The 72,089-nt window shown below is 35.2% G+C and overlaps 1 protein-coding gene, 1 long non-coding RNA gene and 1 pseudogene across 3 annotated transcripts; 1 reads left to right on the forward strand and 2 right to left on the reverse strand.

Annotated features, from left to right (window-relative positions):
• LOC113727399 (probable inactive leucine-rich repeat receptor-like protein kinase At3g03770) overlaps positions 1-315 on the reverse strand; it is a 6,800-nt pseudogene extending 6,485 nt beyond the window's left edge.
• Positions 316-9,115: 8,800 nt separating this feature from the next.
• Positions 9,116-39,425, reverse strand: LOC113727400 (chlorophyll(ide) b reductase NOL, chloroplastic-like). Of its 2 annotated transcripts, XM_027251545.2 has the most exons (13): positions 39,127-39,425; positions 37,859-37,927; positions 35,957-36,018; positions 35,518-35,604; positions 33,451-33,518; positions 33,318-33,366; positions 33,163-33,248; positions 16,976-17,033; positions 10,523-10,573; positions 10,093-10,143; positions 9,976-10,017; positions 9,506-9,616; positions 9,116-9,390 (listed from the first exon to the last, which is right to left on the reverse strand). In XM_027251545.2, the coding sequence occupies exons 1-13, from the start codon at positions 39,377-39,379 to the stop codon at positions 9,343-9,345; spliced, it is 1,035 nt and encodes a 344-aa protein (XP_027107346.1). In that variant the 5' UTR covers positions 39,380-39,425; the 3' UTR covers positions 9,116-9,342. The 2 variants fall into 2 exon arrangements, with proteins under 2 accessions (XP_027107346.1, XP_027107348.1); XM_027251547.2 differs by lacking the exon at positions 39,127-39,425 and having other exon boundaries at positions 35,957-36,029; positions 37,859-37,900.
• Positions 39,426-42,828: 3,403 nt separating this feature from the next.
• On the forward strand, positions 42,829-58,237 carry LOC140035365 (uncharacterized). The gene is made up of 2 exons (XR_011839503.1): positions 42,829-43,017; positions 57,490-58,237. It is a non-coding gene; the product is annotated as an uncharacterized lncRNA (long non-coding RNA).
• The last annotated feature ends 13,852 nt before the right edge of the window (positions 58,238-72,089 follow it).

A 72,089-nucleotide genomic window follows, 5' to 3' on the forward strand; every position in this document is an offset into this window, starting at 1 on the left:
ATATGTGCTGATTCTGCCATTATCGCTCTCAAAGACTGAACTTGAGTTGCAAACTTGCAATTGTAAAGTATCAAAATGAGCTACCTAACTTCACATTCATATCTTGCAGAATTTACCAAGTAACAGTCATAGTGCTTGGGACAGGTGCAGAAATAGATTAAGGGTAATCACTGTCACAGATGTGCATGCCAGAAATTGATGTATTTCACTGCTACAATTGGATTGCACAGAAGATGGAACTGTTCAACAGAAGTGACTGGCGTTGCAAGAAATGCTTGTAAAAGCGTAAAATACATGCTTGTCCCTCTTATGAAATCATCATACCCATATATTCTTGAGGAAAAAAAACATTTTGTTAAGTGTTAATGGAAAAAGTCATCAAGCAACAATGGGCTGAACAAAGTAACAAATTATCTAGTTTGAATATTTGCCCGTATAATCCAGTAGAAATTGGCGGTAATTTAAGGGTACAATTGTCCAATTATTACTCATAATTTGATTTTATATTATTAAAAGTTACTTGGAAAGTACTATCAAATTTCACGTGTCAAATAGTAATCATTGTACCTCCCCAAATTTTTTCTAGCATTTATCTTATATTTTTCTGAGTGTTTGTCAAATTTAAGTCTTGTCTGAATGGTCAATTTTTTTGAATATTTATATAAAATTTTATTAACACCTTAACCGGTATCGTTACCAGCAACCTTTTTTTTTTTTTTTTTCTGTTCTTTTATTTCTCACCTCCCTCCCTCTTTCCCCTCCTCCTCCCTCTCTTCTCTCCTCCTCCATCCTCCCCTGCCACTCCCCTCTCCCTCACCTAGTGCAACCCCCGCCACCCTTGCCAATACCAGCAATGATGGTGGTGAGCCGTTAATGGTGGTGGGTTGAGATTGGTTGAGGTGGGAGACAGAAAAAGAAAAAAAAAGAAAGAATGAAAGATTTTTTTTTAATGATTTTAGGTATTTTGATATGTATATTTTAAAATTTTTTAAAAATCTTTGATGTTCCTATAATTAAACTTGTTAAAAAACTAACAGTTCCAGTAGCATTTAGTGTAAAATACTGTAGTTATTTTTTAAAAAAAAAAATGTTGACGTTCTTTCAAAACACTCAAAACATTTCCTATTTAACAAAAAATCACCTTTTCCCATCCCCACCCGCAACCTAAAACCCACAACTTTCTTCTTTTTTGGTGGTTTTTTTTAATGAAATTTGTAAATATTTTAGAATGTTATTGTAGATGGTGTTTTAAACAAAATTTAATTTTCTAAAACAGCCTATTCATCACTTAAAAATTTATCTTTATTAAATATCCCCATTGTAACCTGTTCTAATAGCGTGCAAGTGGATATAGAGCAAATTGATAAGCAGCTAAAAAAATGAGATTATATGATTGCAGGGTAAAGGAATTTAATCTCCTCCAGTGATTTGAATGGAAAATTTCAATATCAACACACATTCAAACAAAATTCTGTCCACCACAAAATCAGGAAAAAACAAAAAAAACTCGTAAGTATGCTCTTTATTTTATTTTTTATTGTATCCAAGAATCAATTGCAAACGCCAAGACTTGAGAGACTGCAACACGTAAAACGAGGAATGTGTTAAATTACCGATAAACTGAGGACAAGGAAGTGTGCACTTGCCGACTGAAAGAGTCTGGTTTTTGTGCACATCAGTCCATAAAACTGGAAAAAGTAGCATCACCATGTCATATCTCTCTTTTTCATTTGGGACAATATATTGTGTCATATCCCCAAATTGTTCACTTAGTAGTTGGGCTATGTAATCAGATTGATAATAATACGATAGTGATTGACACTAGGAAACTTCATTTAATTCTTCAACCGACAATTTCAACTCATCACCCAGCCATGAAAAAAGTTGTGCAGCATACCTCTCCTCTCCTTTTATTAGTTGGATAAGTACTAATTATTAAAATGTGATATGAAATGAGGGTAGTTTCTGGTTCGCCTAATTAGGAGTGTAAATGCACTTAATCAGACTGAACACCCAAGTTTATTTATCAAGTCAAACTAAAATGAGTTCTTATCAAGTCAAGTTGAAGTCATGCTCAATTAACTTGAGTTTTTTTACTTATAAATTTCAATTTTATACTAATCGAGCCAAAATTGAGTCAAGCTTACAAAAATATCAAATACAAAATGCTATTCAAAATTTGTTTAATTAGTTGAGGATTCAAGTTCGAACAAACTTTTATGAAGCCAAACATAATTAGAGCATTGAGTAGCTCATTTTGTTTTTATGGTGCTGCACCCAATTATATCTTTCAAATTCATACTTTCACTTCTGTCAAATAGTGAAAAGAAAGAAAATAATTTGAGGCATAATTTCTTCCTTTCCTACATAGAAGTTAATGATACCTCATTTGGCATTAGGATTTGAGTATAACATCTAAAAATAATTGAAGACGAAAATTTAGCATGTGTATAATAGGATTCTTGAAATCAACGATTCTTAGAGTAGTTAGCCACCAAGTGACATTTAAAGATCTATTTGAGTATAGTTTAAGAGATCAAATCTCTTGCCTTGCACTCTAAAAATCCAGACTTTTTCTGAAAAAATTTTGCTGAACCCGCGGTGGTTCAATTTTCTTGACCTCTTTAACTCCCTCATTCCCCTAGTATAGGGTAAGAGCTGATATAAAATAGAATCAATCACATCCAAAAAAAATTAAAAAATATAATAGGATTCTTGACATTACCGGAGTATAAGTATGTCCTCAAATTATGGCACAAAAACTTTTTTCATACTTTGAAGACTAATTAATGGAGAAATTTAAAAATTAAAGCGGATATCTGCACAAAGAAGTTTGGTAGTTCGAACATATTTAGATAATATGCTACAAAACTTGGTGGACACTTGTTTACAAAAACATATAAAGGAACAAAAAAAAAAAACTCATTCTATTAATATTGAAGTATGAGTTAAATTTAGAATATGAACATCGTTTTTTTTTTCTTTTTGATAGAATAACCTTTTGACTCCTGTGTCCAGTAACGCGATTCACTTATTGATCTATGTGCCATTTGATATGAACATGCAAAATGGAACTGACAGAGACAATTGAGATTTCAATAAAATTTGTTAGCCACATAGTTATTAAAACCAACCCAATCATCAACCCGATAGAGGACCAGGTTGGTGGTTCAATGGTGATTCATTAGTTGAATAGTTGGATCGTACTATATAATAAAAAATGTAATTAAATAAACATATAGATTATAATATAGGTACAAAAATTCTTAGATGTTAACAAGTTATAATCTATTTATATTTCATAGTTCATAAACACAAGCCATACTCATACGCGGTCATTAGTTTATGAATTTATATTGATATTATACACAAGCATAAATAATAAACTAAATGTCAAAAAAAGAAAAACCCTAATTTCCATATCCCTTTTCAATTTTTTTCATCTAATTGTCAAAAAGACGACAATGCCTATGCTGGTGTGGCTGGTTAAATTAAAAAATTGAGTAAAAAGATAATTTCAAAAAAATTTTCAAAACTGGATGGATTCATCAATAACTGCCGGATTTGATAGGTCATAGGTTCATTCGTTCGGATCAAATGGTTCGAAATGAATCATCTACAATTCTAATCCAATTGCTAAATCGGTCCGATTTAATGACTGATCCACCGATTTGACCGATTTAATTGTGGACTAGCCAGATAGAGTTTAATAACTATGACTAGCCCAACAAATTTTCATTTTTCCTACAAGCATAAACAAGGACCCCAAAGAAAATATAAAGAAAAGAACACTAAAGCCTATTATGTTTTAGATAGCTGGCAAACTTGTGATAGCTACTATTGAATGCCAAAGTTCAGTCCCTTTCACGGGAGCTTGGAAATTTTTCGCATCAGCCAATTGACGATGGTAGCTTTTGTCCTGCTAGCTAGTCACGGGCGTACTGACGAGCATGACAGCAGTGAAAGATGTTTTCGTTGTAGCGTCCACTAATACAACGGCAAAAATTTTTCTTTTCTAGGCTGAAAAGGGGGAGATATAACTAAAAGAAATGGGCCTCTACAGTTCCGGTTCTCTCTTGTTGTACGACATTTGGCATAAATTGATACAATTTTGGTGTAAACATAAATTATGGGGTTGTTACTCTGGGTTTAAGGTTCTCAGCCGCATCTCCTGTCACCAATTGAGACCCACAAACCAATACCATCCAACCAATTGGTGACAGGAGATGCGGCTCCTGTCACCAATTGGCTGGATGGTGTTGGTTTGTGGGTCCTCCTTAGACTGATTTTAGGGTCCAATTTGACGATAACTCTTGAGTGTTTCTAATCTAATTGTGTGTGTTATTTCTTCTGTCTATGGAAAAAAGAACCATGTAATTGGAGAGGGTGTGCTCGAGGGGGGGGGGATGGGACACTCCATCCCATATCGAAAGATTGTGGGGTAGTTACTTTGGATTTAAGGTCCTCAGCTGCATCTCCTGTCACCAATTGGCTGGATGGTGTTGGTTTGTGGGTCTCCCTTATACTGACTTTGGGTCCAATTTGGCGATGACTCCTGAGTATTTTTAACCTAATTGTGTGTGTTATTTCTTCTGTCTATGAAAAAAAAAATTATAACTGAATTTGTATAAAAATTTACGATTACACTAAAATATGTTAGTTTACACCGAAATTATGTCAATTTATACAATTAGATGGAACCTTAATTGGACGGGCGCCTAATCTACAACTATACAATTAAGAAGTTAATCTCTTACCCCATGGTGAAGTTACCAAATATGCACAATCAAAAAAGGATGATGAAGTTGCGGGGATTTTTTTTTGGTAGATATGTGGAAAATTTAACAAGAAGATAAATAAATAAAGTACGCATTAGGTTTAATAAACTTTAAGAAATTGTCATTTCACATACTAAACTATCTTTCATGCAAATAGCTTGCTAAACACTTAAATGTATTTCTTCTTGACCATTCTGTTAACTCTTACTGTGAAGATGAACAGAAGTCAGTTCACATGATTTTCACATCCATTACGAAATTCACTATTGCATTATGTTAAGGAAACCCTCAAATCTTGATAGCTAAACTAAAACAAAAGCACCAAAAATATTGAAGGGAAAAAAAAAAAAAAAGGAATAACAGGCCCTAACCGAACTTGCATTTATAGGAGACAAAAAATTCAAAATAAGAATGAAACGATTAAGGTAAAGAGAGAATGATGATTTTGAAGAAAGAGTACTAAAAAAAATGGGTCACCAAATCCGGAGCTAAAGTCTCAAAAGGGTGATGATTTCATGTGAAATGTCCAAATTGACCATTCAAAATAGGCACACCTCTCGCATGGTTAATTTCCATCAGTTCTGATAGCAAAAATTACCAGAATGATCAGAATGAAGCTTTTTTTAAAAAAGTTCATCCGTTATTTGACACGAAAAATAACTTAAAAGGATAAATTAGAGTTTAGTGACCAATGTCATTAATAGCAATCTTCATGCACGTCCTATTTGCTATCTCAAGATTCCTTTTCTCGTCATTCATTTATCATGGACGTCCATTTGTCATCATCATTATCCTCGTCCTCTTAAACGTCTGTGTTACAGGTAAGGGTTGTCAAACATATGGTGTCATGTCATATACGTTTCGTGTCTGTGTCAAATGAGCCCAAATTGATACATGAAAAATGTGAATTTTCTTGCTTGGATTGTGAATTTTCTTGTTAAATAGTTCTTGTTTGGTTTGTGATTTTTTACATAAAATTTTTATATTTTTTGTAAACGTATTTTTCAATTATCTTTTTACATCATATACATCAAATTACTACAGTACATTTTTCTATAAAAACTTCTAAAAATAGCAATCTAAATGAAAAATTTTTGTATCGTACTCGAGTCATAATTTATTTACTAACATGTCTTGTCTTGTTTCTATCCAATCGATCCATTTAACTTTTCATATGAAAATCACAGCTGAAATGTTGTTAAAAAAATAAAAAAGGTTATTGTCGAAGAAAATATATGATGTTCTCTTAATTTTTTTTAGTTGTAGCCTCTCATTCAATTTTAGTTATATAAGTTTTGAATGCATTATTATCTCATTAATAATATACAAAAAAATCTATTTAGGTTTTCTTTCACAAGAAAGAAAAATCTTGGAAAGAAAAAGACAGAAAAAAAAATGATGCAATAGAGAGCAGTATAAACAATACATTTAATCACAAAGAATAGAAGAGAACATAAGTAATATTTGATCTAAAAATAAGTGTCGATCAATTTGAGGAATGAAGAATGTAGGCAGGAAGTAAAAAATTAAAGTCATAGAGGTTGCCTATATTCGTCAATTTGAGAAATTAAGAATAATGAAGGAAGTGAAAAATTAAATAAGTAAAATTTGTAGAGTCTGAATTTACATATTGTTTATATTTCCTTGTAGGAAGTTAATTTTACTGTTTAAGTCCTTGAACTTTAAATCTAACACAAAACTATTTATTTTTGGTGTAGCAGTAAGAGGGAACTGAATGGCATTTTTCAAAATTCTTAACATATCAAAAATAGGTTAATCATGTCAACTCACAGGTTGACCCATAACAATATATTTTATGCGTGCATTGTGATCGTTTTGACCCATTTTTAACCTACATGTTTCGTTTTAGTTTTTTCTGCATCATGTTCATGTGTTCAGGTGTCATATCAGAAATTGCCATCCTGTTGTGGTAAATCCAAACCTAGGAGGGTATTTTTGAGGGTTACATTGAAAACCCGGACTTTTAGTTCCCAAACCTATTGAGTATTGACGTACCACTAGCGCGGGTAGTGCACACATTTTGCTCGTCTTGGGCTTTGCATGCTTGAGTTGGCACACGCTTGATTCTTACTAGCTTCCATGATTGCCCTGTCACACCTATACCAAGGGCTTGTTCTCAGGACACTCTTTTACCTATTATAGATTCTGATTTTGAACAACTCTACATAGGCTTTGTTTGGATTGTGAATTATTTGTCAAATTATATTTGCTTACATCATCATTACAATTTCCAACGCACCTTTTTATCTTTTTAATTACCTTTTTATCTCACATACATCACATCACAAAAAGTACTACAGTAAAAATATTTCAAATAATTCACAATCCAAACAAACCCATAGACTATAAATTTATTAATTACCAAAAAAAGCTAAAATGCATAATATACCAACAGCACCTTTTATTAATTCTAATTATTCTTTATAATCATTTCTCATAATTAAATTTTGATAAAATTTGAAGCAATCAAGAGCAAGGCCTAAGTATTTTTGGCATCCAATCGGATCAAAGTAGGTTTGCCTTTGGCAAATGAGATATGAAAAATGCAATCTTTCCCCCTTTGTTCCTGTAGTATTTGCATTACATACCTAGGGGGTGCTTGTTTCACAAATTGGAATCGAAAATGGAAATGGAATCATAAACTCTGATTTTGGAATTAAACTTTTCATTCCAATATTTAACTTGGTTCACACATTGGAATTAGCATCATTCCAATTCTTTATGCTTGGTTTGATGAATATTTCAGAATCAAATGCAATTAAATTCCAAATTTACCCTTGAATTCCAAAGTTTAAAGAAGGGTATTTGAAATTTAACGACCATTATACAACTTTCAAAACAAACAAATTGATTCTAAATTTTGGTTTGGATAATTTCATAAATCAAATCGCTGTCACTTTCTGTAAAGTATCACTTTTCCATAAAAGACCAGCTCTTTATGGCTTTCCTCCGTTGTAAGAACAGAGTACCCATTTTTCCGTAAACAAATTTATTTATCGGATAAAATAAAAATAAACTCGTTTTTCAATAAAACACCAGTTCTTTATGGCTTTCCTCCATTATAAGAATAGAGTTCCCATTTTTTCATAAATAAATTTATTTATTGGATAAAATAAATATAAACCTATTTTTCAATAAAACACCAGCTCTTTATGAGATTAAAACGGATTTTTCAATAAAACCCGTTTATTTCTGCAATTATCCCTAAAACAAAAGAACAGAGTACCCATTATTTCTACAATGAGATTAGTCACTTCAGTCCCAAGAGAGATTCATTCGCTAACTCGAGAGCGGTCTCTAGAAAGAATTTCATGGAGGGGTAGGATATATGTCTTCTAGTGCTCATGTAAGAGAAGGGAAAGAATCTTATGCAGATGAATTTGGCTATCACAAAGACCAGAGATGGAACTTTTCAAGGGAGGCAGACAGCGTATTATGGTAGTCATCAAGATGGCCTCCAGCAATCTGAACTAGATATCCCGAAAGATTTGATCTCACTCTTCAAGACCAGAAATCGAACAAGGATATTAATCCTAGGTGTGATTCACAAGCTTCTGTATCTATTTCGAGTCCTCCTAACTCTCCACCACATCTCTCCCATGATGAGTTGGATGATTCTAGTGATTCTCCCATGGCATCTATTACAGCGGAAGGGAAGAAGAAGAAGAAGAATAGAAGGTGCGGCGTGTGATGGAGAGAAAGAGAGGGTAGGTTCATAAAAAATGTTGTCTGAGGGAATAAGTTAAGGGTTTTGTCCAAAACCTCCCAATTTGCTCGGGAATGAGAGAAGTCTGATTTTTTTTAGAAATGATTCCAAAATTTGCATTCCAATAACCTTAATCCAAGGAACAAATAAGGGATTCATTCCTTTCTGTGATTCCCAAACCCTTTAACCAAGCAGTCCCCTAGTATTCGTAAGTAGGTCAGGGAATTGGAATCCGATATTTGCTGTCAAGGTATATGATTACACTGTCTTCAATTGATAAAATTAATGTTGGTATTTTAAGAATAATTTTTCTAAATTTACCCTGTCAAAAGAGAAAAAAGACAGAAAAGAAGGAAAAGTTATTCTCTAAGGATGAAATTATTTTGGCCAATCATATACCTGTTTTAACCGTTCACTATTTGCACGATATTTTCTTTCATTTTCTTCACCCTCCTCTATAAAAGAAAAAAGTGCATGGATATACTTTGACTTCTCCACATAGAGCTCTGCACTAACTTGAGATACCTTCCCAAATATACAACCATAGACAAGGTACATCACAAGCTTCCATTGCAATGAAAGCAACTGCGCCTCCACCCAAAGTTATCCGTGTTGCAAAATGGATATATGTTTCGAGTTATTTTGATAAAACAGTGTAAAGGATACCACAATCATACATTATCCTAGCATAACTAGATTGCTTATAGGTAACCTCCACGATTATTATACTTCTCCCTGAATTGAGTTCCACTTCCCACCCCTGAAACATAAAGGGAATGAAAATTTGGCAATTTTACAACAAACCTCTATAGCAATATTTGGCCACCAGGCGTTTGATCAATCTTCAAGAACATGTCTATTCCTCCTAGCACCAAAAGCGATTCTCTGTTGATTAAGGGCAAAAGAAGCAGGATTAAATCAGTGAACCAGACTGTATTTTGGTTAGCTCCAGTAAACTAAATACAATAAAAAGAGGAAACGGCATGTATGACAACGTAACTGAGAATATTTGGGAGTAGGCCTTCCATCCGGTCAGGAAACGAATATAAGTTGGTTTTGTTGATCCACTTATCGGGATTGATCTAATATTTGGAACCAGGTACCGTGCAACCTGTAGGAGTAGCATGCATCAGAACAAAAGAGAGAAAACGCAACAAAAAAATGCAGAATTTTAAACCTAGTGGTTACGACCAAGTAGTGGTGGAAGAAGATATGAGTTCAGAAAGGGCAAACATTTCTCATATTCAACAAGGAACTCTTGCATAATAACGACTTCAGAATATGGACAATCTTGTGATCAAACTCTTCACAAGACCAACGCAGAAAGCCAAGTTACAGAGGTTCACAATTATGACGAGATTTCTTACACTTCACAAAACAAAACTAGTGAACAAATTCAAACTAAATTTCTTTGCTCATAGTGATGTGAAGACAAAATTAAGGACCTTCTTGTGTATGAAAAAATCTTACCACTTCTGCTGGTTCAGCCAAAATGTTAATAAAGAATTTTGCCTGCAACAAAAACAAGTTAATTAGGAAAAAATGCAAACAAATGAGTGATCGGAAATCTTTTGAAACAACACTCACCTGCTTTGTATCAGCACCAGACATGAGAAGATCAGTAGTTACCATGCCTGGCTGAAAAACATGGGAAAATGGCAGTAATCAAACAATCAGAGCTGGATGTTAAAAGACAGAGGAGCAAAATTTGGATGTTTACATTTTATCAATTGATATCAGACAACCTAAATTTTCATATTGATCAGATGGAATTGCAATTATCATAAATCCCCAGTTCATTTATCCTACAGAGAAACTTGATAGCTTTTAGAAATTATTACTATAAATTACTGACTTGGGCTGCTCGGTTGTAGTACACAAACAGTTCCAAGTCACAGTAAACAACCATAGAATTTATTCAAGTATTTTTCCTGTCAATATTGTTTTAAAAAACAGGATTAGAAAATGTGGTTCAATATAACATTATCACATTAGTTTGCAATGGAGAACAACATACCGACAAATTATGCACGACCACATTTTTAACATCTTGCATTTGCAATTCTGCCTGTAGAAAGTTGAAGACAGATTTAGTACAACAGCTCTTAGCTCCAAAAAACAAGAATAAAATCAGGCTACAACAGGAGTTTAGTTGCCTAAAAAAAGAGGGATGTGTAGAAATATTAATGGAAAGCACTACAGTAGAACAGCAGAGTTAAAGGACAATCAGAATAAAGGCTGGCATATCAAGGTTGCCAATGACCAGTACAGGTGCCAACTAGAAGAACTTGAAAGACAGTTGAAATCAGAATTTGAAACAATGAAAAGCACACAAGTGGAGTTAGAATTGATTTTTTCACAGGTCCAAACTGCTCAGATTGAAGTTTTTTTTTTTTTTTTTGTCTATAGCCTTTGATTGCCTTTTCATAGGGTCTCGGTTTCATGACTCCATTAATTTAATGAGCTCATGTCTTGAGGAGATCTGGTCTGAGATTATTATCAAGGATTCTGCCGTGTTTGTTCCACACCATTGTCATTTGGGGATTCTCTTATAAATCGTGATGGGATTAAATGCAGAAAATGATTTACTTAGCCATGGTTGGTAAATCCAATGCAGCTATATCAGAGTTGGGGAAGTACAATTTCAGATCAAGGAGAGAGCTTGGGAGTTGTAGAACTTTTGAGGGTAAATCATTGGCTGACATCAAAAATAGTATTGAGAGCATATCCAGGAAAGCTGAGGAAACTGGGAACTCAGTGTCAAGCTAACTACTCTTGAGCAAAAGATAATGGATCTACAGTTTCAAGAAGAGTTAATGTTGCAAAGGTCTAACCATATGGGATCAGAACTTTCACTAATAATGTAGGAGTTGATCTCAGTAACCAGAATGCATTGGCATCTTTTCAAGAACAAGGAAGGTTGCTCAAGGAACAAGAGGAATTATTGAGATCTCAGGAAAACAATTCCATGATGGAAATGTCTGCAAGAGATTTTGAATTGTTGATTTTGTCATTGCAGTTAGAAGAAGCGAATGCTATAAAAGCTGACATCAAGAAAGCACAGCTGAGTTCTTTTGAAATTCTTGAGACTTTCAACAGCTTTCTTTTAAAATCCATGAGACTTTCAAGGAAGACATTCTTTGAGAAAGAAGAACATTCTGTTCTGCTAAACAAATTTGGAGTAGCAGGAAGGAGCTGCAAGCACTGCTATCTGAGCTTGATAAACGAATGCAACAATTTCTCAAATGGAAGATTTTAACAGCACTCTTCATGATGATCAGTCTTTAAAAGAAGCTGTTTAGTTGAATGATAAATTGAAATGTGAACTCATTGAGGAGATGGAAGAAAAAGAAAATTTTGCTGTTTTAGGTTTGAGAAACTTAATGCCGGACGTTTGAAATCAATAGTAGACAAGAAGATGATGGAAGTTGCTCTTGAGCTTTATTCTGGAGAGGTCTCTACCCTTTAGCAACAAAACCAGATACGGCAAACTAAGATTTACTTGTTGGAAGCTGTATCTCTCCAACACCGCTCTGTCTACTTGATTTTTTCTTTTAATTTTACAATTTGAATATTAGTTGTTCCCAATTCTTTGTTTGGTCTTCATTCAATACTCTGTATCACTTCTCTATTGACGAAGTAAGCACACAATTCTTATCTCAGCCAAAATAAAAAGGTATCTGCAGATACCATTTGAGCAAATTGTAACAAAATTAATTTCTTCTGAAGAAAAGTCTTGGTTTTACTACTGCTTCTCGCCTTTTATTGTACTTCTAGAGGTTTTAAATTAATCTAAAAAACCATGATTGCCAGCCCAATAAAGAAGCACAATGAGGAGGAGGAAAAACCCAGCAACCATACTTTTGAGACTCTAGCTATGTCATCAACAATCAGGGAATGGATTTCAAATCAAATGCAGTTGCAGCGACAAGAAAGAATATGGCCTGTTTGAATATAATCATAGTTCATCATGGTGATCATTAATGATTAAGCATACAAATGAAAGAATCAATGAACAATCGCATTGACTTTCATTTTGTACTCCTATATTTCAAGTGAGAGTAATAATTCCTTTCCTTGTGTAAGACAGCTCCACACCACAAAAAGATATATATTTTGCTTAGAATACTAAGTCATCAATAACGTAACAGCATAGGAACAACTAACCGTAGCTCTTCTCAGCAGTAATAGGTGAGAATACTGAAAAAATAGCTGTAGACACCAAATTTCAATTCCATTTTAATTTTTAATTTAATTTAATTTAATTTTTATTTTTAGTTAATTAAAGTTTGCAAAATAATAGTTAGCTATTTTTGTTGAATTAGGTTCATCATTTTTCTTTTTAAAATATTTTTGCATTAAATTTCTGAAAAAGAAAAGTCTCAAAAAAATTTGTTTTCAATCTTTTTAAGTTCAATTTCTTCCAAATAAAATGAATTTGCAAGGTAATTTCAATTAAGAATTTAGCATTTTTGTTTACCCTAAATTTGTTTAGAAAAACAAGATAAAAAGAAAAACAAAAAATGGGTGGAACACATGCAAGACGGTTAAATGTATGAGGTAGGCAATAGACAAATGTCTCTAGTTTTTTGACACCACCACACTTAGGAGCTAGGTGGCAAAGGCACTTGTTAGAATAGGAAAAATCTGGAAATTAGGAAAAAACAAGCAAGGAAGGCTACGGGTAGTGAAGGAAAGGAAAAAGGAAAAGAGGACAAAGAGAAAGAACCGAGGGAAGAGCTTCGGGGCTGGTTTGGGGAAAAAAAAGAGTGAAGGAAAAAGGAGGAAAAAGAAACCAAGAGAGCTTAGGAAAATCTGGGAAAACAAAGAGGAGAGATTGAGAAGGTGACGGCTGTAGGGGAAGCCAAAAGAACAAGAGGGAATCGTGGACAAGCAAGAGAGAAAGGAGAGAAACTGGAAGTGGAAAAAGCAAGAAGGAAAGGAAGAAAGGAGGGTTTGGGGCAAGGCAAGAGAAAGAAAAGGAGGTGATTGAAACTAGAAAAATCTGGGAACCAAGAGGGAAAGAAAGAAAGCTTTGAGCAGAAAGGAAACAAAAGAAAAAGAGAGGTTTCGGGGAAAGCAAGAAAAAGGGGAGAAGAGAAGGGAGAAAGGGAGGAAGGAAGAGAGAAAGAGAAAAAGAAAGGAAAAAGGGGAAACCTGGGGAAGATTAGAAAGGAAAACGAAAGGCAAAAGAAAGAAAAGTGAGAAGGAAATCAGTGAGGGAAGAAAAATTTCTGCTGGAAAATTTCGGGTACCAGGCTGATCAATCAGCTTCCTTACAGATCAATTTTCAACTCGATTTCTGGTTGTTTGAGCGAGTTTTTCTTTTCTGCGCCGTCTCTGGATACCCATGAACAATTCGTGTTAGAAATCATCCAAAGAAAACATCTCCAACCTTCTCAAATCGCGGCTCAAAGTGACGACTTCATCACTGCTGCAATTTTCTGCAACGAAAGCCCTTGGCTTCGTTCTTGGAATCAGAACACATTTCTGGGCAGATCTCACGTTCATTCAACCGTGCTAGCATTCTCAGGTAAAAATGACCCTTGTTTCTGTGGGTTTAACATGTTTTTATGAAAGATAAAGCCATCGGATGTGAATTTTTGAATGTTTGCTGCTGGTTTGAGCTTTTGCTGGTTCTATGACTTTGCCATGTTGTTTGGTTGATAAGATCTGATTCAGTAGGAGTCCATAGGACGAGTCTTATTAAGAAAATGGGTTTAGGGTTTTCTATGGGGTTATCTGATGAATCCATGAGTTTTTTGCTTGATGTTCATGGCTGGTTTTTCGTGGGTTGAACAAGCAAACTCAGAAAATGGTATGAAGCCGCAGGCAAGTCAGTTTTCTGATTTTGATTACTGTTCCTTCCTTTTTGGGTGGTTTGTGTAATTTTTGATGTTGGATTTTAGCAATAAAAGGCATAAGTTGCATGATTTTCGTTAGTTTGGAGACTGGTTTGCATGATAAGTGAATTTGATAATGAAACCCACAAAGGTTGCAGAAGATTTTTGCGTGTGGATGTTGAATTCCTGTGATGTTGTTGCTTAAGATCAAAGTTTGATGCTTGGTTGAGACTTTAATTATGTTTTGCAAAGAGAAGATTGCACCTAAAATACAGAAATCTTTCGTCAACATACCCAGAAGAAAATTGCAGAAACCCAGAAACCAGCAATGAAGACAAAAGCTTCTTAGAAGCTTGCATGCAAATTTTCCAAAATTGCACTTTAACCCCTAATTTTCTAAGTAATTCTGCTATGGCCAAGAAAATTGAAAAAATCAATCAATGTTGTCCCTTTAAAATGTTAATTTTCTTTGGCATGCTTTAATATGATTTTTGGACAGATTATGTGTGAGTTTTAGGATGAAATTTAAGGTTTACTAATTTTGATAGATTTATAATTTTGATTTGGGTTTTAGAAAAGAATTAAAGATTTAGGTGATTCTTTTTGTGGTTTAGTTTTAGCAAGTGGAGCAAGTGAGTTTTGATTTATTTTTATGGATTTTAGTGTTGGATTTGGTGGGCTTTATTTTGAGCCCTTGATTTTGACCCCCAGAATTTTGTAATAATGATAATTTGACCCCTAAACTTTTCTCAATGTTTGCAATTAAGTCCTTGTTTGTTGGATTTTTCAAATAGAAGTTGCTTTTATTTTTAATTATTCATTATATTCCATTTGAATGCTTCAATTGATAAGTTTCATGTTTATTTCAATTTCTTTATGATTTGTTTGTTAAATAAATTGGTGTCTTGACCATTTTCTTTGTTTTGGAGAGTAAATAAGAGAAAGTTCATGTCATTAGGTCACAAATTCAAGGGAGGTACACTCTACTCCTTTATGTTGATTTTACTTGATCCTATGTGAATTTATGTATGTAATTGCATGCTTTTTTGAATGTTTTTATTTTATTTTGTTTATTTATTCACTTTATTTGTTTTAATTTTGTATATTTATTTTAATTTTTAATTATTTGTAAGACGATTAAATGCCAAATTGTAATGGTTAGGTTATTATTTTATTTCATTTTATTCTTTTCCTCTTTTAGATTGTAGTTAGGGCCCCCAAATGTAATAGTCAGGTCTCTATTTGTTTTTATTTGCTTGTGTGTGCTTGCATGCTTGTGTGTTTACATATTTACTCGCTTTCTTAGGGCCTTTGCATCTAGATATCATGCGTATGTGCTATGTGTTTTATGTGATATTATGTGTTTATTTGCTTTTATTATATTTTATATGATTTGTTTAGTTATAATAAATGAATGCCGTCACCACACTAGTCCAACGCTAGTGGCGGTCCTTTTTCCTGTTTTCTTGCTAGTCTAACGCTAGTGAGAACTTATAGACATGGGTTAGTTCAATGTTAGACCCCTTAGAGACCGTCCACGCGCTAGATCATGTTTGTGTGACAAAATCACTACATTTCATGCATATTTTCTACTTTTTAGGATCCTTACCATTTTGCATGATATTTTCTCTATATGTATATCCCTTATCCATATATGTGAAACATAACATTTAGATTTGCATTCCATTTAAGAAAATTAGAAATGGATTAGTGCAGTTTTGCTTGACTAGATAGGAAATACCCCTTGAATATGGGATATGGATGAGTATGGTTTTCTAACCTTAAGACGTTCGTATTCCCTCTATTAAAGGAAAAATTGAAGTCACGAGTGTTAGTTCCCCGCATCCATTATGATACATTCCCTTAAGTCACGTATATTTGTATATTATAATTTTTCTATTTTTTCAAAGTCTCATTGTTACATATTCTGACCTCTTCAAAGAGTCATTTTTGGGAGTCGCAGTTAATGCGACTTGCGCCAATTAAATTTCGAAGAGACATCTTGACCCTTCCGATAACCATTAGGTCTAGGTTTGCATTCATATAGTAACATCCAAATGTGATAAATTTTTAGATTAAAATAAAAAATTTTTGATTAAATCACGCAATTAGCCTTAGTTTGGTTGAAAGGATGTTTTGGATTTCATCATTGCCTTCCATTTCTTCAACCGTGATTCCCGAGCCCATTTCTCTTAATTTTCGAAGACTTGAAGTCATTTAAAAAGAGTTTTCTTTACTTTTTATTTATTTAAATTCATTTTGGGTGACTTGGTACATCTTAACTCAATATCAAGTGGCGACTCCTATTTTTTGTTAAAAACCCTTTTTAAACTATTATTTGGGTCAAAATTGTCGCATTTTTTAAATCCCATTTAGGCCCATTTTTTTTAATCAAAAAACTCATTTTTACTCAAAATAAATCAAAATTCATTTTTATAAACCCTTGTAATCTTATTTTTCATAAAAAATGGGGCGCGACAATCGAAATGGACATAACAATGGTAAAATGCAAAATCAAAAGTATGAAATATTCATGGTAGCTCAAATTCTTGCAAAAACTAGAGTAACAACTAAATAACTTCTATTAAAAATGCAGTGATATAAATTTGATGAAGTCGACAACTTACCTGTAGGGATTTTGTTAAATGTACAACACTGCGCTTTGTTGCCCCATATGCAGCAAATCTGGGAACATAAGTAAACCACCAGGTCTATCATTGACAGAGCAACACTTTAGGACAAGTAATTCCAGATACAGCATAAAACCACCTAACATTAACCGCTTGATCACTGGGAACATAAGTAAACCACCAGGTCTATCACTGACAGAGCAACACTTTTAGGACAAGTAATTCTAGATACAGCATAAAACAGCTTAACATTAACCGCTTGATCACTGGGTATACATAATCGACCATGCACCCTTAAGCTACCATCATCATCAATTTGCAAATCTTATTGTAACCCTTCCACCACTTAATTCCTTGTTTTGATTAAAGCACTGAATTCTCTTTAAGAGGCCTTAATTAGGGCAGCCAGTAGTTCCCCACCTGCATGTGGAGGGTTCTGTGATCTGTAAAAACTTTACATCATTCCCCATATAGGTAATGTTACCAAATCTTCACAGCGGACACCATGGCAATCGCTTTTCCATTTTACATAAAGACCCAACCTAGCCCTTTGTTAGATACATCACTATAAATGGTGAAGCCTCCATCCTCTGGTAGCAAAGCTAAAAACGGGAAACAAATTTGGAAACTCCTCACACTGGAGTTCATTCAAATCCAGTTCGTATTTGGGTCAAATGAGTTAAAGGAATAACAATAGCGGAGAATCTTTCCACAAATTTTATGTAACTTCCAACCACTTCTAAGAAACTTCAGACTTCAGCCCTATTAGTTGGTTGTTGCCATTGATAATGGCTTCAATATTTTAGGATCTTACACCTCGCCAAGCAACTTGGGGATTGAATTAGGTGGGAAATAATACCCTCACTTTTTTCAAGAAACAGGTATGTCAAGTTTCAAGGACAACTTTTTGTAAGGAGGGTAGGATCTATTACCCAAACCCCAAAAGTACCTATAGTTTCATCGATAAATTGGAATTACCTATGAGCTATGGCATTGGTTAAAAGTATAGGAATAATTGGAGGGGCAAAATTAAAAAAATTCAATATATATCTGATAGCACTGCTTGTTTCCTCTTGAACCTTCTATATTCATGTCTCAAAGTATAACTAGAAAAACAGAGGATTTACAGGAGGAATTCACAGGGAATAATACAAGAACTATTAGCCACTGATATCAATCAACCTGACGTAACTACTCCATTAATTTAAATTTTTTTTAGCTAAATCTTAAAGAATAAGAGCAGATTCTTGAGGGTCTTAATGAACATGGATGGGGAAACTGAAATTGAATATCTATAAATCAGTTCAATTGAATGATTTGTCGTGTATAGTTTGCTGTTGAACTTGTAACTTCGGATTAGAGAAGGCGCATCAAATAAATTTTGGATATTTCCTTATACCATATAAGATTGAGTTTTGGTCAAAGAGGGAGTTGAATTTCAACCGCATGGGTAGGGGCATTTTGGAAATTTAAAAAATGTGTTGCTTTTTTCAAGTTTTTGATACAACTGATTGAAACATGTGTTTGGGTGTTTTTACATTAAAACCCCCATGTTTGTATATTTAAAGTTTGTATTTATAGACACATCTGGATATTTGTGAAATGTGGGCTTATTTGGCAATCATTTATGCATTTGGCCCAATTCATATAAGCATGTGTTTTTGTGCAATTATTGAAATGAGATTATTATGTAATTAAAATAGAGCCACGTTGCTGATAACCCCAGTAATTGCAGTAAAACTCCATTTCAATTGTTTGAAACACTCATAATTATATCAACCCCTGCTTTCCTATGCCTGAATCTCAACCGTTTAAAATAGCTTCTCTACCAACAATAAAACACTATTTACATCCTAATTGAACGGCCAATAATGTGGGTATACTATTAAGTTATTGCCTGAGCATCAGTTATGGCTCTTTCAATTCTTCCTTCTTCACATCTTTGGTTTTCTCTTTTTGGCTTCCGAGACTGCATTATTTTTTCAGCTTTTACACTCAGCATTTCATAATAGTTTTTAGCAAAAGCTATATTTCCTTAATTTTACTTAATATGTGCTGTTATCTTATTTTTATCTTCATTTACTTGCTAATCATAGGCACCTAAAAATTCCTCTTTAACCACACGTGTCAAATACCCGTGCATTCCCCCCTAGTCTTTAATAAAAAAAGTTTGAATTTCATTAATCCCGTAACCAACAGCCAGCTCTGCAGAGTCTTGGGAAATTGATCATAACTTGCAGTTGGTAGGAATTAACTGTAATTAGTCTAAGAATACAGCTATGTAATTAGTCTAAGATTACAGACTATATACAGCTGTACATGGCTGACCATTTAACCTAGTTACTTGTATAAATAGATCAATGAAATATATGAAAAATATACTTTCAGCATAATAAATAACTTGGTATCAGAGCATTGGGGTTTTTCCTTGCTCTCCTCTTCTTTGAAAATTCCAGCCATTCTTTCAATAGCCCACACTGCTGAAATTTCTTTTCTAAAACACTAATTACATCACAATATGTCAACCAAACATGATGTTGAATCTCCTAACAGCAAGAATCTCTCCACTCTAACCATACAAGATGCTTCTTCTTCCATCCACATTAAATTGGATCGCACTAATTATCGCGTTTGGTCTAAGATTTTGGAGATGCATATTGCTGGAAGGAAAAAAATGGGCTATATTAATGGAAAAAAGGCTGCACCAGCATTAGATGATTCAAGTTATGATGAATGGGAAACTGAAGATTCTCTTGTCAAATCTTGGCTTATTAATTCAATGAGTGATAATCTGATATCTCACTTTGTACAATGCGGCACTGCAAAGGAAGTTTGGGATGCTGTAAAAAGAAGTTACCCTGATGTATCAGATTCCTCTGAAGTTTATGAACTAATGAAGAAGACTTTTCATTTACAACAAGATGGTTGGCCTCTAGCAGAATATTACAACGAATTAAACTCAATATTTATGGAGCTCGATTATCGACGGCCCAATGACATGACATGTGCTGTTGATATTGAAAAATATAGAAATCGTATTGTCGAAGATCGAGTTTATATTTTTCTTGCTGGGCTTGATAATAAGTTAGATCAAGTCCGCAGCCGTGTTCTAGGTACTTCTCCTTTACCAAGGTTAGAAGAAGTCTACTCCATGGTTCGTAGAGAACTACAAAGACAAGTTGCCATGGGAGCAGAATCACACTTTGAGGCTTCAGCTCTAACTGTTCAAAAGAGCACTCCTATTGCCATTAATGGAAATTCTACAGCCTCTCAGTCTCGATTTTGCATCTACTGCAATAAGAATACACATACAATTGATGCTTGTTGGAAGAAGCATGGCTATCCAGAATGGTATAAACTTAAGCAAGCTGAAAGAAAAAATAAAAAATTTGTTCATAATATTGTTGCTCAAAATGTTGCTGCCATACACACAACTCCATCTTCTGTTTCTCGTGTGTCTCGGGCATCTTCTCAAGAAGGTATTTTTGGTTTGTCTGTTATTTCTGCTCATCCTAGCACTTGGATTATTGATTCAGGGGCTACTGATCACATGACTAGTAACTCTTCTATCATTGACTCTCTTACATCTCCACCTGTGAAGTTTGTACAGGTTGCTAATGGAAATTTTACGCCAATCATAGGCGCTGGAAATGTGTCTCTTTCACCAAAGTTTTCTATGTCCTCTGTTTTACTTGCACCTAAACTCTCAAATAATCTCCTCTCCATCAGTAAAATAACAAAGCATCTTAACTGTTCTGTTATTTTTCACTCTACTCATTGTGTTTTTCAGGACAATCTTACGAAAATGACGATTGGCATTGGTAAGGAGAGGGATGGTTTATATTATTGGGAAGACAATCGAGGCATAACAATATCTACTCGAGATTTTCAAACAAAAAGTGGGACATCAGACATAGAAAGAATAATCCTTTGGCATTGTCGACTAGGACATCCATCTTTTTCTTATTTAGAGCATATGTTTCCTAAGTTATTTTCCAATATTTCAACTTCTAGCTTAAGATGTGAACAATGTGTTTATGCAAAAAATCACCGTGTTCCTTTCAAAGTTAGTTTTAATAAAAGTGTCACTCCTTTTTTATGTGTTTATACTGATGTGTGGGGTCCTTTCTCAACTACTTCTACTTCAGGACATAAATATTTTGTATCTTTTATTGATGACTGTACTAGAGTTAGTTGGGTATATTTGATGAAATCTAAGAGTGATGTTTGTCATATTACTCCTCAATTTTATAACATGATTCTTACTCAATTCAACATTAGAATTAAGGTTTTTCATTCTGATAATGGTCGTGAATTTGTGAATCGATCTCTTGCTGATTTTATGATACAACATGGCATTCTTCATCTGTCAACAGGTATCTTGGGAGGAAAACATCTAGTCACCATATTATGAGTGACCAACTAGTATTTATAGGAGTACAACCCTAACAAACTATTTACAAAAATACCCTTACTAATTTATTATCTACAAGAATACTTATATTCTCTTAACACTCCTCCTCAAGTTGGAGCATATATATTATAAGCACCCAACTTGTTACAAAGGTATTTCACCCTAGAACCCCCTAAACTCTTGGTAAACACATCAGCTAATTGATCTACAGACGGTACATGAGATGTCTTGATGACCCCGTCAAGCAATTTCTCTCGAATAAAATGACAATCAACTTCAATATGTTTTATCCTTTCATGAAACACTGGATTAGACACAATATGAACAGCCGCCTGATTATCACACACTAAATTCATAAGCTGTTTATGCTCAAACCCAAGTTCAAGTAACATGCTCTTCAACCAAACCAACTCACACACAGTGTGAACCATAGCGCGGTATTCAGATTCTGCACTTGATCTGGATACAACGGTTTGCTTCTTACTCTTCCACGACACTAAATTACCACCAACAAACACACAATATCCTGTAGTCGATTTTCGATCTGGGGCAGAACCAGCCCAATCTGCATCATTATATCCTTCAATATCAGCGTGTCCATGATTTTGATACAACAACCCTTTTTCAGGAGCACTCTTAAGATACCTGAGAATCCGTATAACAGCATCCCAATGACTAGTACGAGGGGTATCAAGAAATTGACTCACAACACTCACTGGAAACGAAATGTCAGGTCTCGTTACAGTGAGATAATTTAATTTACCCATAAGTCTTCCATATTGCTTAGGATCATCAAGTAATGCACCTTGATCTCCTGCTAATTTCACATTGGGATCCATAGGAGTATCCACAGGTCGGCAACCTAACATCCCAACTTCACTCAACATATCGAGTACATATTTCCTTTGACATAAATAAATTCCATATTTAGACCGAGGTACCTCAATACCCAGAAAATATTGTAGATGACCTAAATCCTTTGTCTGAAAGTTTGCTTGCAGATTGGATTTAAGCTTCTAGATCCCCACAACATCATCACCTGTAATCACAATGTCATATACATAAACAACTAATAAAATTTTACCAGCATTAGAATGCCGATAGAATACAGAATGATCTACTCCACATCTTGTCAGACCGAATTCCATGACAACACTATTAAACCGGCCAAACCAAGCTCTCGGAGACTGTTTCAATCCATATAAGGATTTTTTCAAACGACAAACCAACCGCGGATTCTCCCCCTGAACAACAAATCCAGGAGGTTGTTCCATATATACCTCTTCCTCCAAATCTCCATGCAGAAATGCATTTTTCACATCCAACTGATGCAATGGCCAATTATAAGTGGCTGCAAAAGAGATAAGAAGACGAACAGATGTAATCTTTGCAACAGGAGAAAATGTTTCTAAGTAGTCCACTCCATACACCTGAGTAAATCCTCTAGCTACCAGACGAGCCTTTAATCTGTCAATAGAACCATTAGGCTGCACTTTTATAGTGTACACCCATTTACAACCAACAACAAGCTTACCTGAAGGACGAGGGACAAGATCCCAATTACCATTTTGTTCCAAAGCAGACATCTCTTCTTGCATGGCTAATCTCCAACCAGGATGATTAAGAGCATAGGTAATAGACTTAGGAATGGAGATAGAATCAAGGGAAGTAACAAAAAAAGAATATGACATAGAGAGATGAGAATAAGAAACAAAATTAGAAATAGGATGGGAAGTACAATGTCTCTTACCTTTGCGTAAAGCAATAGGAAGATCTAACTCAGAGGAGGGCGTCATACCTGGATTTGAAGAGTGAGAGTTAATTGGTGAAGTGCGTGGCATATCAGGAACTTTCTCAACCATGGAACTACGAGAGTAAACTTGAAGATGAGGACGAGATAATCGAGCTATGGAATCTGGTGGATTAGATAACTCAGGTAATAAAGGGGAAGGGACTGGTAAAACAGGAGAGGAAAAAGAGCGACACTGGTCTAACTCACAAGACATATTTTGTTTGATAAAATATGGAGTGGATTCAAAGAAAGAAACATCAGCACAAGTAAAAAATCGATTTAAAACTGGACTGTAACATCTATACCCTTTTTGTGCTCGTGCGTATCCTAAGAAAATACACTTAATAGCACCAGAATCTAATTTATCCACCCCAAGAGCAAACTGATGAACAAAACACACACATCCAAAAATACGATGAGGCAATTTAAACACAGGTTCATGAGGAAAAAGAATGGAGTGAGGTAATTGGCCTCCAAGAATAGTAGATGGCATGCGATTAATTAAATAACATGCAGTTAGAACTGCATCACTCCAAAATTGTTTGGGCACATTCATGTGCAACATAAGTGTCCGAGCAACCTCGATTAAGTGTCCAATCTTTCTTTCAGCAACTCCATTCTGTTGTGGAGTGTGAGGACAAGAGGACTGATGAATAATACCGGACTTAGTCATGAAGGTGTTAAAAGGAGTGGAAAAATATTCTTTCGCATTATCACTGCGAAGTATACGTACAGATACACCAAATTGATTCTTTATTTCTGTAACAAATGCACAAAAAATGGAATATAGTTCTGAACGATCTTTCATTAAATAAAGCCATGTAACTCTTGAAAAATCATCAACAAAGATTACAAAATATTTAAAACCTAACTTTGAAGTGACTCGACTAGGACCCCAAATATCAGAATGAACTAACAAAAAGGGTTCCGAAACCCGTTTATTGACCCTAGGGGCAAAAGAAACACGATGATGCTTTCCTAATTGACAAGACTCACATTCTAATAAAGACAACTGACTCAACGTAGGAACCAACTTCTTCAAATTTTGTAGAGACGGATGACCCAAACGACAGTGAATTTCAAGAGGAGAAACAGTAGCAGGACACGCAATCGGACCATTAGAGTTGAGAAAATAAAGACCATTATGCTCGCGCCCTCCACCAATCGTCCTCTTTGTCTTTAAATCCTGAATAACAACAAAATCAGGAGAAAAAATAACTGAACACTGTAGAAATTTGGTAAGCTTACTAACGGACATTAAATTAAAAGGCAAATTTGGTACGTAAAGAACAGAAGGCAGCGGAAGAGATGTGTTAATTTCTACAGTGCCTAGTCCTTTAACTTTAGTTGTAGATCCATCAGTTAAAGTAACATGAGGGAAGGAAGTAGACTCTTAAAAATTAGAAAAATTTCTAGAGGTACCTGACATATGATCAGTAGCTCTGGAATCAATGATCTATGAGTCAAAATTTTTGGAAGTGGAGAGACAAGCCATAGCATTACCTTTTTGTGCTAAAGAAGCAGAGGGAAGAGATGCGTGATTTGCAGTTTGGTACTGCAGAAATTTGACATAATCTTCCTCGGATATGGTAAAAGTTTTCTGGGACCCTTGTGCTGAAGAACTTGATTCAGCTTGGTCAATGGTAACCGTATTAGCAAACTGAGGTGGTTTTCCATGTAAATCCCAACAAGTATCATGAGTGTGATTCTTCAAACCACAATGAGTGCACTCACGGGTGCCTCGACCTCCACGACCCCCACGACCTCCTCTACTTCTTCCTCCACGAGAGCCACGTCCCAAGTTAAATTGCTCTATCCGACCATTGTTAGCAACTAACGCAGATTTGTCATTAATTAGAGCACCATCACCCTGTACTTTGTCCTTAGATACAGAACGTAAGACCCGAGTATATGCCTCTGCAAAGGATGGTAATTGTTCACCTGCTAAAATTTGAGATTTGATTGGTTCAAATTCTAGTTTGAGACCGGCCAAGAATTTGAACACAAGCATTTGTTCTCTTTGCCTCTGCATAACTGTAATATCACTTGAGAGAGGCATTACGGCATTTAATTCTTCTGAAACTCGCTTCAGATCAGCAAAGTATTCAGTTACTGTCTTGTTATCTTGTTGCAACTGAAAATACTCCAAAGAAATATTATACATCCGTGAAAGATTACTACAGTATAATAACCGGACATAATCCCAAACTTCTTTTGTTGTCTCACAATGAGAACACATGTAAGCAATTCGTGGCTCCATAGAATTCCATATTGCTCCAAGAATTTGGGCATCCTCTTGAATCCACACTAGTTTCTTGTTGTCCTCCGTAGGAGAGTCATCTGTGAGATATCGTTGCTTTCCTAAGCCTGTCAGATAAATCTTAACGGCTTTTGACCACTGTTGATAATTAGTGTCATTCAACTTCCAATTTGTGATTTGAGACATCACCATTGGCATAATATTAGTAGACGTCACAATACCTTTTGATAGACTTTCAGCCATAGCGAATAGCACTCCAAACTAAACGAAGGGTCAAAACTCGATATGAACAGCGCGTGAACAGTGAACAGCACCCGCGTGAACAGTGCCGTGAACAGTGTCGCGTGAACAGTGCTGTGAATAGTCCCGATGAACAGTGCCGTGAACAGTACCCGATGAATAGCGCCCCCCGTGAACAGTCGCGGTGAACAGTATCGCGTGAACAGTCGCGATGACCAAAACTTTTGCTAGATGTTTAACCCTAACCCTAGGACTTTTGCTCTGATACCATGTCAACAGGTATCTTGGGAGGAAAACATCTAATCACCATATTATGAGTGACCAACTAGTATTTATAGGAGTACAACCCTAACAAACTATTTACAAAAATACCCTTACTAATTTATTATCTACAAGAATACTTATATTCTCTTAACATCATCAAACCACTTGTGTTTACACACCCCAGCAGAATGGCACAGCAGAACGAAAAAATCGTCACTTTCTTGAAGTAGCACGAGCCTTATGTTTTACTATGCATGTTCCAAATCATTTTTGGGGTGAAGCTATTATGGCTGCTGTTTTCCTCATTAATCGAATGTCCGCTAAGGTTATTGATTTCCAAACTCCTTTGAGAATGTTATCTAAATTTCATTCTATTCCTTCTGCTCTTAATATTTGTCCAAAGGTTTTTGGTTGTGTATGTTATGTTCATGTTCATTCTCATCATAGAGATAAACTTGATCCTCATGCTATCAAATGTGTTTTCCTTGGCTATTCTAATTCACAAAAGGGATATAAATGTTTTCATCCTCCTACAAGAACCTACTATGTGTCTATGGATGTTCAATTTTGTGAAAATGAGTCTTATTTTTTTGGACATATGTCTGTGGTTCCTCTTCAGGGGGAGATTAAAAGTAGAGAAGAGGAAAAACAATGGCTAGGAGAAAAAAGGATATGGATCTCAGGTATAGAGAATGCAAAGGAAAATGGGGAATCCTTAGTTTTAGATGATGGTCAGGAAAATAAAATTGAAACCAATAGTGAGAGACCAGCTCATCTCTTTGAGAAAGGATATTCTAGGAGAACAAAAGATATCACTGTTATGCCTCCTGATTCTTGTACCTCCCTTAATGATAATACCTCCCTTGATGATACTACCATGCTATCGAATGAATCTTCCAAGATTGACACTAAGGTATGTACTTCTTCTGAAAGTCTTGACTCATATCCTAATATTGATCAGAATAGAAGATATCCTCTTCGTGAACGAAAAGAACCTGATAGACTTGGTTTTTCAAAAGCTTCCAATGTTTCTTATCCAATTTCTGATTTTATAACCTATCACCGTTTGTCTAAGGCTAACTTGACATTTGCTCTTCAGTTGTCTTCTGTATATGTTCTTAGTCATTTTCAGGAAACCCTTGATGATCCTAAGTGGAAAGATGCAATGGTAGAAGAAATGATGGCTCTCCAAAAGAATTCTACTTGGGAAATGGTTGAGTTACCAATGGGAAAGAAGACCGTAAGGTGTAAATGGGTATTCAATGTCAAATACAAGTCTGATGGGACAGTTGAAAGATACAAAGCTAGACTGGTTGCAAAAGGCTACACTCAAACCTATGGTATTGACTATCAAGAGACATTTGCACCGGTTGCCAAGATGAACACCGTTCGTGTCATATTATCACTTGCAATTAATTTAGACTGGCCTCTACGACAATTTGATGTGAAGAATGCCTTTCTTCATGGTGAGTTGACTGAGGAAGTTTTCATGGATCCTACTCAGGGATTTACACTAGAAGAAGGAAAGGTGTGCAGACTGAAAAAGGTATTGTATGGATTAAAACAATCACCAAGGGCATGGTTTGGAAGATTGAGTCATGCCATGGAGGAGTATGGATTCAAGCAAGTTTCAGCAGATCACACGCTGTTCTATAAACGCAACTACAATGATATTACCGTGCTTCTTGTCTATGTTGATAATATGATTGTAACAGGTAATAACAAAGAAGAAATTGAGAACCTTCGAAGCTACTTAGCCAAAGAATTTGAGATTAAAGATTTGGGGACTCTTAAATATTTTCTTGGCATTGAAGTATCACGGTCCAAGCAAGGACTCTTCCTTTCCCAAAGGAAGTATACATTGGAACTCCTAGCTGAAACTGGTATGTCTGCTTGTGAGCCGGTAGATACTCCGATTGAAGTGAATCATGGCCTAGCCTTCTTTTCTGATCAGATTCCAACAAACAAGGAAAGATATCAAAGGATCGTGGGTAGACTAATCTATTTAACTCATACCAGGCCAGATTTTGCATATGCAGTCAGTGTTGTTAGCCAGTTTATGCACAATCCAAGTGATCAACACATCAATGCTGTTAATTGAATCTTGTCTTACTTGAAATCAGCTCCAGGAAAAGGTGTCTTATTCTCCAAACACGAATATTTTGATGTGGTTGGATATACAGACTCTGATTTTGCTGGTAGCAAGTTGGATAGAAAATCAACTTCTGGATATTTGGCTTTTGTTGGAGGCAACTTGGTGTCTTGGAAAAGTAAAAAACAGAACGTGGTTTCATTATCTAGTGCAGAGGCTGAATATCGAGCTATGCATCATGCTATCACAGAACTCTCTTGGCTGAAAATTCTCTTAAAGGAGATTGGGTTTGGTCCAAAAGGTTCTATGGTATTATTTTGTGATAATATGGCAGCCATTAAGATTGAAAATAATCCTGTTCAACATGATCGGTCAAAGCATGTTGAAATTGATAGGAACTACATCAAAGATAATCTTGATTCCGGGACAATTGAAATTCCCTATACTAGAAGTTCAGATCAGTTGGCTGATATTATGACTCATGCTGTTACTAGTAGCTTATTCAATGCATCTCTATCCAAGTTGGGCATTTGTGATATCTATGCCCCAACTTGAGGGGGAGAGTTGGTAGGAATTAACTGTAATTAGTCTAAGAATACAGTTATGTAATTAGTCTAAGATAGCTGCTGTAATTAGTCTAAGAACACAGCTATTAGTCTAAGATAGCTGCTGTAATTAGTCTAAGAACACAGACTATATACAGCTGTACATGGCTGACCATTTAATCTAGTTACTTGTATAAATAGATCAATGAAATATATGAAAAATATACTTTCAGCATAATAAATAACTCTTGCTATAGCAATGTTGAAATTGAGTCCTGTGAATTGCATTTGAAACTAGATTCATAAATCTTTTAAAAGGTGAAAAACTTAGGCCCTAATTCGTTTCCTATTAATGCCATGAAATATGGGAATTGGACTAAAATATCAACTCTGCATAGTAGAGTACTAGAACTGTACTGACTTGTAATGTAATTTGGAGCAGCTTATGAATCGAACCATGAATGATGCCTCCTAAAGTTATTTAGTAATTGGAGTCTAGTTTCTAACACCATATATTTTGTAGCCATTCAACATGTATAACCTCAATTATGTCCATATAACCAAGCACTACCTGTGCTAAAAACCATAAGTAGGCTAGGCAGCCCTGCTTTTTGAGTTGTTTACTCAATTTGATGGTTTTTGTTCATAACTATTTTTCATGCCTTTGAGGAAATAGTTAGTACATTAACTTGATTGTTTTAGAAGGGGGGAAGCGGTAAAGAAATTTTGAGCGACATATACATGAATCTCGATTGTCCTAGTTATTGCGTAAGTGGCTCTCTTATGGGTTTGTTTGGATTGAGCATTATTCCCCAATTTTATTTGCTTACATCGTCATTACAATTTTCAATACACCTTTTTATCTTCCCAATTACCTTTTTATCTCACATACATCACATCACAAAAAGTGCTACAGTAAAAATATCCCAAATAACTTACAATCCAAACAAACCCTATGTTTCCATAATTCTACAATGGAAACTCCAAAATATTGAATATATACATTTTCAACACCAACCAGCTGATGAATACTTTGGACATCTATTACAAAAACATGGAGATACAAAAAAGCCACTTGCCTGATAACCAGGACAGTCCAAGTTCATGTATATATTGCTCAAACTTTCCTTAATCCTCCCCTAAACAATCAAATTAATCCATTAACTATTTCCTCAAAGCCCCGATAGGTAGTTACGAACAGGTGTACAAATAAGTCAAGATTCAAATACATACATACATACATATGTACGTACGTACATATATACATAATATACACACAATATTACATTTTTATATTTATTAGTGTGGACATCTATTTTATTTTTTGTTTAAAATTATATAAAATATTCATTTATATCACTTGAAGCTTGATTGGGCTCATTTGAGCTTGATTAAGCCAAATTTGATCAAGCTCGATCTCTAGTAAGGTAAAATACTTAAGCTCAAGCTCAAGTATTTTAGTTCAACTCAAGCTTAGGTACTCTCGTCTCAATTCTATTGCAGCCCTAGTTAGGATTATAAACTATCAAATCAAGTAACCAACTCAAAAGCAATACATACTTACAATTTCCAGCACCAGTAGTGCTTAATTAAACGGACATAATTCAAGCTATATACATCAAAGGACTACAAAATTAGTGTTATTAGAAACTAGACTCAAATTACTAAATATCTTCAGGAGATGTTGTATGATTCGATCCATAAGCTACTCTAAATTACTTCACAATCAGCAAAGTTCCAGAACTCTGCCGTGCAAAGTTGGTATGCAGTCAACTTCCCAGATTGTCTTGCATCAAAAGGAAATGAATTAGAGCCTGAATTTTATAGCATTGGAAAGGTCTATGAATCTGGTTTCAAACACAACTGATGGTGCTCAATTTTGATATACCTAACCCAAGTTATGACCAATTTTCCAAGATTGTGCAGGGTTGACTATTAGTTATGGAATTGATGAAGTTCAAACTTTTCTTACCTGTGAATGTCCAGAATTCACAGTGCTGGAATCTATTAGGTTGTCAGTAAAAATTCTCATGGTTGTTTATAAAAAATAACAGATGGCTACTGTAAGGATCTATTTGATCCTCCATAGTTCTGTGGGCATCTGTTCCAAGCACTTTATTTGCTTAGAGAGGTAATTCCATTGCTTTTCTTTCAAAATCCCTTACAAATAAGCCATCAGTTATTGATTATGGAGCTACTGGTCCTAGAGTAGGTACTGCTAGGTTTGCTTTCATGTTCAACATTATAATCCCATACATAATGCCACATTGGCTTATAGCACTATTGCTGCAGTCAAAAGAATAGGAACTGCAAATCCTACTTGCCAAGATATCTCCTTCACCTAGTCCATCTAGTCGTTCATCTCATCCTGACCTTGAAGTTTACAAATCAACGCTAAAGAGCAGTGACCTGTATTTCCCAATAGCAATCCCATTATCAATCCATCAATTTCCTCTTACCATCACCTCCAGTTGTCCTATCTCCATCAGATCTCAATTTCCCATTGCTTGCTGAAAAGGTAAGAGGTTCTTTTCCTCCCATCTCTAAATTTCTATCTTGTCGTCATCTATTCACATCCTATCATTATCTTCTTGTCTCACTAGATGCTCATTCAATACTCATTTCTGTTAGTAAAGCTATGTCCTGTCTTGGTTGAAATGAAAGAAGAGGTGGTTACTTTGCATCCAAATGGAACATGCAAAGCTTTAGTATTGAAACATGCAAGTATCATTATTAAGGACTGAAACGGTTACGGATGATGAGCTTCCAGTCCAGTTCATGGTTACAGATGACAGGCGTTCAGTCCAGTTGACTGAAAGTGCCAGTTCAGCAACACTATTTCACTACACTGCATCAAACTGAAGACTTATTTAAGTTATTCCACGGCCGCTGGTATCAAACATGGTGGTTTAGATCGTCAAAAAAACATACACTACACAAAGAATCATTCCTAATAAAAGTATGCTATGGTGTTGCGAAACAGGCTTATGCAACAGAATAACGTAATTTACACATTTTGTTAGACATGCTTTCTTAGTAGAGTTCGGACTTGATACCTCGCATCGAACTGCTGGTATCAAACATGGTGGTTTAGATCGTCATAAAAATACACTACACAAAGAATCATTCCTAATAAAAGTATGCTATGGTGTTGTGAAACAGGCTTATGCAACAGAATAATGTAATTTACACATTTTGTTAGCCATGCTTTCTTAGTTGAGTTCGGACTTAATACCTCGCATCGAACTGCTTCATTGAGGTAGGGTAATCTTTGAAAGTACTAGTGCAACTCAAGTAAAGCTTTCTTGCAGTTTGAGCTTACATTCTGCTAACCTTCCCTCAATGGATGAGCTTCGAGGGATATAACAGGGATGGTTAAGCAATATCCAATAATTACGAGTGTTGGGCATTCATTGGACGGCTAGAGGCATTATCATGGCAACAGCGTTGTCTTGTAGCTAACAATTTTGTTAACTCATTTAAGTAAACTCTATAGCTTGCCAAGCACAAAGGGTCCACGTCAGACTCAGATGCTAAGAGAAGGCTTTTTTGGCTTGGATTTAAGATGCCATAAGAGCCTAATTGCAAGGAGAAAATACTCGTTAATGAAGTTCTTTGTGGAAGTTCTTGCACGCCACAAGTTTACAAGTATCATAGCCTGCCAGACATAGCAGTTGCTACAATAAAAGCTACCATATCTTTAAGAACTCCAGCACAAGCCAATGAGGCTTCCATACCCCATACTACACAAAGACTGAACCTCAGATGGTAAATCAGTCCTTATCTCCAAAGGAATGTGGTCACTAAATTCCAAAGTCATCCCCTCAAGGTCCCTTCAGACTAGTAGTGACAAGAACACCTTTGGCCATTAAGTTTCTCCCTACACCTGCAAATTGCAATTCTTTACAGCATTAGAATCCTTTAGATCTCCCCTACGACTCCATGAAACCCCAAAGTCGTAGGACTCCCCTAAGCTGACTTATAGGCTCAAAGCTGCAGTGTGGTACAGTAGTAGTTCACAAAGCCCAGCATTCATATCCATGTCAAAAAATTTCTGTATTCTCGGTGACCTTTAGCCTTAGACCCGCATAAAAAGATCTTCAACTTTCAACTCCTAGCTAGAGAAGTTGCAGATCACCAGATAGCAAGTTGTGTCTCTCCACTAGCCCTATTCGTACCATGACCAGCCTGCCCTAGTTAGTGATAGTCATATGCATCTGACAGCTTGTGGGTAAAAAGCAAGTAACAGAGTTCCAATAAATCGATTGGCATAACAGTAGCTTGGTGCTACACCAGAAACTAATTGCATGCAAGTACTCCATGACCTGACACCTGTCAGAAGCATAGTAGTGAAGAAATCTGGACTAATTACCTTTTTTCCCCCCTCTTTTGGAATCAATACTTATAATAATGATAAGGAATTTTACAAGAGGGAGAATCAAATCAATCATTTAGCTCGATGGAGAAGATTGTCTTAAGCATTTATTCTCTGAACAGATAAAAAGCCCATAACACAAAACATCCAAAGAAAATCGTATTAAATACAGATTGCAGGTCTAAATGTATAAATGAAGTACCTGGGGGTCGGTCTTCCATCTGAACCAGCTCCATCAATGTTAAACACATGACCTCCTCGAGACTGATTTAACATCATCTTTATGGCCTGAAACAACATTTCTTAGCAAAGTCCAGCCAACCGAATTGCCTTTAAGAACCCAGAAAATACACTTACCTCTCGACAACATATCATCAAACCCAGAGTATTTGTTGAGACAACCTCCCTGGAAAGACAACTTAGTTCAAGAACAGGTAAAAGTCCCAATAAAGAAAAGGTAAAAGGAAATCAAGCATAGAGAAAAGCTCACATTAAATCTTCATCAGAAGCTTCTGCTAGAGGTTTATAACTGTATGCATTAGATCCAGCATTATTGATCTGCATCACTCTCGAAACGGAGCAAGAAAGAGGCAAGGAGGAATATCAATATGCAATGGCTTGAAAACATCAGTTAATACAAATAAGAGTTGAGGGCTAGAAGAGTAAACCATGCGTGTATCAAAAACATTGATTAAAGCAGAGATCCTTTCTAAGCTCCAATTCAAATGAAATAAAGAGCTGCCTTTCCATCATGCTATTTAAAAGTTTAGAGTTCTCCAGAACTCGCTTACACCAAAAATTTTTTATTCAACTTCATTTTGATTAGAGGGCATTACAGCAAAAAACAGTTGGCTGCTAGACCAGAAGTACTGCCTCTTCCATCATAAGATGTAAAACTTAGCAGTTGCACAAAATTCAATAAAAAGTTACTTCTACAGATTTTGCAAAATGCCAAAAAGCTTATCCTTAGTCATCGTTAAACCACCTGAGGAAAGTAATGCAGGTTTTACAGGTTTCAGCACCAAAAATAGTAGTTGGTGGGAATTTGGGCAGAAAATAGACTTGAGAATCTTATGCCTGGATATCAGAGAACAAGAGGAAGAAGAAAGAATTTAAGGATCTGAAAGGCTGCAGAAATTATGGAAGAAGCACAAAAGAGGTAGACCAGAGAAGAAGGGAGAACTTAAGCTTCACATTAGGGGAGAGGAAGTTGCATTTCTGAAAATCCGCATTTCATTGAAATCTATAGAAGATCTATTACAGCTGATACTTTAAATAAATGCAAGACAAAGCCTATGGACTTTTATGTACCAAGCAAGCTTCATTGCTAAGCAAAGCCTATAAATAAAAGAGCAATCTGCCAAAAGAAATTGGTGGCCAAACTGGATTTCAAAGGCTTGGAGGAGGCAACAATCACATTTGATTTGAATACTTAAATACTTCATGCCAGCAAAAACCCTAAACCTGCATAGTGTCCTAGCAGGAAAAATGACTATTATCGCCATACCAGTGTGACATATTCAGCATGTGCTCAAATAAAAGAACAGCCATAGCCCTCAACCTATCGAATACAGCAAGATAAACCTAAATATACAATCATATTAGCTTCAAACTAAGGATGCGTTTGATAAAACTAAAGTTTGAAATCTGAAGTTTAAGTGCATATCACATTCAATGATAAGTAAATAGCTTATCACTTAATTTTGGGAACAAGTTTTGTCTAGAAAATTCAGTGCCACTTAATTAATTCAGATGTTCAATTTTTGGTTATCAAACGGTCTAAATATGTTAAGATCTGAATCCATTAAGTTTAAGTGCTGAATTGGGTTATCAAACAGGGCCTAAATCTTTTTCCTAATTTAAGTTTCTTATCTTCTATTATTTTCCAAGGATTTCTATCTTGCAACGGACAGCATCAGCTCACGTTTGGGTGGAAACCACAAGTTTAAAGGGCATATAATCTGCCAAATTCCTTCAGCAGCCCCAAACATCCTGGAAGAACATATCAATGTAGCATACATGAGATCAATGTCATTTTTTATCTGGTCTATTAGTGACTGAATAAAATTGTCAACCAGGATTCAACCTCTGCAGTGTCAGTATATTAACCACCTCCACTGTGCTAATATATTTTTCCCTCCTGGCAGATGTTTTTCTTTCACTAATCCCCACCCCCTGATAAAATAAAATAAAAAGAAGAAGATGCAAAGGTTGGAGATCGTCAAGCATTTATGACAAATGCAACAGCTTAGATGAACGTTAAGTATGCATGTCCTGAGTTCTTTACATTTCATGTCACATCATGGTTGGAATCCAAGATTTGATAGATAAGGCCAGTAAGGATAACACTACACTTCATGGAATGTTCAGCAATTAGCAGAATAAACTCTAAAAGTTTCTTTCAATTTGTCTATCACAGTGCATGGACATAATGAATCCGCCATCTAACATAGACAACAGGCTTCAAAATTAGGCTAAGATTCTAAAGTAGAGAAATAGAAAACATAACGACTCCTACTGCATCACTCTTCAAAGATAATAAGTTCTGAATTCATACCCATATGTCAATGTATTTAAGCTTTTCTTGAGCAAAAGCAACTAAATTCTTCACATTGTTTGCTGCTCTAACATCACAGGTGGTACCCTGCACAGGGTAAATTGGGAATTAACAGATGCACAAGCAAAACCTAAAACTGGATGAAGAATTTAATGCATAAACACAGATCAGAAGTTATTAAGGTAGTAAATACAGACTCGTAAACTGAGTTTTCATGTGTCTATATATCTCTGAAAATTCTATTCAATAACCAGGGCGGTGGAACACAATTTTATTTTATTGAAAGAATAAGAGGGTAGGCATAAAGGACTTGAGATTGAAGAAATTCAAGGACGGGACATTATATATGCTACTTCCTGAGTCAAAAATCCAGTATAAAGAATGTCACAGAAACAAGAATCTTTTTAATCAAAATGTCATAAAGATAAGAAGGAGGTACCCACACATGCTGCTTCCCTGGTTCCATTTTCAAACTCTGAATGGCAGATTCCACATGATCAGCTGAGAAATAGCTGGAGACGAATAAGTAGAAGAATCTTGGATTCTCAAATAATTTTCAAGGAATTAAATCACTACAAGCTCCTGCTGCAAACCTCTGCATGTTGAATCTCATCTTGGGATCCTCTCCATTCACCAAAGACAACAGTTGATGAAAATTCATTCACTTTATTAAAGTGAATCTGTTATACCCGTAAAGAAATGCTGGAAAATGAAATAGTTTGCACGCCAACTAATCTAATCTTATACTCTGAAAGTTGTTGATACTGAATAAAATGCTAAGACCTAAGTTGCTTTTCCAGGTCATTTCACTGAATAATTCACCTAGGCAGAAAACTGCAGCTTCTCTTCTCTCTTGAGGGAATTTATTCAACTTTCTGGCAAATGTTGCCAATGTTTCAAACTAAAGAGATGAATGTTTTCATTTGGCTATCAGTGGCTGTGTAACTTATGCAACGATCAATGTTTCAAAGGCTCGATACTTCACCATATCAAGCGTGGAAAGCTGAAGTAGTTGTCTCAAGCTTATCTTTACGAAACTAAAACATATATAAAATTTCGACATTTGTTAGATAAGCTCAGCTGACAACTGAAATGAGCTCCCAAAAGCAATTTAATTTTCGAAGCAAGAGTTCTAAGCCTTCTGCTGCTGACCACTAAATGTTGACTGAGAGGTAGTTGAAATGCATGAAAGGGAAGAGAATCAATGTGACATGTATTGGTTTGGCACCAACCAAAAAGAAGATAAAGCACCACAGTGTCTGTAAATTCAAGCCTCAGGAGCTAGAGGTTCCTTTCTAGGCAATCACTATAATTACTGAACTAAATGAAGCTCAACCATAAGAAAACAACAATGATTAAAAATCTACAATTTAATTAAGTGGAAACTAACTCCAACCTTGAAGGCAGAACCAAATAAAGCTTTTTTCATGCTTCTCCTTCATAATTTTCTCCTGAAACTAAATCTTCTTTATAATTTCTCGTGGGCAGATGCATCAACAATTTCACATATGAGAAGAAGAATCCAAAATAACCATTCTTGTGCAGTCATTTTCCCTTTCTCACTAATCAGAAATTTATTTTTATGCGCCAAGTTTTGTTATCTTATCATAGACTATGTTCGGAACCGGCCAGGAAAAAGCAACTATAGCAGACAAATCAACATACCCACTGACCTCTTTGTTACTACCACAATATTGCCTTCCAACAGTTAGTAAAAAATTCAACAAAGATACTCCAATAATGATTTCCATGCCATATAACTCTTTTAACTACTAATGGCTTTATCATCCCGTGAGCGATAGAACATTATCACCTAAATGAATCAACAGAGTAAAGCCAAATAATCCATGCACATCATATTATTCAATCTCCTTAACTAATTCCCATTTTTCATCACAATATAAAACTCCAGAAATCCTACCTGATTTAAGAAAAATTCATAAATTCTAATTAGTGTTTAATGTCAATAAAAATTTTTTAAGTACAAGGAATGATCAGCTATAGGAAGCACAACCAGATCAGCTCTAGAAACAAGAAGCTGAAATCATGTGCAATCTTTTTAAATCATCCACCAATCAAGATAATTTGTCCGCAATTAAAGAAGCTCCAAGTCGCCAAAGTAACCAATGACTGCTAAGCCGAGAAGTTGCAATTCTGTCACGAGTATAAAGTTATACTACAGAAAAACAGTTATAAGTCCTATCAAACCAGAAATTTTGATCAAAATAACTTTAACCCCATCAAAGATACTTCCAATGGGTGTCACCAAATGTAGAATGTTAAGACTTCCAATCAATTTGTAGGCATCATGGAATTACCAAATAGTGATTAGCAACCTTACCTGATCTAGAGCAAATAATAACATTGTCCCCTGCTTTCAAAAATTCTTTAGCTAGAGCATAACCAATTCCTGCATTGTGAAGGACAAGGGGGAAGTTGATAAAGCAATGATCATCAAAGCTAAATGGTTCAAATATTTAAGCGAAAACATCCATTTGAACATATCCTCATGCAAAGTGGGTAAGATCTAACAGCAAGCATGAAAATCATCACTGTTCCGTTATCCATGATAATTCAGTTTTCTTGACCAAGGACAATTACATGAATAAATTATCTCTATTACTTAAAATTCCATTACCAATTTTAGTTCAGAGAAACTCTCAAGAATCACATTTGTCAATAGAGGATACAGAGAATACAAGGCTACCAACATTAACAATGATAAATCAAGCTTAAAGTACATTTAAAAATGAATAAGAAAATATGGAAAATGTATGCAGAAAAAATTTGTACACCACTTATCCCGCTACATTTACATTCCTTCTGCTTTACAAAAAGCAGATATTAGCAAATTGTTTCATCTAAAGGACCAAAAAATGCTAACCAACCATAAGATATATCAACCTTTTCATAAATGTCACGGCTTTCACAGGGATACTAGGACTTTCATAGCAGACAATTGCAAAATTGATGCTCATAGGACTCCAATCTCATCAACTTGATGTATTTATGGTTTAATCACAAAATAAAAGCACATCAAACATATTCTTAAGCATTAGCAATGAATGTCAATTGAAACTTGTCAACAAGGGTCAATTACATTCCTTATACTTCATATCAACAATTACCTTATGTAGCAGAAAAATGAAAGCCAAATGGACAACTACTTTGTCATTTTACGAACAACCCTCTCCCATTTCAGAGTAAACCATATCAAACACATACAAGTAAAAACCAAACTGATTTTTTTTTACAATATATTCTGCAGCATACATTCATCTTCACTCAGTTTGTTCAACTTCATTGCCTCATCGGCAATTAGTGACTGCAAGTTCTTCTTATTAAGCTTTTTTCTTTTTGCCATATTTAAAAGGCTATAAACATAATTCAGAAAATAATCCAAGAAGTCTTGAACCACAAACAACCAATCAATGAACACTAAAAGCCGAATGTCATTTCTATTATCAGGACAATAGACATATAGAAAAGGAGGCACTGAATTTCTCATTCGATTAATGTTCTCTTTACCTTGAGAAAATAAAAGGCAGGCTAATCAAATTTCTGGGCCATAAACAAAGTGATAGAGGGTGCTGGAAAACGAGAACCAACCTTTGGAAGAGCCAGTAATTAAGACGTTATAAGGAGGAATCATGGGCTCCGTTGTGTTATTCAATGAAGAAGAAGAATTGTTTAATGAGGCAATGGGTCGAAGCGAACTGAATTGCAATTTGAATTTGAAATGGAGAGGTTTGTTAGGAGAGAAAACGGTCAGGAAATTGCAAGGTTGGGTGAAGTGTGGATTGGAAGGAGATAATTTGGGAAAAGAGTGAAGTGAAGAAGTGGAAGAAAGAAGAGTCGCCATTTGTTTGCTGCTGGGATAGAACGGATGATGATGAAGGGATGTATACTCCAACGGTTGGCAGTTAGGCAAACGCGCTTTTGAAATTATATATTAAAAAAAATTAATGTTCTGTACACACTGTTACATTTAGATTAATGATAACTATATAAATTTTAAATTTTGAATTTTGAATTTAATTTTTACACATATTTCATGAATTTAATAATGATAGTAAATATACTGACAGTGTATATAAAATTTATTCTTAAAAAAAAAGCTAGAAATTGGAGGGATCAAAGTCTTATAATTGAAAGGAACAATTAGCAACAATGAGATGTCAATATCTTAATAAATTTTTTTAGCATGGCATCTGCCGCTTGAGGTAATTCATCTTCTGTCTAACTCATACAAATAAAAAAAATAAAGATTTGAGGTCTTTTATTACACATTCTCATTTTACACTGCGTTACACAGTTTTAATTTAACATATGATTGTTTACCCAATAATCACTAGTTACCAAGACACACTCAATGCATAGAAATATGTACTATGTACCATATGAAGCAGCATTAAAATTTGGGAGAAAAAGTTGTTTGATTGGAGTAAAATGGAAACTTTTAGAAAATGGTTGGGAAGTTAAAAAACTATTGATTAGGAAGAACATGAGAATTGGAGGAAAATATTTTTGGGTGAGTAGGATTTGTGTATTGGTTGATAATAGAGATATGGGTAAATTTGAAAATACATAAAATTAACACTAAGTTAACTACCTGCACAAACTTTATTGTTGTAAAGATATCTCTTTGGTTAAGTATTCGGCCTAATGAAAATATCAAGCAAAAAAAAAAAAAAAATCAACCAAAGAGAATAATATATCAAGCAAAGAGAATTGATGAGGACACAATACTTGTTAAAACATGTGTCGAATAAAGAGAGTTTCAATTTCAAGCAGTAACATGTTTGCGCCAGGTGTGTGTTTAGTGCTGGAGATGTCCACACGCGACACCTCCCTGCATGCATTTGAATTGCAGGTAAAAAGAGTGCATGCAGAATTGTTTATTTTACATGCGATTAGTGTTAAAACACCTCACCATTGCAAAGGTAAAGGATTTTTTTTACCTCTCGTAATATTCGCTATCTCTCTCTCTCTAACTTAGGCATAAGAGCCTATTTCAAGGGACCAAACCCCACCATTTTTTGGAAATCTCGCCTCGTGCTCAGTCCTACAATCACCAAATCATCTTCAGATGATAGGTTTTTAGGAGGAAAAATCGTCCAAAACGTCCCTCACATTTTGTAAAATAATTATTTTCGTCTCTCACTTTTAAAAGTGTAATTTTATATCTCTTACATATTCACATCGGTCAAATTTAGTATCTAACTAGATTTTCAATCATTTTTTGACCGGAATCCATCATGTGCAAGGCATGTGATCATTTTTGAAGGGTAAATTTGTTAAATTATATTTTACATAATTTGATCTATAGTCCTCCACATTTTATAAAATAAATTTTTTCGTCCCTCACATTTTGTAAAATGATTTTTTTCATCCCTCACATTTCACAAAATGAATTTCTCCATCCCTCACATTTCAAAAAATGAAATTTTCATTTCTCACTAATTATGTGTGTGAATCCATTTTTTTTAAACATATGTATATATCTATTTGATTTTGCTTAATAATAATAGCATAAACACATGTATGTAATTGAGCCCAACTTGTGGATTATCTTCTTTTTTTGTATGATTATAACTAATATTTACCAATAGAACCTTAATTTCCATATTCTTATTGTATTTTGACCGAAAATAGCTTTATTGGCCAACTTGACAATGAATGTAAGATTTTTTACTAGCTAATACCAGATGAAAATCAAATGATCACGTATAATGTATGGTATTCGTATTGTTAAGTGAAATCAAATAGACACATACATATATTTATGCTATTCGTATTATTAAGCAAAATCAAATAGACATATATATGTGTTTAAACAAAATGTATTTACACAGATTTTTTTTTAAGGTTTCCCTCACACACATAATTAGTGAGGGATGGAAATATTCATTTTTTGAAATGTGAGGGATGAAAAAATCATTTTATAAAATGTGAAGGACGAAAAATTTGTTTTATAAAATATGGAGAACTATAGATTAGATTATGTAAAATATAATTTGACAAATTTACCCTTAAAAAATGATCATGTGCCTTGCACGTGATGGATTCCGGCAAAAAAATGATCGGAAACCTAATTAGGGACTAAATTTGACCGATGTGAATATGTAAGGGACATAAAATTACACTTTTAAAAGTAAGGGACGAAAAAAGTCATTTTACAAAATATGAGGGACGTTTTGGACTATTTTCCCTTCTTAGGATATGGTCATTTGTGCTGAGATACTTTCATCTATAATTGGCGCCGTCTATAAGAAAGATAACTTCCCTCTTTGTTGTGACTTCTTATTTCGTGATCATCACACTCATTTACCATGCCTAAAACAACCCACTCCAAAAAAAAAAAAAAAGAACTTCAAGTGTATCTTAGTGGCTAATAAAGGTGAAGGAAGACACTCTTTGTACAAATACAGTGTAAAGGCAGTAAATTGAGTCAAGATACGTATTTGACCAATCTAGCTTATTCGGCCAAGGACCGAATGAAGTACTGAGACTAAGAAAGGATAACTCTGTAAATCCTTGAGATAAGTTCAATTCCTTTTGTTGATTATCTATAACTACTTAATAAATTCCATAATTATTTGGTAGAATGTTATCATGAATAGAAAAGATAAATCCTATTTCTTTACTACTTATCATAGAATCATCCAAGGTAAAGGGACTCAGAAAATAGAATGATCAATTATTCTTTTCTTATTCTTCTTCAAAAATTCCTTACTGACTTGAGCATTGCAGTTAATAGGCAGAGTTAGTCCCGTACTTATTTTATATGGGTCAGTCTAAGACAACATGGTATCATCCTTATTCGGTTTGGTTACAGGAACGATTGATAATAGTCAATTATTCCTTTTGACAACATGCTGAAGCCCTGATCAAAGAAAAATATCAAGAATTCAACTCAAGATGACTAAAGAAACCTACAAAACTCTCATCTCGGGCAAACTCATGGTGACGTAGGTAGGGATGTATGCGAGTTAAGCCAATATCGAGTAGCTCGCGAGTAGTTCGATCAACGACTTGGCTTGAATTCAATCAAATTGAGTTAGAGCCGAGTTTCGAGTTACTCAAGTATATTGTTGAATCGAGTTCAAGTCAGTAATTTGAGGCTTGAGACTCGACGAGTAGCTCGTCGAGCTGGATATATTTAATTAATATATATAATTTAAATAATATATATGTATTATAATTATAAAATGACCGTTATGAATATAATTTATACTAAATTTACAAGATACTGTTCTTTATAATAAAATTTCATAAGGGCAGAAAAGTAATAACATAATTGTAAAAGACCTAAAAAGAAAAAATGTTGGAAAAAAGCAAAGAAAAGCTTCGGACTTTAGTTTCTCTTCCTCCCTTCTTCTCTGTTCGAATGAGTGACTTCTAAACCCTATCTCCATTACTCTCAATCTCTCACTCGTCGTCGACGCCGTTGCTCGCCACATCTGTCAGCCTCCATCGCCATCACTTTTCTGGTTACTGGTATGTCTACCTCTGGTCTAATGTGCATTTCCAGTTCTATTTCCATTTCCCCCTTCATTCATCTTCGTTTCCCTCTCTCTCTCTCTCTCTCTCTGTCTCTCTCTCTCTCTATATGGCACTATGGGTGTGGGGACTGGGGACGGCGAATGGGAAGTAGTAGTATGATTGATTATTGGGTCTGGGAGTAAACCCAGAAGCATATTAAATTTGTTTTCCTGTCTGCCTCCATCGCCATCTAGATCTGATGAAACACTTCTGCTTTAATTTGTTTTCCTTTTTTTGTCTTTTTTTGGCCTTTTTTATTGGGCATGCGTAAGTGTAACAATGAATACGAAAGCTATGTGGAGTTTTTTTTGTCTCTTTTTTGTCTTCCGCATTTGAATGGTATGCTATGTGGAATTTTTTGTAAAAATGCCACGCAATTGGCTAAAGTAGTACACGGTTCTACTAAATTGGACTTCAACTGAATTGGTAACCTTTGTCAAAAGTGGTTCAATCAGAACGAAATTACTCACAACCCTTTTTTTCAAAAAAAAAAAAAAGAATTTGAAAACACACTCCATCATCTTCACATGGCTCTAGATTCTAATTATTGCTCTCTTTGTGCTAAAGAATAAATTCTAACTTCTAAGAGCAGATTTCTAAAACCCCAAAATAAAAATTGTAAATCATAGATATAAGGCGTAACCTGTCAATCTTGGACTTTAAAAAGAAAGAAGGAAGAACAATTTGAGTATTCCGTGGTAGTCTGGATTTAATGACTTGATATGGAGAGTTAAACAAGCACCACTAGAATTGTTGTGTGTAATTTGTTAGAAATACCATTAAAACAAAACACACTCTGTATAATTCCACTAAAGCCCACAAACTTCATCCCACTTTGTATAATTCCTCTAAAGTCCCTAGATCACTCACATTAAGAGACTAAAGCTCAAAATGCTTGATTAGGCTTGACTTGATAAGACTTGACTAAAGGTCGAGCCTTATCGAGTCAAGTCTCGAGCTTAAAAGAATTTTTTCGAGTCAAGTCTCGAGTTGCGATTTTTAGGCTTGGTCGAGCTCGAGTATAGCACTACTCGAACTCGACTTGGCTTGAATACATCCCTAGATGTAGGTGTAGAACCTTCCAGAATACCTCCTAAATAGTTAGTCCAAGTGGTGGCAGACAATTTGCCTACATTTGAGGCCATTGTAAGACATCTTAAACGAAAAGAAAAATGCAAGATGAGCAGGCCTCCAAGACTCCTCTGCAAAGAAAAGAACCCAGTGGAGATTCATCGGATTCTGGTTGAAGTGATAGGCATAATTAGAGCTGACAAAAAAGTCCAAAACCCAACAATCCGCCCAACCCACCCATTAATTTTAAAGGATGGGTTGGGTCAATTGGGTTATGGGTTTCGTTGGGTTGGGTAAGAATAACCCAACTTATTCATTGGGCGGGTTGAATTTTTTATTTGGGTACCCAATGTCCAACTTGTTTAAAAGTAATTTAAAATAATAAATACAAAATTCAATACACAAACACTCAACTATTTGTATTTGGACATGTGTTAATGATACATTGATTAATTTGTATTCAAAATTCTCATATATATATATATATATATATATATATATATATTCAATCAATTTTTTTATTTTTATTTAAAAGAAAAAAGAAACTTGAAATAAAAACTCGTGCTTATTTTACTTTTTTAACAGTAGTTAAACTTGCTCAACTTCTAAAATAATTTATTATGCCTTTTAAAAGTATGTCGTTTTCCTCCCCCCTTTTTTTTTTGTGATTGTTCTCAAGATGTTACTTGCTTTTGTTTGTTAATATTCTATGTACATAAAATAGAGTTTTAAATTTGTTCTAATTGCATTCTTTTTTAATATTTCGTATTGCTTTTGTTTTTTAATATTTCATGTATGTGTAATATTGTATAAATTTCATTTTTAACCTTTTAGCATTATATAATTTCAAAATTTTCAAATTTACAAACAAAAGCTTACTTTGTATCAACCTAATTTTTCACTAATTCAAAATAATGCGATCCCAATGTGGTAAAAATGCCAGAATAGTTCATGAATTCTTCTCTCATTTATTTCTTAAAAGGTTTGGGATTTTCCTTAATATTTTTTTGGGGACCAATAGCAATACTTTTTACAAGCATATAATATTTTCTGCTTTATATCAAAGCTATGGTAATTCTAAAAGATTAATATGGCCATAGCATCAAGTATGATTCTAGATGATTCTAATTAATCAGGTGATGAATTATCTAACTCCATCAAATCAATAAAAAAATACATTCTAATATATATTATATGTAAATAGATCATGATATTAATTTCGAATCAATATAGTTGACTTGCATATTCTAGTCCAACGATTTCATTTCATTTGAAGCAAACACCTCCAATCTTCAACTTCATGAGAAGCTTACAATCAGCAAGACAATTAATTTTCCCTCTTAATTAGCCAGTCCAAGAACCAAAATGCCGTAATGTCTCCAATCATTTAATGGAAGAAAGCAATTTCCATACTATCCCCAGAATGGAGTTTTGATGCGTGGACCTTTCACAACAGTTTGCAAAATTTCTAAAGTCATGAATCATAAAATTTTTGAGAATATAAGGACTAAAGTATAAACTTATTTTCTATAATTTCAATATTATTATACAACAAATTATATGTCTCTTACTTACATTTTCAAGTATAATATAATCTAGCATTTAATAATTTAAATACATAGAATATTACAATTTACAATAAAGTAGATATAAATAATAAAAGTATTAATTGGCTGTGACAAAAATAAGTTTCAATCAACTAATAGTATTAAAAAGTATAGAGTAAACAATTTTTTTAGCTAATGTATTTAAATGTACAATTTATTATCTAAAATTCGCAATACAAGCAATATAAAATATTATTCTATTTGTGATTTGTTTTCAAGTAACTTAAGAAGTGAGTGTGTGTCTGTGTGCATGAAAATACATTTATGTATGTGAAAATGTATTTATATGTGTGAAAAAAATCTTTTTGGTGTGTTAAAATGCATATGAAAAAGTTTATGTATTAAAATGTATTAATTAATATGTTGGGTCATATTTGGGTCATGGGTTTGAGATAACCTAATATGACTCAACCCAAAATCAACCCAATCTAAAGTTGGGCGGGTTGGGTATAACCCATTTAAGTGAAAATTCAATTTTAACCCGCCCAATTGCCAGGTATAGGCATAATCTAAGGAAAAGAGTTCAGTATTCTCTCCCAAACTCCCATTGATGTCCCTGAGACATCATAATAGATGTCAAGAATCAATTTGATACCTCACATATGAATTACCAAGTTCAAGATGAACTGGACAGGATATTAAACTCGAAAACAAATAGAAACTCAGCCTCTCCATTTATTCTAGACATAGAACACTATCCACTTCTAGCCAAATTTAAGATACCCATGATGAAGCCTTCTAATGCAACAACTGATCTTGAGGACTATTTGTTTGTTTTCTTGACTCATATGTAGCTACAAACCGCTACTAGTACTAGTAGTGTAAAACCCTTTCAATATTTCTAGAATGGAAGGCCCAATTATGGTTCCAAAGATTACCTACAAGATCTATACGCTCTTTCAATTGGCTGGGCTGTTCACTGACCATTTGTTTCATGCAAAGCATTTTCCAAAGAGCACAGTGCATCTAATAGCAGTCAAGCAATGACAAAAAAGTCCTTAAGGGATTATATGGTTTGATTCAATAATGAAAGTCTTCAGGACAAAGATCGAGATAATAAGGTAATAATCACAACCTTTATTAATGGTTTGAAATTGCTGAAGTTGTACACTGAGTTCATAGACAAACCTCCAAGAACTATTAGGAAGATGTTGGACCAACCTCGTGAACGTGCCAATGCAGAAGAAGCTTATCATCAAAAGAGTGAACAGAAAAAGTAGAGAGAGGACAAGTGGAGAAGAAGTGGTAATAATAGAGAGACACGAGAAGGGCAGCAAAGGAAATGCATTTTTGATAGGTAGTCCTGGGGACAAACCTCAAAAAGTGAGAAGAATCTTACTCCTGTTACTACGTCACAAATTCAAATCTTGGCTATTATGGAGGCTAAAATGTTGCTACCTCCTTCAAGAAGGTTATTAGGTAACAAAAATAAAAGAAATTAAAGTGCATTCTGTGCTTTCCACAAAGATGTGGGCCACGATATAGAGGATTACATGGATCTTAAGAGAGAAATTGAGGAGTTAATTAAACAAAGGCATTTATGTAATGTGTAATGACCCGATCTTTTTCTAGGACATACCCCAGGGTTTAGCGGACCGCCTACCTAACTCTCGTTAAGACTCACTCACATCTACTTAAAACACGGATTATAACTTCAAGAGAAAGAGGAGCAATGGTTTCCATCTTGATAAAATGTCGTATAGACTTGAAAATAATGAATGAGGAGAATAATTATTTCATTGATCCAAAAGAATATATACAACAGGTTTCAGCCTATATTAGGAAACTATACACAATTATACCCTTAATCCTAGGAATAAGATTTTACACCAATTTAGCTAATCTACAGCTAATCTACAGTTATAGTTATATGGAATTTCTCTCCACTAATCTCTCCTAATTTACACGGTTTTATTACTCAATATTCTACTTCCCAAAAATACAGATTTTCCCACACTCCCCCTCAAGCTGGTTTGAAGATATCTTTCATCACCAGCTTGCTCACTAACAAATCAAACTGTTTTTTGGGAAGACTCTTTGTAAGCAGATCTGCCACTTGGTCGCTAGTTGGCACATAGGTCATGCAGACTACACCTCCTTCTATTTTTTCTTTGATGAAGTGCTTATCTACTTCAACATGTTTCGTTCGGTCATGAAGAACTGGATTGTGAGCAATAGAAATAGCCGCTTTATTGTCACAATACAATTTCATAGGAAGTACTTCTGAAACCTTCAACTCCTGTAATATTCTTCTAATCCATATCACTTCACAAATACCTGGAGCAACAGCCCAGAACTCTGCTTCTGCACTGCTCCTTGCCACAACATTCTGCTTCTTACTTCTCCAAGTTACCAAATTACCTCCCACATACGTACAATATCCAGAAGTTGATCTTCTATCTGTTATACATCCAGCCCAATCCGCATCGGTATAGGCTTCAACTTGAAGATGTCCTTGTGCCTTAAAGAAAATGCCTTTGCCAGGTGTTCCCTTTAGGTACCTTAGGATTCTATGAATTGTTTCAAAGTGCTCTAGGCCTGGTGAATGCATGAACTGACTAACAATACTTACTGGAAATGCTATGTCCGGCCGAGTGTGTGATAAATAAATAAGTCTTTCTACTAGTCTTTGAAACTTTTCTTTGTCTCTTACTTTCTCTACACTAGCTGGTTGAAGTTTCAAATTTGGCTCCATGGGAGTTTCAGCTGGCCTGCATCCCATCATACCTGTCTCTTTGAGCAAATCAAGCACATATTTCTTTTGACTTACAACAATTCCCTCCTTGGATAGTGCAAACTCCATCCCGAGAAAATACTTTAAGTTTCCCAAGTCCTTGATTTCGAATTCCTTGGCCAGAATCTTCTTCGAATTCTCTAATCCTCCACAATCATCCCCTGTTAAAATAATGTCATCGATGTATACAATTAAGATTGCAACTTTACCTTCTTTTGAATGCCTATAAAACAAAGTATGGTCAGCCTGATTTGTAAGAAAACAAAATTTTTAACAGCTTTGCTGAAGCGTTCAAACCAAGCTCTTGGTGATTGTTTAAGTCCATAAAGAGATTTCTTCAGTTTGCAAACTTTTCCAACACCATATTTGTCTACAAAACCTGGAGGAAGACTCATAAACACCTCCTCTTCTAGGTCTCCATTAAGAAAGGCATTTTTCACATCAAGTTGGTACAATGGCCAATTTGCATTAATAGCAAGAGATAAAAGGACCCGAATAGAATTTATCTTGGCAATAGAGGCAAATGTTTCTTGATAATCTATTCCATGGGTTTGTGTAAAACCCTTCGCAACTAATCTGGCCTTGTACCTTTCTACAGTACCATCTACTTTGCTTTTAACTGTAAACACCTATTTGCACCCAACAATCTTTTTCTCCCTAAGCAACTCCACCACATCCCACGTATCATTTTTCCTTAATGCTTCCATCTCTTCAAACACTGCAGATTTCCAGTTCTGATCATCCAACGTTTTTTTAATGTTTCTAGGAATCACAAGTTTTGAAATTTTAGTGGTAAAGGCTCTATATTTAGGGGAAAGGTTATCATAGGACACATATTTGGAAATTGGATGTCTAGTACAAGTACGAGTTGGGAAGATCAAGATCAGATTCTTGAGTAGGAAGGTTTAAAACTGGGTTAGATTCTGGAACAGCAGAAGAAAAGAAAGGTGAAGTATTACCTGATGTATTTGGACAGACTTCCCTCGAGGACTTCTCATGAATAGGAGCTGGACTCATCAATGGACCTTCACCCTTTTTAAAAATATTTCTCCTAGTGTATACCACAGGCTCAAGATTGGAACGATTTTTTTCTCGTTGTAATATTTCCATATCTGATAAACTAATATCAATTTCTGCACTATCAAATTGAGGGATCTTCGTTTCCTTATCTGTTTCAAAAATTATAGTTGGTAAAGCTTCAGTTTCCAAAAAATTTGATTCACTAGAATTCTCCCCCTGAATCAAAGGTTTGTTAAAGAAAGGGAGACCTTCCAAAAAAGTTGCATCCATAGTGACAAAGACTTTTCGTGTGAGAGGATTAAAGAATTTGTACCCTTTTTAATTTGGAGCATAACCAACAAAGACACATTTTTCGGTCCTCGGATCCAATTTGGACCAAGATTTCTTTGGAATATGCACATAAGCAGTGCATCCAAATATTTTTAAAGGCAAATTTGAATTAACTCTTGATTCAGGGAAAATTTTTTTAAAACACTCTAAAGGAGTACTATATTGTAAGACCTTGGAAGGCATCCTATTAATTAGGTATGATGCTGTTAAAACAGCATCCCCCCAAAAATATTTTGGTAAGTTCATATAAAACATCATGGCACGAGCGACTTCCAATAGATGTTTGTTTTTACGCTCGGCAATTCCATTTTGTTCGGGGGTATCAGTGCAAGAAGACTGATGTAAGATCCTTTTTTCTTCAAAAAATGTTCCAAGGATGCTATTATAATACTTTGTTCTATTATCAGACCGCAAAATACTTGCTTTTGTTTGAAATTGATTTTCTATCATGTTATGGAAATTTTGAAAAATGGTTGCTACTTCTGACTTCTTATGCATTAAGTATACCCAACATAGACGAGTATGGTCGTCTATGAATGTTACAAACCACCTTTTTCCCGAAACAGTAGTATCCCTTGAGGGTCCCCAAACATCACTATGAAACAAATAAAATGGTTTGGATGGTAAATAAGGCCTTGGGACATAAGATTTTCATTGACTTTTAGCAAGCAAACAACTTTCACATTTCAGTTTCAGGGGGTTCACATTCTTAAAAAGCAAAGGAAGCAAATGTTTTAGATAAATAAAACTAGGATGGCCCCATCTGTAATGCCAAACCATTATTTGTTCATAAGCAGATACATAAATATTACTACTAGACTCTTGAGCAATTTGAGCACTAGGTGAATTATTCTCAAGACAGTAAAGGCCATTGATCATTCTAGCTCTGCCAATCGTCATCCTCAAATTCTTGTCCTGAAAAGCACAATGAGATTCATCGAAAATAGCCTAACAATTAGAATCTTTTGTTAGTTTACTAACTGATAAAAGATTGCTGGCCAATTTTGGAACATGAAGAACATATTTTAGGTTAATATTTTTTGAGATCTGTATTGAACCTTTTCTAGCAACAGGAGAGAAACCTCCATCTGCAACCTTGATCTTTTTATTTCCAGAACATGGTATATATGATTGGAAGAGTTTAAATGAATTTGTCATATGGTCTGAGGCTCTAGAGTCTATGATCCATGGAGCAGGAAAGGTTGAGGAATTAGACAGAAAAGAATTGAATAGAGCCTTAGATCCAATATCTGTATGAGCCATAGAAGCATTAGGAAAGTCAGATGAGGTAAAACTGGATTTCAATAGCATAAGAAGATGCTCCATTTGTTCTTTGGTGAAAGGACCAGCATCAGCTTCATTAGCAGTAGGAACTTCTCGTCTAGACTTCTCTCCTCCTTTGTTTTTCCAATTTGGAGGTTTTCCGTGCAGTTTTCAACATGTGTCACGAGTGTGACGACGCTTATTACAATAGTCACACCAGACCTGTGATTTTTCACTGGATTTTTCTCTTGTTCTATGCTGATAAGTTGATGTTTTAAAGGATGAGGCAACCTCTAAAGCCGATCCTTCAACAGCAATTCCAGGACCCTTCTTTCCCAGCATTACATTTCTTCTGCTTTCCTCCCTTCTAACCTCTGAGAACACCTCACCAATTGAAGGAAGAGGCTGTCTCCCAATAATTCTCCCTCTAACTTAATCAAATTCAACGTTTAGCCCTGCCAGAAATTTAAAGATTCGGCTGTCTTCTACAGTTTTCTTATGATGCTGAAAATCCCCTATTGATTTCCAATCATAGCTGTTGAAGAGATCCAAATCTTGCCATATTCGCTTAAACGAATTGAAATATTTTGTGATAGTGTCTTTCCCTTGACGTAGATCTCCAATTTTGAGAGTCAACTCGAAAATTCGGGTTTGATTTCCCAAATCAGAGTACATCTGATTGATATTTTCCCATAACTCTTGTGCCGTTGAATAGCACATGTAGTTAGAACTGATATCTTCCTCCATTGAGTTTACAAGCCATGTCATAACCATGAAGTTTTCCGCGTCCCATGTTGCGTAAGCAGGATCCGTGCATATTGGAGCCTTTGTTTCACCAGTTAAATACCCCATCTTGCCACGACCTCTGATATACATCCGGACTGCTTGTGACCATCGGAGAAAATTATCTCCATTCAGCTGAATGGTAGTAATCTGAATTGAGTGAGAATCAACCCCAGTTTTCAAGGATTCGATTCTGTTTTTAGATGAAAAGGCAGTAGTTTGAGGATTAATGGTAGAGTCTGATGATGTTTCAGACATGATGAAGGGACAGGGGACAATGTGAAAAAACAACAAGGAGGAAAAATCAGGCAAACCTAGCTCTGAGACCAACTTGAAAATAATGAATGAGGGGAATAATTATTTCATTGATCCAAAAGAATATATACAACAGGTTTCAGCCTATATTAGGAAACTATACACAATTATATCCTTAATCCTAGGAATAAGATTTTACACCAATTTAGCTCCTCTACAGCTAATTTACAGTTATAGTTATATAGAATTTCTCTCCACTAATCTCTCCTAATTCACACGGTTTTATTACTCAATATTCTACTTCCCAAAAATACAGATTTTTCCACATATAGCAAAATTCAATTAAATAGGGTTTCAAAATATACAACTCTTGCTTGTTAATATCAAAGAAAGTTCATGTAAATAGAACTCCTATAAATAGACCTCATGAGACTTAGTAAACCCTATACAAGGTACATGCATGCGCCATTTGGTTTTCTAAAGTAAATGATTAAAAATTTTAAGTTTAAACTAGACTTATGCAATTAGAAATCATGTTTAAAGTGGCCATTACTTTCTCCTTACGAAATATATAGTTTTTAGCAAAATTTCAGCTTACGTATCACTACCAAGGGGAACTCAAGCATCCTTAAGCAACTAAATCCGAATTAACCAAATAACACCCTTCTACTCTCACTTTCACTTGCTTATACTACAAGAAAAGAAACGGCCAGCATCTCCCCCTTTTTTTTCCTTAAATTTTCCTCCAATTTCAAGGCTAAAATTTCATAGCTAAACAGCCCCAATCAAGTCTATAAGTTATAAGATAAAAAAGGTTCTTATTTTAGGCCACAAATCTAACTAAATTATGTATATGCCTAGCATATATTCATCGTATATCTAAGCTAAAAATTTAAATCCTAAGCTAGAATCTACCAACAAAACTAGAAAATGAAGTTTTAAATCCCTTAAGTGAAGCCAAAAATGAAGTTAAAAGCTGGAAAATCCTCGTGGCAAGACTCAAGTTTCATAGCAAAGCTGGAAATAATATTTCAAAGCTGAAAATTCTCAACCAAAGATGGAAATGACAAACTACTACACAAAACTACGAAATCTTTCATAAAACCTACTACAATCAAGCCATAACTCCATTCAAATGCAAGATTAAGGGAAAAAGTAGTTCCTTGCCAAGGTACCTTCAATTCCTAAAGAGAATAGCAAACTACAGCTTTCTTTCCCCAAAATCACTCCACACAAACCTCCTTCCTTGTTACAACCTTCTATGGATTGGTCTAGGATTTTAGGTTGATTTCCCACAAATTCTAGCTAAGAATCAAGGTGAAATTGAAGAGGTTTTTTTCCCCTCTTTTCTCTCTTCTCTCTCTCGACCAAGGAGGAGAGAAAATGAAGGAAGTTTTGGTTCACTAGATGATAAAGATAGAAGAAATGTCTTGGTCAAAGATGACCTTGATTGCAACACTTGGCACCCAACCATGATGCGAATGAGCAAGAGGCCAATGGTGTTCAAGTAGACCCCATGAAGGTCCTTCAAGACCCTGTGACACGAGCACGAGTTAAAAATTTTAAGGAGTCACTTCAAGCCTTAGTTTATGTCGTCCAATCCCAAGAGAAATCGCCCATTGAAAGAATCAACCTGGAAGATCCTTGCAAGACTACCAAGATATTGCTTACAATTGAAGGTGCAAGTGATCAAGCCTCAAAGGGAGGATTGGGCCTCGATTAAGTAGCTCTTGTTAAGTTTGGTTTCTGCCATGTGGGCCTTAGGTCAAATAGGACTTTAGTTAGTCATTAAGTTAATTAATTAGTAGGTTAGTTTTCAGCCAAGAGAGATCCAATGGGATGGCTAAATTTTCTTAATATTTTCCAAGTTCTATTAGGGTTAGACAAGGCTATAAATAGCCTCAAGTCATTGTCTACATTCAGTTTTGGCGATATTATTAATAAAAATTTCAGAATTTCGTTCAATTCTTTGTGGCGAATTCCTTAGCTTGTGAAAGCTAGTTTGAACATTCTAGAGTTGATCCTAGGATTATTCGTTGACTTATCAATCAAGTAAACACACTTGATTGTGGAGTCCTCTACCATTGAATTCACTCTTGAGTGGTCCAAGTTTGGATTCAACTCCATCAAATCGTCAACGTGCCCTCTAAGATCCTAAGTAGCTTCCGCTTCTCGTATCATCTGGTCATCAGAGCTAATTAGAGGTATCACGTATATTTCTTTTTATCGTTTTGAGTCCGTTTTGTTCCCATATTCGTAGCTATGTGTTATGTTTTGTTGTCCAAGTCCAAAATCTATTCTTGTTTATCTGCGTGTCATGCTTGTTTTCGTAGTTGCTATCAGTGTCTTTAATCTTTCTTGCACAAAAATTCTGTCCAAAATTCTGTTTGGTCTCGGTTATTTGTGTTTATCCAGCAAGCAAAACAAAAAAAAAAAAAATTTGGCGGCGGTTCTTTATCTTCTTGCCGCAACTAGGGCTTCTTGTGTATTCATTTTTGTATGCAATCTGTCCAGAAATTTTTAATCGTTAGTTACCTATAGTTTCCATCCAGATTGTAGTATAATTCTTGATACGAGAAGCAGAAACTACTTAGGATCTTAGAGGGCCTGTTGACGATTTGATGGAGTTGAATCCAAACTTGGACCACTCAAGAGTGAATTCAACGGTAGAGGACGCCATAATCAAGTGTGTTTGCTTGATTGATAAGTCAACGAACAATTCTAGGATCAACTCTAGAATGTTCAAACCAGCTTTCACAAGCTAAGGAATTCGCCACAAAGAATTGAACGAAATTCTGGAATTTTTATTAATAATATCGCCAAAACTGAATGTAAACAATGACTTGGGGCTATTTATATCCTTGTCTAACCCTAATAGAACTTGGAAAATATTAAGAAAATTCAGCCAGACTATTGGGTCTCTCTTGGCCGAAAGCTAACCTACTAATTAATTAACTTAATGACTAACTAAAGTCCTATTGGACCTAAGGCCCACATGGCCGAAGCCAAGCTCAACAAGAACTACTTAATCGAGACCCAATCCTCCCCTTGAGGTTTGATCACTTGCACCTTCAATTGTAAGCAATATCTTGGTAGTCTTGCAAGGATCTTCCATGTTGATTCCTTCAATGGGCGGTTTCTCTTAGGATTGAACGGCATGAACTAAGGCTTGAAGCGGTTCTCGTGTCACTGGGTCTTGAGGGACCTTCATGGGGTCTACTTGAACACCATGGGTCTCTTGCTCATTCGCATCATTCCCCTCCTCTTGAAAAGGATTTGTCCTCAAATCTTGGGAAAAAGTGGAACTCTATGTTGGTGCGCTTATAGGATAGCAATGTGGGGACTAGATGAATGAGCACCAGCCATGTCACATGTCGCTTGGACAGCCTTATGATGCTTTCGAACAATGACATTCTCCAAGACAAGAAACATATTGTATAAAGCTTGTGATAATTCCAGGTTCCACTCCAAAGCTCTCTAATCTCATGAATGGTCGAATTTGGACCTACACAATAAATCACACAATTAGCATTTGTAGGTATCAAATCACTTGACCACTTACCATTCATATTCACAAGATAAGGATCTTCATAGTGATGCTCAATCAGGTTAGAAAAGTCTCGAATATGATTGTGCAAAATTACGAAATACATTGCAAGTTGTTGTTGGTATGGCCTATCTTGCACAAATGGAGCAAGATCGAGATAGGTAGCTTTTGTACCTTCAAATTGAAGAATAAATTTTGGTTGTAAGGAACCAGAATTTGGAACAATGAGGAAAGAATTATCACCAACGGAATAAGAAGGAAGTTTATAACAAGTTTCAAGTGTAGAAACTCCCTTTGAAACTTCATTCAGATCACCAACAAACAAATCAACTCTTGGTGAGAGATTGGTCACTTGTTGATAACAAAAAGATACCACACTTAAAGCACAAACTCCATGAAAACTCTTCAATTCTCTAAAGAATGTAGGAATGGAGCATTTTAAGACCAAGGCGATTGCACTTTGCTTCATCTGCACAAAACAAGAAACACTAGATAATGCAAAGTTAAGATGGTTAGCACAAAAACAAGTCCTCTTCACATCCTTAGATTGTACAATAGATGTCGACTTTCTCTCTTGTTTTTCCACTATGGCAGAATCGTGCATGAAATTTTCCACACTCAACTCTTTTAAATGTTCATTCTCTTTCTCTTTGACACTTTTCTCAACTTTTACCTTAAGTGCATGCTCACCACCACACTCAACTCGCTCTTTTTCAAGTTTTCGTTGGAGGAGTTGTTGATATGTCTCCCACACTCTACTAACTCTTCTATCTATGGATAATGTATTGGCATGCTTTGTTGTCGAATGAACCTCCTCCCTTTTCCTTGAATATACTGACTTTGAAAAGGTAGGTTGGACGTTGGGGTGAAATTGTGGAGAACCCTTCCTCTTGACATCCTTATTCACCATTCGGTCAAGACGTCTATGAAGAGACTCGAAAGCTTCATCCAGACTCTGCTTGAATTCTTCCATCATGGCCTCCATGTGTAGTTTTAGGCCCATGGTTTGGTCTCCAATTCCACTTGACATGCTTAGGTATACCTGCCAAAACAAACAAAACAACTGCTTCTCTCCTTTTTTTTTGTATACAAAATATAGGTTACTCACACTCGTGTTTCACTCAAGTATATCACTCTCTAATAATCTCACCAGCAATTCCTTAGGCTCGCTAGTTGCTCGGATTGAACAAACTAGGAATCACCATCAGGTTCGTTCTTGACTAGTCAACAAGTGACACAAGATAGTAGTAATGAATGGACAATATTGGATGACCTAAGAAGGGACCTAAAACTTAGATTAGGACTGACTACGACTCAAAAGAAAGCAAGAAAGATGACTTCAAGATTGAAATTTTGAAAATCCTAGAAGTACCCTACCCGACAACCAAAATTTCTAGAATTTGTCGAGCTGCTGATCCTCGATATATTGGTCAGATTTTTGGGGTATTTTGGGTGCTATTTTGGTGTATGGGTCAGCCCTTAAATCGCAGTCCAACCGATTCAACATTGCGGGCTGGTTTGGCGTGACACGGTGTAACGGCTGGCTTTTGGATTTTGGAAACAGAATTGGGTGTAAGGTGGGCTGTTTTAGGTCGGTTGGAGGGGAACTTGGGCCTTTGGCCGATGGGTTCTTGGCTGCTATTAATCCCAACAGAATTAGGATTAGTTGGAGTCAAGGTGGGACTTGGTGCACAATTAGGAAACTAGAGCCAATATCTTTCTTCCCTTTTTTTTTTCTCTCTTTCGTTTCTTTTTTTTTTCTCTTCTTTTGCGGCTCTCTGGTTTGTTCTTCAAGAACTCAGATTTGGTCCCAACAGATTTGAAATTTCGGATCAAAATTCAAGATTGCCAAGAGGATAGAAGTTTTCTCCCGCAAGTTTCAAGAATCCTCGATCAAGAATTACTAAAACAGTCTTGGTTGTTCCAAGAACTTCAAGATTTCTGGTGAAGAAGCTCAAGAACTACCCAAGTCAGGTTTAGGTATCCAAGATTTGTAAGATTCAACACTAATACGCAAGGTTTAAAAGGCAAGCAGGTTCGCAGCCCAAACAAACAAATTCCAGCAACGACTCAAAGAAACATTCAAGGTACGCAACACTTTTGTTGTTTTTTTTTTTTGACTTTTTGTTGGGTTGTTTTGCAATCCAAACGACACAAGACTCCACAAGAATTGATGCGAATGAGCAAGAGGCCCATGGTGTTCAAGTAGACCCTGAGAAGGTCCCTCAAGACCCAGTGACACGAGCACGAGTTAAGAGATTCAAGAAGTCGCTTCAAGCCTTAGTTCATGCCGTCCAATCCCAAGAGAAACCGTCCATTGAAGGAATCAACATGGAAGATCCTTACAACACCACCATAATATTGCTTACAATTGAAGGTGCAAGTGATCAAACCTCAAAGGGAGGATTGGGTCTCGATTAAGTAGCTCTTGTTGAGCTTGGCTTCGGCCATGTGGGCATTAGGTCCAATAGGACTTTAGTTAGTCATTAAGTTAATTAAATAGTAGGTTAGCTTTCGGCCAAGAGAGATCCAATGGGTTGGCTAAATTTTCTTAATATTTTTCAAGTTCTATTAGGGTTAGACTAGAATATAAATAGCCCCAAGTCATTACTTACATTCAGTTTTGGCTATATTATTAATAAAAATTCTAGAATTTCGTTCAATTCTTTGTGGCGAATTCCTTAGCTTGTGAAAGGTAGTTTGAATATTCTAGAGTTGATCTTAAGATTGTTTGTTGACTTATCAATCAAGCAAACACACTTCATTGTGGCATCCTCTACTGTTGAATTCACTCTTGAGTGGTTTAAGTTTGGGTTCAACTCCATCAATCGTCAACGTGCCCTCTAAGATCCTAAGTAGCTTCCACGTTTCATATCAAACCATTTTTCCTCTTGTTTTTGTTTCTTTTCCTCTATCTTTTCTTTCTCCAATTTCGGCCAACACCCTAAAAATACAAGGGAGAAATAATAAAAAGGAAATTAAGGAAAAAAAAGTCTTGGTCAAGTGGTATCTTTGACCGGTGACAAGTGGCGCAAGTTGGTTCAAGCCTATCTCTTTGTTTTTCTTGTGTTTTTAACTTATGTTACACTAATTCACTCTTAGCACTTTTAATTACATAATTCCTCTTTATTAATATCCATTCCTATCCCCCAAATTTGGTGCACACACCTCAACAATTGATCACACTACCACAATGCACCATAAACCCTAGTATGCACCATCTATAAAAGTAAAGATAAAAACTCTCGACTCTATCGTTAAAAATAGTTACAAAAATTAACGCAAGTAAATTAGTATTAAATAAACTATAAATTAACTATCAAAAATAAGGAAAATTATAAGAAAATATAAAAGAATTTTCAAGTCCTTACAATTTGAAGCTATTAGTCAAGTGTAATCCAACTAAGCAGAAGGGGAGGAGAGATTATTGTCAAGGTGACAAAGATTATCGTTGGGATAAATACCATAATCCCAGGGATAGATCACCTGAGCCTGACGCATAGAGTTTCACAGGAACAATCAACACCATAGCAAAGGGACCCATTGGAGAAGATATCTATTTTGCTTGATGAAACAACCGAATACTTTCCAATGGGGATAATTCAAGAAAGTAGTTAAAGATTTATGAAGAAATTGTGTATGGTTCAGAAGACACTATGCCTTTGGCTTCCAATAATCATGAGGCCATTGTGATTGAGGTAATCATTAACAACTACAAGGAAAAGAAAATGTATGTAGATAATAGAAGTGCAATATTATATTATAACATTTTTAAGGACTTGTAATTAGATGATAAGCAACCTGTGTGAGAACCCTGAAAATAGACATATAAATATCAGTGCATATTTTATTTGCATTTTAATTCTTTAATAAATTTTAGCACTAAGTCCAATTGTTTTTAAATAAGTACGTAGAAATAAACGTTATGTGCAAATAAAAGAACTGTGCTAGACTACTAAATTTCTTAGTTTTGTTATATTAACTTCATATTTCAATGGTAAACTATTTCATTGATCTAATAATTAATTTCTTTGAATTCTAGTATTGTAATTAATTGTTTTGAAATAAAAGTGTAAAGATAATTTCTATGTAATAAATAATATAATTGTGCCAATATTGAATTATTCGGTTTTGCTATACTAAATTAATATTTCTTGAGTTGGATTAATTCTATTACTTTAAAATAAATTCTTTGATTTCCGATAACTAGTTTTAATCGTTAATAATGTTAAATGTTAATAGGAATTTCCGCGTTAAGATGAAAACCAATGAATTTTAGATAAATATGATACTAATATACTAAACATACTTAAGGCGTGAAAATTTCGATAATTATAGTCTTATCCTTCTTTGTTTTCACAATAAGTGCGTAAAAATAATTTTTATGTGCAAATTGACACCTTGGATTTAATTATTATTTCATTTGACTTTATATTACTAAATCGATAAATTTCAAGTTAGACTAACTCTATTTCTTGAGAATAAATAATTGGAAATTCTAATAATTAATTTAATCGCTAAATAATATAAGAATTACTAGGAACCTTAATATTCGAGTCTAATCGATAATTATTCGATAAAAAAAATGGTTTAGGTATATTAGGGTATAATTAGGCGTTCAAATCGCACTTGGGGATAATTTTTAGAATTAAGTCGGAATTGAGAAATTAAGTTGAGGTTAGGGAGCAAAGTGAAAAGACTAAAATGCCCTTACAATTCCATGCAAACCAAACGAACCCTCTGACAAGAATTCTAATCACCGCACTATCAACCAATTACATTTTATCCAATTCGATACGCAATCTACTCGTACACACGCAATCCTTTCTCTTAAACTACGGCACCACAATATATTCATTTCAATTGCTTTTCAGCCGTGAGTGAGCAAAGCTTCCTTGGCCAACTTTAAAACACAAACATCTCCAATTCTGCCGGATTACATTTCAGTCTCCATTCACACCCCATTTCCCTTCATCCGCGACTTGTTTCCCATTTCAGCAACTCCAACATTCCACAACACCGTACCATTTCACTTCATCTCCTGCCTTGGTATCATCGAAGAGAGGAAATCAGAGAGAGAGAGTTGCGGACGGCAATTTCTGGACAGCCGAGAGGAGGGAAACATTTTTGCAGCTAGCCGAGGGTGTTGAGCCAAACTGAGGTAATTTTCTGGGCTGAGATGTGTTGATCAGAGGTAGATTAAATTGTTTATGGCCATGCATGTGAAGGTTAAGTGTTCGGATGATGAATCGAATAAGAGGAAAATCTGATTCTGGAAGAAAATGTTTCTGCCGAGAGTTGATTAGAAATTGCAGCTTTATTTTTGTTTCCCTGTGACATCTGAGCTTAATTATGTGTTTAACCAATCATAAACAAGAAGATTAAGCTAATTAGGGGCATGCATGTATTGTTTATGCAGTCGGTTGATGAAATCAAAACTCTAGAAAAATCTGTTTTGGAGACAAATGATGTTGCCGAGAACTTGTCCTGATTAATGCAGCTTAATTCGGTTTAATTTGGTTATTCTGAGTTTATAACCATGATTAACTAGTTAATAACAAGATAATTAAACTCTGCATGTAGTTAATTAATGGGTTTAAGTCAGAAAAATAAAATGAAAACAGAAAGTTTCTTCATGCAAGTTCATCCGTGACTAGTTGGACAGATTTCTGGATTTGTGGTTGATAGTAGTTGCTGTCCGAATTTGATTTAAACCAGAGCTGATAGTAATTCCATTAATTAGTCATGCATGTTGGTTTTGAGTACTTAATACAAGGTTTTAGCTTAAGAAAATCCAGATTTGCGTCTAACTTAGCTGCTGGAAATTTTCTGGAATAGCCGAGAGACTTCATGTTTGTTTGCATTTGTAATTGCTGTCAAATGGAAAATTTTGTTATGAATTGCATATAGATTGTTAGCTTTAAGTATTAATTGAAGCTTAATGGAAGAAAATCTGAGGAAAAGTTGAATTGTGGATTGAAACCGAGGGAAAGTTTCTGCTGCAAAATATTCCAGCTTGGTCGAGAGAAGGAAGTGAGCATTTAATTAGTTTTGTTTTCGAATTTCAATTCAGATTTTCGTATTGGATGTTTAAGATTTGCTTGAGGCTTGCTAATCACCTTTTGCATGTTGAGCTGAGGTAAGAATTGAAGAAAACTAGGAACGAAAGCTATATAAATAAACTATCAATTGCTGGGAAATTTTATCTTAGCTGATGACAGAATTATGGGGACTTTGTGGTGGAATAATTTATTGGAATTAAGCGTTATTTGCTTTGGTGTATGCTGGTATGAATGTCATACTTAAATGTATGATGGTTTGAATAAGAGTCTTATGGTTTTTAAAAGAGGAAAAGGAGTTTTTCACAAGTGAAAAATGAGTTTCCAGATTTTCGGATTTCTCTGACCAGTCTCAGTAAAACGCTTATATCTTGGTGTAGGAAAATCCGATTGAGGTGCCGTCAGTGGCATTTGAAACTACAGTCATGGGCCTTTGTTTTGTAGAAATTTCATATTTTTCCTCCATGTGTACTGCTGTCCGTGATTCCTCAAAGTAGGCTGTCCTGTTTGAATGTCCTGTTTCCTCAGGAAACTGAATTCTTGACTTGGATAGAATATTTGGCCCATTTGTGATTTGAATCTCTGAAAAGTGTCTTCTGGGATGTGATAGTATTAAAAATCTATTCTACAACAGTATAATTTTCATAATTGTTTGATTTGTGGAACATGAACTAAAGCAATTTTTGAAGGAAAATATTTTTCCAGCATGACCGAACTGGTTGGGACTCTTGGTGAGTTTATTTGCTGGATTTGTGTATTATTTACTTTAGCCTGGTTTGGACAGATTATAATCTATATGTATAGTGATTCTAGCAAATAAAAGTGGAAAGTTTAATGGATATTTTAGATTCTTGGAATCATTTGGATCTCAAGTTGGTTGTAGTTTTTGTTCTTGTTTTGAATGAATTGGTATTTGAAAGTGTGTATTGGTTGTCAAGAGCTAATGATTGATGAAGCCCTTGGCCATTTGAATGACTTTATAAGTACTACTGGATGATGAAAGTTAATTGCTGGAATGTCTTGGAGGTCTTACTTTTATTTTTATTTGCTTATGATGGGCTTGCTGAAACCAAGTGCTAATGATTGATGAAGCCTTGGTCATTCAATTTTATTTTTTTCAGAAATGCAATTGTTGAAATCTAGGGCTAATGATTGACGAAGCCCTAGTGATTTGCTATGTGATTTTGCCATATTTGATCCATAATATGATTGCGAAGCGGTATCAAAACTGTGAAAGTCGTTTCGACCTTGCAAACCCGAGTAACTGTGATCAAATTAATCAAAAATATTTTTCCAGCTAGTATTAGATTATAAAACTCAATATCTAGTGTTTTGCCTAAAACTTTCCAACTCGATAAATTTTCCTTTAGCTTAAACTAGCCTTAATAGTTATAGAAAATAATTTCTCTAGCTTTTGAAAACCCCCAAGTCTTATTTTAATTCCTTTTCTTTCTTGAAGATTTGCCCTGGGATAGTTGTCGGTAGGAAAAGTTCCAAAATAAGAGTTTTAATAGCTTTAATTAAAAAAATGTAGAAACTTGCTCAGCAAGAAACTTTATTTTAGATAAAATAGTTTTTAGTGACAATTTTTACAAGAACCATAGCTTAAAAGAAATCTTTCAAAGTATCTTTCTAGTTTTGATATTAAGTGGTTTGTCGATTTATCTCAAGAAAATAATACTAATTACCTCTTATAGGGAAAACTACAAGAAACATTTTTACTACTTTTGCCAAGTTTCAACCTAAGTAAATCTTTGAATTTACTTCGAAACGATAAACTAGTTATATACTCGATAAACCTTTATAGTTATAAACCTGGAGCTTGAATAGAAATTGAAAGTGTTATATTTGTACTTTAAAGGTCAAACTTGATTTTAATAATTTTAAATAAACGGCGCAGAAAACCTGTTTGGCAAGAAATCTTATTCAAAGCAAATTGGTTCTGGTTTGCACCTCTAGAAAGAAAGAAATCCTACGAAGTATTTCATCACTTTCATCAGTTTAACTCTAGGGAAATTGTTGATTTATTTGGAGTAGATAAACTAGTTATGTACCAGATAACCTTGTATTTATAAACCAAGAACCCGTATAACAACACTTATAGTTTTAAAACCTGGTTTTCTAGGGTATTGCGAGGACGCGAAATTCGATTCCAACTTGATATCTGAACTCCACTCTTGGTGAGTGTCCCTGCCTGTTCTATGCTTACCTGCTTAAAGTACCTTCTTGACTTGATGTGTGATAAGTTGAAAAATTGGTTTCTGATCCATCGAAGTGAGCTGTGTGTACTTTATCGCACTAGCCGTTCGAGTGGTGACTTGTGCAAAAACATTTTTCTCTTGAAATCATAAATCTAAATGTAGTTGCGTCGTTGGGTGAATCCCTCGACTTCTGTATCCAACTACCATAAATCTAAATGTAGTTGCGTCGTTGGGTGAATCCCTCGACTTCTGTATCCAACTACCATAAATCTAAATGTAGTTACGTCATTGGTGAATCCCTCGACGCATGTATCTGATTGCAATCACGTCATTGGGTGAATCTCTCGACGCATGTATCTGATTGCAATCACGTCTTTGGTGAATTCCTTGACGCATGAATCTAACTACCATAACGTCGTTGGGTGAATCCCTCGACAAATTTTATACGGGTATATCTCGAGTATACTGCGTCGGTAGACGAAGTTCGGGCCCGAAGCAGAGGTATGAACGGTGACGGGTTAGGATTAAAATAAGTGGATCTACATGGATTATAAGTAGTGAGAGTTGACGGAGGGTCAACTACGATAATTGGTGATCAAGCGAGGGAAATGGCTCCTGAGAGCCCACGTATCCTACCTTGTGCTGTTATACGCTTTCCTAACTGGTTAAATTTGTGCAGTTATTAATCGCTGTTTGATATTATGTGATTGCATGTTTTGGGGCACCACTGAGCTTTAGCTCACCCCACGTGTATTGTTTTCCTTAACAGGTTCTGGAAACTGAAAGCTGGATGCCTATTTATGTTTTCCTTTTGGATTGTATTTGATCACTTATACTTATTCTGTGGGCTGTAATGTGTTACTTGGGATAATGTATTTTCCTTTTTGGATTGCCACTTGAAGCTGGAAAATGTGTAAACCCTAATTCGATTACTTGGCTTGTAAGTTTGTATTATGGATTTATGTATTTATCCATCTGGTTGGGTACGACTTATACTTCGGTACGTAGCTCGTAGGTCGTTTAAGGGTCTCGACTGGTTATTTTTATCATTGCTATCTCTGAAGTTAATGGGGCTTTAGGTATGATTCTATTTGGGAGAAGTTGTTTTATAATAGATTAGTTTATTCTTCGAAAGGTTTTGGGTTAGATTGCTTGCGTGAGTCCTGGCGAGAGTTGGGCAGACGGCCCGCCAACCCTTTGGTTCGCCTCAGGGGGAAGTGGGGTCGCCACAACCTGTCCCAGTTCAGACGCCGTTAATAGAATTTGAAGGACCCCCTATCAAACCTGAAGGAATGATAACTCTAATAGTGGTAGTAGGAGTTGCAACAAGTGTCGAATTGTTCCAATGAATTTTATAGGTGTCAGGAACCATTATCTTACAATATGATTCCTCTGAGAACTGAACTTAATGCTCTTAGAGCTATTTATTTGACCTTGCACTTGAGCTTGAAATTCCCCACTCCAGTAGGAGTAGTTGAAGTGCAAGGAGACCCTGAGATGGCTAGAGCATGTTATATAGCAACATTAAAAGATAAGGAAAAACTAATAGCTCAGACTCTTAGCCTGGATTTGTTGGAACCACTAGAATTTGAAAATAAGTTGAAAATAGAGGATGGAATAGAGGAGATTCCTTTGATGGAAAATGTTCCATACCAGGTGATAAAAATTGGATCTTCCCTATTTGAATAGAATAAGGAGTTGTTGAACTCTTTATTAAAAAATATATATAGATCTTTGCTTGGAGTGTGGATGACATGTTGGGGATATCGACCGAACTCGTGGTGCATAAACTCAATATGGATTCTAGTGCCAAGCTGGTAAAGCAAAAGAAGAGGAATTTGGCTCTAGAATGTAATGATGTAATTAAGCAAGAAGTTGAAAATCTCTTGGACAGCAACATAGTGGAAGAGGCATAGTACCTGACCTAATTAGCCAATTCAGTGTTGGTGAATGGAGAATATGTGTAGACTTCACTGATCTGAATAAGACATGACCAAAAGACTGTTATCCGTTTCCCCAAATTAACAGGTTAGTCAATTCTATTATAGGTTATGAAATATTTTTTTTGGATGTATCTAAGAGATATCAGTAGATAGCCATGGAAAAAACTTCCTTTATCACGGAATTTGGAACATATTGCTATGTGACAATGCCCTTTCGATTATAGAACACAAAGGCCACTTATCAAAGACTACTCAACAAGTTTTTTTAGTAACATAGGTCAAACTATGGAGGCCTATGTTGTGATGCCCCCACTTTACCCTAGGGTGAACCCAAAGGTATCGGCAGAACGCCTGCCTAACTCTCGTCAGGACTCAATACGAGTCAAATTTAACTTAAAGATAATCAACTAATAATAAAAGTCAAAATAAAGAAAAGTTGCTTCCTTATATAATTATTCAAATCTTACATCACAAGGTTTCCAAAAGTACATCAATTTTTTCAAAATATAACCATCCAAAGTTGACTAGACTGTTTACATCCAAATTCTAATCAAAAGGTAATCAAGTTAGCTCCTCCCAAAAGTCTTTCAATTCCAAACTCCTGTTAAGAAAAACAAACTACGAGGGTGAGTTAACGCTCAGTGAGGCTAAGAAAAGCATGCAAACAAATAAGTTCAAGTAGCAATAAAGTTTATACAAAAGGAATAGCCATAAAATTCAAGTTATTCGCAAGGGAAAGTAAAACACAATCAATAAAGATACAGAAGTTCTTAGGATCTAACTCCACACAGCTTGGCCAAGGTCTTGATCCAATATCCCACGTTGATTCTCCGTCAACCGAGCAAGTACCAAATCCGTAGACTCCACTTTTACCAAATTCCGTCCACTGTTACACCCTTTACTGGGCCCGCACGTCAACTAGAAAAGGCAATACTACTCAAGGTTGCCAAGTAAGATCTAAAAAGATTAAACTTTATAATTTTCTCATGGTTCACCAAGCTTCTCGACTAAACCCATGCTGACTCGAGTCGCAAGATTAACCAATGAGTTTTGGGCATCCCCACAAGTACAAGTATAATTTGTCGACGAGATTCACTCCAATCGACATTCAAGTTCAAGTTCAATATAAGTCAAGTTCAAGTAAGTCAAGTAAAGGAGAGCGAGTCTGATAAAATACACACTCGCCTCATCAAGTCATGTTCACGTATACAAGCAAGATCAATCAAGCATATACAACAATTCAAGCACTTGACACTCACCAAATCAAAAGTAAGTGAGCAAGTAAGGTCTTTAGTTATCCGCTCCGAGATTCCCTTCGAAACCCCCTTGGGCACCTGAAGAAATAGTGACCAACCATCACTCACATGAACTCTAGACCACTTAACATTCAAGGAAGAAAATGCATTTGCTTAAACGTAGGACAACACTTCAATCAAAAATCGAGATTTAAAATCACAAGGGAAACTTGTATCATCTATGAAATGAAGTTTAAAATGGACTATCAATCTCAAAAGGAAGGGGAAAGTTCATAAAAGTTTGTTTCTTAAGAAATCATAAAATTTCAGCTTTATGCGACAAAACTTGAAAAATCAGATCTTGAGTTTGGTAAGTTCAAAAATTGAAAACTTTACACCGTTGGAAGCTAGATTCATAGTACTAAAACTTTCCAGAATACACTTTTCTCAGATTCCAACCAGAAACCATTCAAATGTCTGCTCAAAATTGCTGTTTCATGAAGACAGGGCAAAACCAGTTCTTGTTTTTCAGTAAAGTTTGAAAATTTGAAAATTCGGCAAAATTCACAGGTATCGAATTAACCTCTGAAATTTATAACACAGCAAGTGTTTCAAGTAAAGTTTCAAACACAACAAGCAGAATTAAATTCAAATTTTTGAAAAACAAGATACAACAATTTGAAGATGGCTGGACTTCACAGCCTGTTCAACAATTTTTTAGTTTTCAGCTTTGACATAGTTTTGAAATCAAACCATATCTAACTCTACACAAGTCCAAATTGAGAATGGTTTATGGCGTTAGAAACTAGATTCAAAATTCTTCAAATCATCAGAAGACATCATTTTTAAACTCTTATCACAACTAAGACAAAATTGAGCCACAAGATACAGTTTTCCAGTTTCTCTCGGATAAGCAGGTAAAACAAGTCAGTCCACTTTGCCGATTCGCTACGGCTCACTTAAAATGAACTAGCCGGGAAATTTTATAGCATTTGAAAGCTCTTGGTGTCTAGTTTTAAATGCCTTAAACGGCACTTGATTTCAACTTTTTTACAAAGATTTATGCTCAGACAAAGAGCTACTGTTTGGCTACCCTGGCAGCAAATTTCTAGATTTCTACCTTTCACAAAACTCAAGTTTTATGCAACCCATTGAAGTTATTTTTGAAAGCCAAGTTCCACACACATAATACAATATATAACAAGCAATTTAGCAGCCATATAATCAACAAAAATTTGAACTCCAAGCAAGACAACAAAACAGAAATTTCGGCCAGCTCTCTCAAGAGTTTTTCGCCAACTTCCTCTCCTCTTATCAAGCCCATATCAAGTCTCTCATCACATAAACAACAACAATCAAGTAAAAAGGCCTCAAGTCAGCTACCTAAAGGCCACCTCAAGACTACTAGCTTAGAATATAAAGCAAGAAATAAAAGTTTCTCAAGTCCTCTAGTCTAGATTCTTGATTAGGGTTTCAAACCCATGAAATTCAACCTCTATACGGTGAAATTTGAAAGATTAAAGGTGGATGAAGTGATTACCTCTTCAAACTCTAAACCCTAGTTGAATGCAAGACTCTCCACCAATATTTCACCAAGAAATACTACAAGCTTGCACCTTTCTTCTAGTGAAAGCAAAATTCTAAAGATTTGTGGGTTGGATGATGTGAATCAAGCAAGATTGGAGTAAGGAGTGAAGCTTTCCCTTCCCCCTTTTCCTTTCCCTTGTTCGGCCGAGAGAATGAGAGAGTGAGGGAGTGTGTGTGTTTTGATTTTGTGAAGGGAAAATGAAGTAAAGGCTAGCCATAAGTTTTGTGCAAAGTCAACTCTCAATAGGCTCAATAGTGCCTTGCACTACCACTTTCTCTCTTGTTTGATACATTTAACTACTACACTCCAAGGTAGTTCCTCTAACACGACAATTACTCATACATACTATTGATCTTGATCCCTATCTTTTGATGTTTACAAAACAATGGATAATACTAATATCTTTTCAAGGAATATTTTCAATTATGAAGCAAATCAGATTCAAAAATCAAGTGCAAATGAAAGGAACAAAGGCTGCTGAAACCTGTCGGACGCTTGGTTTGGACGTTCGATAATCATTGCGCAACTTCGGACGCATGAAGAACTCCACCACCGGACGTCCGAAGGAAATAAGACATTTTCCCTGACTCACTAACCTCGATCGGACGCAAGTATCAAACGTCCGATAGGATCGTTCAAATTCGACGAAAGCTGTTGGACGTTCACAAAGACAATACCGAACGTTCGATAGAATTGAGATATTCCTTCTAACTCATTATCTGCTTTCGAACGCAAACGTTAGACGTCCGATAGAATTGAAAAAGGTTTTCAAACTTACTGCCTGCTGTCGGACCTAAGAAACCAGACTATCGGACGTCCGATACTTCAATGGCTAGTTGACTCTTCAACTACTTTCTATCCGTTGGAAGCATTAATGAAGCACTTTCTTGGTTTCCTATAAATAGAGCATGGTCAGAAACTTTAAATAACTTTTGCATATTGAAACTACATCAGATCTTGAGTGATTCAAGTGTGATAATACTCTTTAAAAAAGATTTGTACTCTTAGTTGTGTAATTTTCGATAAGTTTTTCATGTGTGTTTCTATTTCTTCATTAGTGTAGTTTTGTGAGGGTTATCTGAGTGATAGTAAAATTTTCTTGTTTGACCAAGTACGGCTTAGGGTAAGAAGGAAGTGATCATTCCTTTGTATACAAGAGATTGGTTGTAAGTTGATCAACTTGAAGAAACTTAAGTGGAGTTTGAAACTTGGTTTGCTATTCTATCCTTTTACTTACTGTCTTGCAATATAAATTGTTTATCTTTACCACTCCCAAGCACTTGTGCTTTCTCATCAATTGCTCTATTGTGTGGTCCTTTAGAAAAAGATGACAAGTTCTCAAAAAGTGACTTATATTTTGGCCAGTTTTTTAAACCACCTAATTCACTCCCCTCTTAGGTTATTTTCGATCGTTACAATTGGTATCAGAGCTTGGTCTCCTTGAGATTAAGCTCAATCGGCTTAGGAATAAAGAAAAGATGACAACCGATAATGTTATGTTTTTGGAAGGACATTCTATCATTAGACCACCTATATTTAATGGGTCAAATTATGAGAATTGGAAAGAAAGAATGATTATCTTTTTGCAATCAATTGATATTGAATTGTGGTTTATTATTAGTGAAGGTCCATATAATACCTCTCTTATAGATGAAAATACTCATAGATCTAGACCAAAAATAAGAAATGAACTGACTGCTATGGATAGAGCTCATCTCACCTTAAATACAAAAGTCATGAATGTATTATATTGTACTTTAGACTCAAATGAATCTATTAGAGTCAAGGGTTGTAAGTCCGCTAAAGAAATTTGGGACAAATTTAGAAAAATTCATGAAGGAAGTGAGAACGTGAGAGAACAAAAGAAGTCTTTTCTGGTTACCAAGTATGAATCGTTCAAGATGGAATCTCATGAAAATATTGATAAGATATATTGTAAATTCAATGACCTCATTAAGGATTTAGAGGTGCTGGAAAGAAATACTCTCTAGGTGAGGAAAATAGAAAAATTCTAAATGCCTTATCCAAGGATTGAGAGAGTAAAGTGACTGTCATTAAAGAAACTAGAGATCTAAATTCCTTGCCTATTGAATCTCTTATTAATTCTCTAACCTCTTATGAGCTGAAACTTAAGTCCAAAGTCCAAGAAAAAGAGGATGCAAAGGTAAGAAGGAGCATTGCTCTAAAAGCATCTCAAGATGAAGATGATTCGGCCTCCTTGGATAGAGAAAATATGAAAGTTGATGACAATGATCTTGCTCTTATAACAAGAAGTTTCAAAAGAATCCTCAATAAAAGGAGATTTAAAAGAGGAGGACCTAGCAATTCAGATTCTAATCAATTCAACAATGCAAGAAACAAAGAAAAGTATGATGCCAACAAAAAGCAAGGTGACAAATGCTATGAATACGGTCAACTTGGACACTACATGAGTGAGTGTTCAATGAAGAAGAGGAAAGCTGAAAGAAAATCAAGATTCAACAATTTTCAATTCATATGGAATGGGTGCAACTCCGATAGTGAAATTGAAGAGGAAGAAAAATCTGCTCAATTGGCTTTCATAGCCGTTGGAGATGATGAGGTAACAACTTGTAACTTTCAATCTGATAGTGATGATGAAACTGATGATGATCTTGAATCTTTCATTAAAAATTGCATGATAGTTTGAAAGAACCTTATGTTAGAAACAGGGAATTGAAACACAAAATCAATTTTCTTCTTCAGGACAATACACGTCTTTTTCAAGAAAATAGGAAGCTAAAAACTGAAAATGATTTCTTGAAAAAGAATGAGATTGACTTACAAAATAAATTTGACAGAAAAATAAGGATTTGTGAAATGTTCAAAGATAAATAAGGTGATTTGAAAAGAAAAATGGATAATCTAAATGAGTTTCTCCAATATAAGAAACAAAATTGCTTTCAACGAAATGGAACAAAGTCTCATCTTGGCACTTACGAGAAAAAGATAAATTCTGGTGCAAATGATTGTACTATTTATAAGAGAAGACAAATGAGATTTTTTAAACCTGTTTATGCAATTAATTTGTTGGTTATGTATAATTTTTATTGTCAAAAAGGTCACATGAAAAGTAATTGCTATGTGAAAAAAAACATGAGAAGAGGCGCGAAATGCATATGGATAGTTAGACATGATACTAACTCTCAAGAATCTAAAAATTAAAGGGTACCAAATTTTTGTTCTTGAACTCTTGAGTAGGTGAATCTGGTGAACATCATTAGGGAATCAAAATAGTTTGTAGACAGTTGATACTCAAGACATATGACCAGTGATCCATCACATTTCATCAAATTCAAGCCAAAATCAAGTGGCAAAGTAACATTTGAAAATGATATAAAAGCAAAAAATTAGAGTAAGAGATGTTGGAAAG

The sequence above is a fragment of the Coffea arabica genome, chromosome 2c (genome assembly GCF_036785885.1).
Source record: "Coffea arabica cultivar ET-39 chromosome 2c, Coffea Arabica ET-39 HiFi, whole genome shotgun sequence".
In the NCBI taxonomy this organism is placed as follows: Eukaryota; Viridiplantae; Streptophyta; class Magnoliopsida; order Gentianales; family Rubiaceae; genus Coffea; species Coffea arabica.

Coding starts and splice junctions, on each gene's coding strand:
- LOC113727400 (XM_027251545.2), bottom strand. CDS start 39,379: ATGGCGACTCTTCTTTCTTCCACTTCTTCACTTCACTCTTTTCCCAAA. Junction 37,928..39,126: donor AATTACTGGCTCTTCCAAAG/GTTGGTTCTCGT, acceptor TTCACAATGCAG/GAATTGGTTATGCTCTAGCT. Junction 36,019..37,858: donor TATTATTTGCTCTAGATCAG/GTAAGGTTGCTA, acceptor GCTATTTCTCAG/CTGATCATGTGGAATCTGCC.